The sequence below is a fragment of the Podarcis melisellensis genome (genome assembly GCF_964234715.1).
Source record: "Podarcis melisellensis genome assembly, chromosome: 1".
NCBI lineage: Eukaryota > Metazoa > Chordata > Lepidosauria > Squamata > Lacertidae > Podarcis > Podarcis melisellensis.
Window position 1 is genome coordinate 113,393,724 of NC_138528.1, and position 71,225 is coordinate 113,464,948.

Here is a 71,225-nt window from a genome sequence, read left to right on the forward strand (position 1 = left end):
GTTTATATGCTGTTGTTAAGCAGGCAGCCTGGGGGTTGCAGCGGAACTGCTTGAAACTATACTAAAGGAACTGCACAGATCCCACCCACTCCATTTCCCTCTAATGTTAGCAATCAATTTGTTACCTACAAAAGTGCTGGTATTAGCAAAAGAGAATTCTGAACTTGTTGTTGCTGTTTAGTCATTTAGTTGTGTCCGACTCTTCGTGACCCCATGGACCAGAGCACGCCAGGCACTCCTGTCTTCCACTGCCTCTCACAGCCTGGCCAGACTCATGTTCGTAGCCTCGAGAACACTGTCCAACCATCTCATCCTCTGTCGTCCCCTTCTCCTTGTGCCCTCCATCTTTCCCAACACCAGGGTCTTTTCCAGGGAGTCTTCTCTTCTCATGAGGTGGCCAAGGTATTGGAGCCTCAGCTTCAGGATCTGTCCTTCCAGTGAGCACTCAGGGCTGATTTCCTTCAGGATGGATCGGTTTGATCTTTTTGCAGTCCATGCAAAAAGTCCATAGACAAATAAAGCGTCTCAATTTTAGGCAGGTTTATGGAAGACAGGTGTATTGGTGGCTATTAGTCGCAATAGCTATGTGGTACCTTCATTTTCAGATGAGTTATGTCCTGTAATAGCAGTGGGGGGGGGGCAGGAGTAGAAACAGGGGAGTGGCATTATCTTCAAGCCCTGCATGTAGGCTTCTTGGAAGCACCCTGGCTGGCTACTTCTGGAAACAGAATGACTCCTGGATGTGTCCAGACACGGCATTTACTCCAGAAAAGCTATATAATGTATTCACTTGCTTCTTAGGGGGCATCCACATGACACTTGAGCCTTTTAATACTGCAAAAATGAAGTGGCATTGGAATGATTTTACACAACACCAGAGAGAGTGCTGTTTTCCTTATGCACTGCAACATAGGCTTAAACCTCCTTTTACAGGGAATTAGAGCAGGGGCACTTCCTGAGTTTTTAAAAATTAAATAATTAGTGCAATTTTGCTTAAACAACTGGGCAACAGATCAGGAAAGGAGACTTCCCAGAAAACAGGAAGTGCCATTATCTGTTGCCACACATCCAACTGCTCTAGCCCTCTGGGGTAGTGTGAACTGCCTTGCCTCCCCACCCATATCCCTTCAGCATCTCTGAAAAACTGCAAGATATCTGCGGAGGACAGCGGGAACTCACAGGGACTTACCGAAGTCTCTCTACCTCTGGCTGGGCAATAAACCTTTTCTCTCTCTCTTGCCCAGCCTGAGGTTCTGAAGAACCAGAAAATCCAGGCAACCTGTACTGAGAGGTGAAGCTAGGGCAAGACTGGGGTCAAAAAAGAGGAAGGCAATAACAGCCGCTTTTACAGTCCAAACTTGTACCTTTTCTCGGAAGCAAGTTCCACCACATTATAATAATAATAATATAATAATTTATTATTTATACCCCACCCATCTGGCTGAGTTTCTCCAGCCACTCTGGGCTGCTCCCAATCAAATGTTAAAAACAATACAGCATTAAATATTAAAAACTTCCCTGAGCAGGGCTGCCTTCAGATGTCTTTTGAAGATAGGATAGCTGCTTATTTCCTTCACATCTGAAGGGAGGGTGTTCCACAGGGTGGGAGCCACTACTGAGAAGGCCCTCTGTCTGGTTCCCTGTCTGGTTCCCTAAATGAGGTTTATTCTTATGCAACTTTGTGGGAGTAAAGAGACTCAGCTTGTTTATTAATACATGGTGGTGAGAGAAGCAACCCACTATTCCAATTATGCGTAAGCTACTGATAAGTTAGGGAGTGAAGTCAGGAGCTATTTTTACTGCATGATTAGCAACCATGCCTGTTTTTGTTTTCCTTTAATGCACACTCAGTAAGGCTCTTCCATGTCTTATCAGGATCACAGCACACAGGGAGGGGAGGTTTAACCCTGGGCTCCTCAGCTGTGATCCCAATGAAAATCCCATCTGTGGCAATTAGCATTAGGGGAGAAGCAACTCTGTCATATTAGCATGGGTGATAGAGGGCTAAGTGCTTGCCAGCATCATAGTAGGACCACATCATAGAGCTATCCATGCTGGTCAAGTCATAGAATCATAGAGTTGGGAGAGACCACAAGGGCCATCGAGTCCAACCCCCTGCCAAGCAGGAAACACCATCAGAGCACTCCTGACATATGGTTGTCAAGCCTCTGCTTAAAGACCTCCAAAGAAGGAGACTCCACCACACTCCTTGGCAGCAAATTCCACTGTCGAACAGCTCTTACTGTCAGGAAGTTCTTCCTAATGTTTAGGTGGAATCTTCTTTCTTGTAGAAGATTGACGACATGCGGCAATATCAAAGAACAATTACCCAGTTTAAACACTCTGTGGGATATGCTTTACTTGCGTTGAGTCTGGTGACATGCCTCACTGAGGATGTTCCAGGCAGGATGAGGACACCAGGAACGGAAGGTGTTAAAAGTGATATAATAGTGCTATAAGCCTGTGTTTTACACCACCATGTATAGAAAAAGAGCACACTGGTTCATGCATTTAATGGCAAATTAAAATCCCGGGTGTGCATCCAGGGGATAAAACAGGCTGGCTTAAAGAGTACTAATTCATACTAAGAGTAATTTCAGGGACCTTGTAAGCCTCCCAGAAGTAACTCAGATTAACCAAAGATTAACTCCTTTTAACCAACCAGTCATAGATGTCAATAATCAAATTGTTGTTGTTGTTTTTAAACAAGCCCTTTCCCCAATCATCCAGCACACATCACATATGGTTGTTTCCTAAGTTTGTGTTGCAGCTGAGGTGGCACTCGGTTGCAGGTTCAATCCCCATACGGGACAGCTATATTTTCCTGCATTGCAGGGGGTTAGACTTCCAGTCTACAATTCCTATGATCATGAGTTATACCAAAACTATACTAGCTGCCATAGAAATATTTCATATATTAAGTGGTGTGCAAATTGTGTTACTAAATACCGAAATTAAGAGACTTTGCCCTTCACAGAGATATAGAAAGTGCTCTTCACATTGACTTTTAAACTGCAAGTCCAGTTCTCCTGGGTTAATGGGTCAAGCAGAATGAGGGTTGCTCAGCAGTCTACAGATAAGTTTACAATGGTGAGAACTCCCTCGTAAACTGGGTGGAGAGCCTTTATCCAGACCGAGGACTGAATTTCCATCTGGGGAATATTGGGTGGGATTGGGGGGCAAATGCCACAGGTGGACAGGGCCAAAGTGGGCAGAACAATGAATGTAAATGTTACCTTCTTTGGGTTGGCTGGTTTCCTGCACACCCCTCTCTTTCTTCTATCCTAGCAACCAACTGGCATTATCAAGAGTACAAGGGCACATTCCAGCTGGGCAAAGTTACTCAAGGGGGGGGGGAGGGACAGGGCTGCTTAAGTTGGGGCCTGGGGAAAGGGGTGTGGCTTGGAAGGTGGTGTATTGAGGGAAGTGGCTAGTCACAGCCACTGCCCCAACTCACTTGTTTCCGCTTGGGAAGTGCAGCAGGCTCAGTCCCAACAAGCCCCACACTGGCAAGTGAGAGAGAACAAGCTTGCAGAGGCAGGGCCAGTTGCTTCTTGCCACCTCTCCAGCTGTCCTGCATGGAATACCTACTCATATTTAAGGAGATGGATATACCTTATGATTGAAAACAGGCTCTATAACATAGCTGTCAACAGTCCCTTATTTGGCGGGAAAGTCCCTTATCCCAGTGCTGTGTACCACTGCTGTCCCTTAAATTTCCCAGGTTTCAAAGGAAGCAGCTCCTCTCCCTCCCTCCCTGCCGGTCAGGGAGGAGGGAAGCTCCAACTATGTTGCTTGGCTGCGTTGCTCACCCAATAAGGAGTCTAAGAATGACTGGGGGGGTGGAGCTTGAATGCCTTGTGCCAATAAAATCGGCCACATTGCCTGGGGACTCCAGCGGAGAGGGGACGGTGGTTTTCCTTGTTGCATCCCCTTTGCCGGGTTGCTGCGCTGTGGGAAACACCGCTTGAGGCATCGTTTGGCTGCTGGCTGGGCTTTCTGCCTTTGGCTTGGAGAGGCTCAGAAGTTGAACAAAACCTGTGCTCTGAAAATCCCTTATTTTGGCTGCTGATCCCTTATTTTTAAATCTGTAAATTGACAGCTATGCTTTATAAGCAGTTCACAAAAACAAAGCTCTCTCTCTCTCTATATATATATATACCAGCAGTCAAACTAAAAACTTATGTCGATGCCTACATTTCTGAATAGGCACGATGGAAGAAAAATGTTTGCAAGCCGGTGCTGAAAAAAGCACAGCAAAGGCTGATATCAATAGGCAGTGAGTTGCAAAGTGGGGTGCTGCCACACTAAAAGCTTGATTTCTTACAATTGCAGAATGAGTATTGTGCTGCACTTGTAACAGGGCCAGTTCAACCAATCAAAGCAGTTGAATAGGCACATACTGTACAGGGTAATCCAATTCTCCAAGAAAACACGTTCCAAATAAGTTAAGGGCTTTATACTGCTAAAGACAGGTTTTAAAATGTTTTTTTTTAAACAACAGTAGAAGTTTGAATAAAGCAGGGATGGACACACAAAGAGGCTCTATGGGTATATGGAGGGGTGGCGACAAGGGGAAAGGTGGGGCTGGCAAGCAGGGATTGCAGACCCTAATATAAGTTACTGGATTTGTATCCCACCTTTTTCTGCAAGAAGCCCAAGGTGGCATGCACACCCTCCTCCATTTAATCCTCACAACCTTGTGAAAATTGGGTTAGGCAGAGAGGCAGAGACTGGCCCAATGTCACCTGGGCTTTGAACCCTGGTCTCGCAAGTCGTAGTGGGATGTGAAAGTAGTAAACTTGTAGAAGAAGAAGAAGAAGAGTTTGGATTTGATATCCCGCTTTATCACTACCCGAAGGAGTCTCAAAGCAGCTAACATTCTCCTTTCCCTTCCTCCCCCACAACAAACACTCTGTGAGGTGAGTGGGGCTGAGAGACTCCAGAGAAGTGTGACTGGCCCAAGGTCACCCAGCAGCTGCATGTGGAGGAGGGGGATGCAAACCCTTGTAGGATGTCAAAATCATGGGATTCATATTAAGAACGCTATTTGTGCCATGATGAAATAAAAAGACATCCTAGATATTTTGCACGTCATCCTCTGGTTTAGCATTCCACCAATATACCAATTCACCATTATTTATCCATCTAATTTGTAGCATTTCCTGCCCACCCCAGAACTTGCCAAGGCAAAAACACCCCCCCCTCCGCGACTCTGAAGGACAAAAAAGTGGGGAGGGACCGGGCAGCAGCCCAGCGGTCATTGACAGGGCTGGGTTTAGGTTTGATGAGGCCCTAAGCTACTGAAGGTAATGGGGCCATTTACATGTCCAGCTGTCCTTTGTCAACAACAAATTGCCGCTGTTTTTTGTGCTGAATATATGCTATATGGTAATATATGGAACTAATAGGTATCTAAAGCCATTTGCACATGCAGAATGTAGGCACCCTATATAGAGAAATGAGCAAACCAGTGATATTTTAGGGAGCAGGCTAGCAGGCGGGGCCCATGACTTACATCACAGGAGCCTACACAACACAAAACTGTTGCTGTATGCAGGTTTTATTATCTTATATTTTGGAAATTACATCCAGTTTTTTTTCTTCCTTTAATTTTTTTGGGGGCCCCCAAGAGAGCGAGGCCCTAAGCTATAGCATGTTTAGCTTATACGTCAATCCGGCACTGGAGAGCAAAGAAGGACCTTTCCTCTCCTTGACACCGGCCGGACTGGGGTTTGTTTTCCTCCCGCCGCGCCTGCTGAGCTTATCTCGCCACCGGCGCTCCCGCCTGCCTTCCCCCAAGCCTGGCTGCGCTCCACGGAGCAGAAGGGGCCGTCCTCTCCGCCTCCTTCCTCCTGCTCCTCCCGGGGCCCGTGAGTGGCTCGGGAGAAGGCGGGGCGGAGCAGGACAGGCGGCGGAGACTTTCCCGGCAGCGCGGGGCGGGCAGAGAAGGGGACAGCGGGGAAGCGCGACGGAGCGGACGGCCGAGCCAGCAGAAGCTTCCCAGCAAGCCCGTCGGGGAAGAAGCCGAGCGCTGCCCAACCCGCCCGCTGCGCCAACCTCCTTCTCAGCACTATGGAGGTGGAGGCGCCGCAGGTGAGACCCGCAACGCCCCCCCTCCCCGCGCGCGCCTTCCTTGCGACGGCACCGGGCTGAGCAAGGAGAGGGTCCCTAAGGGGCAGCCCCTTCCCCACCGCAGGTCCCTAAGGGGCGTGGGAGGGGCGAGCCAGGCCTCGTTGCGCCTTCTCCTCCCGTCGGCTCGGGGCGGGGCGGGGCGAGGGCAGCCGGCGCCACCCACTTCTCCGCTTGCGAGGGCGGCTGCCAGCTGCCGGCTTCGCTTCGGCGCCGGCCCGCCCCGTCCTCCGTGACGCAGCGCACACGAGCGCGCTGACTCACCGGCGGGGTGCAGCCATCCCCGACGGCGAGGCCGGGGCAGCTGCTGGCGGGCAGTCGGGTGCTTTAAGTTGGAAAGACCCACGGGACTCACCCGGGGGCTTGGTTTCTTCTCCCCCTGAGCCTGGGACCCGTCCAAAATAAAAAACGAAAGCTGGACCACCACCTGGTGCAAATTTGTAAAAAGAAACGAGTGCTTCTGGGCATGTGCAGAGTGCTGCTCTCGTCGGCCGTGTGCGTGTTTGTGTGCACCACGGGCCCTGCGAATTAGGAATTAGCGCACCCCGGATGGGTTCCATAGCCGTCAATGTTTCCCTTTTTTAAAGAGAAATTCCCTTATTCCAAATAGGTTTCCTCATAAGAAAAGGGAAAAGTTGACAGCTATGGTGGGTTCTGAAAGGGCTTGAGTCCTGAAATCTTGAAAACAAGAACACTTTTGGAGGCTTGGGCTGCAAGCTTTGATTCCTAGATTATTTGAAGGAGATCTATGGAGAAGAAGGGAGGGGAGGAGGAATCTCTTGAGTTGACTGTAACCCCCCCCCCACTCTGGTGTCCACGATCATCTTGGTCCCCTTTAAAAGTAAAGGGACCCCTGACCATTAGGTCTAGTTGTGGACGACTCTGGGGTTGTGGCGCTCATCTTGCTTTACTGGTCTATTATTATATTTTTTATTATTAAGATTTCTATACGTCCCTTCATCTGAGGATCACAAGGGAATTTACAGTATAAAACTCTCCAAAATATATACCTTAGTAAAAAACGTTCCTGCCCCCCCTTCCAATTTAAAGCACCATAGATTATTTAATGAGGCAAAGGCCTGGGAGAAGAGGAATGTTTTTGCCTGGCACCTAAAGATATATAATGAAGGACCCAGGCGGGTTTCCCAGGGGCGAGAATTCCGCAAGCGGGGAGCCAATGCAGAAAAGGCCCGTTCTTGTGTTGCTGCCTTTTTGATCTCTCATGGAGGGGGTACATGAAGAAGGGCCTCAGATGCTGAATACAAGGTCCGGGTTGATTCGAACTGGACGATGGGGTCCTTGAGATACTGCAGTCATGAGCCATTTAAAAGTGGACTGTTGCTGAAGGTATAACTACTGTAATTATAAAGATTTTTTCAATGTGGAAGGGGAATGTGTAAATTGTCACTGATGAATACAACTCACTTGTTTATTTTGCTGTGGTGACATGGGTCTGGAAGGAGGCGTGCGCTGTGGTGTTTTCAGATGTTTCCTATTAAAACATGGCTTCCCAACTTGGGATCTGGTTCTTTGTGTGGTGTTTGGCCATATTGTACGTGTGCAAACATGAAGTGTGTGTTTTTGGTAGTTTCTAGGAACATGCTTAGACTTAACATCATGCCACTAAAAAGGGAAGCTGTAAGCTGCTTTTCAGTGGCGAATTAACTTAGCAGCACAATCCTATGCTTGTTTACTCAAAAGTAAGCCTCACTATGGGACTTGCCCACTGGTTACGGGATTGTAGCCCATACCAGAGCTACCAGTGCTAGTACTCAAAATAACCGTTAGCAAATGCTTTGGGCATTAATTTAACGTACTTCAGTGCTACTTAACTATTAAAATACCAAAATCCACTTGCAACAAATAAAACAAAAAAATTGCGCGCGTGCACAAAAAATCACAAAAAAACAAGTTAAGTTTGGAATCGTAGAGTTGGAAGGGACCACAAGGGTCATCTAGAAACATTTTTCAAAAAACCCCAACCACCTTATTGTAGAAGAAATATTTAAACAGCAGAGTTCCATGCAAACAGCAATACAGTCTAACAGCACAAAGCCTTGGGGAATGAAAACGTCTTAATCTGCCATCAAAATGAGGAAAGTGTTGGTGACTCTTTCCTCTGGGATGCACAAGTACCATCTCTGAAAAGCTCATCTCCCTAGTTAAAACCCACCATTTCACTTCTGCTGATAATAGATTCCTGGATGAGGCCTCAGACTGGCTGCATATACATCACAAATTCAAAGCACCCCCACTTCAACCATCGTGGGAACTGTAGTTTACAGAACCACAATCCGCAGAGCCCCCAAGAAAGTTCCATTCCTGAGAATTGTTGGGAGGAAGCAACATACTTTTAAGTGTAAGGATGCGTATGCAACAAAACTTGCAATTTTGCCAAGCACTGCACCACACCAAAAATAGTTGTTTCTTGGGGTTTTTTACACACGTTCAAAGCTGTCCCAAGTCTTGGAAAGTTATTTCTATTTTCGATGTTGACAGTAACAAAAGGAAAAGTGCACGCATACTTCTCCCTGGTTTCCATACACACAATGCATGATGTTACATAATTCTTCATTCACGGAGTGAAAGTTGTGGCAGGTTTGGACTTGTATAATATCACTAGGCCTTGGGAGTAAGCCTCATTGAACTCCGTAGGACTGGCTTCTGAGTAGATATGTATAGGTTTGCACTGTGTGTGTTTTTTTTCTAAGGCCACATGCACACCATACATTAAAAAGCACTCTTGCACCACTTTTTAACAGTTACGGATTCCTCCCAAAGAATCCTGGGGGTTGACCTCACGGAGCTACAATTCCCATCACCCTCCACAAAATACAGTTCCAGCATTCTCCAGGACTGCATAGAGTGGTGCAAGAAAGCTTGAAATGTATGGTTGCTGAAACTTAACTGTTTCCAGGACCAGACAACTTCAGACTAACATTTGATGTTTGGGAAGCACCAGTTCTGTGTTTGCTTTTTAAAAAACGGGAGCAGCGAAGTAGCAACTGTCCTTTTGTTTCCCCAGGGTGGAAACAAATGGTGCCGTGGCATGAAAGTGTTTTGCTGTGTGTGGACTCCTGAAGCTCAGGGCATGGTATATTCGTGGCTCTGGGTGATGTACCTTCGATTGGCACCGCAAGCAGGAGAGGGCGAAAGACGAGAGCATTAAAAAAAAAAAATCCCTTGGCATCTCTCGACATCTCTTTCATAATCGCCCTCTTCCCCCACCTTCTTCTGGTCTGTCAGGGCTCGGCCTTATATTTTACAGGACTGTTAATTATCTGCATATCTACAAGTGCAAAGGTTGCAACGCTTGTGTAGGGTTCTGTGGCTTTGGGGCACTGTACAGACAGAAATGGATCTATATCACCATCTAAGTATTTTTTAAGGCATTCTGGAAGTCAGCGCTCTAGGCAGAATGGAGGATCTGGCATGCAGATATCACAACTACAAGAAAACAAGCGTCCTTTTGAGGTTTTGGAAGGCTCCAGAAAGGGGTCTGTGGCAAAGGTGTGTGAGGCTTTCTGTGGGCACCTCCAGCCTTTAATCTCCATTAAGTTCAAACTTAAATGTCAGTACTGTGCTGTACTTGCTCTCAAGTGCCTCTTGGAAAAAGAAAAAAAAGATTAAGGGCCAGTGTACATGATTCCCTGCTGAAGGGGGCCACTTCGGAAAAGGTGTTTCTGCAGTGGCTGCACCAAGCAAACAACTTGTCAGGCTACTTTGCTTTGAAGGCCCCCCTCCCCCGTTGCAATTTTGCATGCCGCTGCAACAAAAATATTGATGAATGTTCAGGAGTCCTGTTCTCCTTTGCTTCTGGTCGTTCTAGCTTTATCAAAATTAAGTGAAATCTGTTTTTCGTTCGTGTGTTTTATGTTTATTTTTATGGCGTGTTTGCTACATCATCATCGTCGCCAACACAACCTCTGTAAGCTTTCGGATAACTACTGCCGCACTAGTTTAACCTCGCAAAATCTGGTATTGGGCTGCTGGGGGCACAGTGCTGTTAGAAGTGGTTTCAAAAGGAGATACATAACAGAGGTTTGGGAAGCATGAATGCATGCCAACTGCTGTGGAGGAGAGAAAAAGACAAGAACGTTCAGTAGCACCAGCAGCAGCACTATCTCTGAGATTCAGCTTTAAGCCTTACTATCGCAGGGTGATGTTGGGAAAGTTAGTTAGTACCTTGGCTCAGCACTCAAATCTGAAATGGTGTTGTAAGTCAGTGATGAGAACTGCAACCTGATTAAAGTCGATTTAATTGATTAATCCTCCTGGTTTTTCCTCTCTCAGTCAGTGGATGGGTAAAGCAAGAAGTATTTTTTTCGGTAATGCACTCGCTCAATGTAGCAGGAAAACATTTGCCATATGAGAGCAGGGAGAATGGCTCTTTGCTTAAAATCTTAAGCAGCCATCTTAAGATTTTGTAAAAATTTGTATTTTTTTAAAAAAATCTACTTTTAGTAAAAAAGAAGATCATTAAAAGTTCTGAAATCAACCAATTCACTGATTAAGGGAGCAATCATATACCTATTTACCTGGGAGTAAGTCCCATTGAACTCACTGTGGCTCCTCCTGAGTAGAAACATAGGACTGCCGTGTTAATGTTGCAACCCTGTTTTGTTGGCGCAATAAGGAAAATGATTTCATCCTGAGGAACAGGTCACATTTACTTTATCTTACCCCTTCGTTTCCTGTCCCCAACACTCATAAGGCAATCTGATATAATGCCAAAAGCAAACTTGGTAAGGCATGTCTAATTTCAAAACCAGTCTTAATTTTTATCCCTAAGCAGAAGTGCAGGTATCAGTGTTGGCCTAGAAAGTTATTCCTTTTGGGGGGGGGGGGAGACAGAATCCAAAAGCAACTGTGGCATCATACCATTACTATTTTTGATCTATCTAAAAAATGCTGAAAGAAATGAGCATTCTTTCAGCAAAGCTCTTAATCAGGCTAGTAAAATATGGGGTGTAGGAAATAAGAGACGTTGCAGGGTATGATTGAAAGCTCAAACCTTTTGTTTGTAATAGTTTAAGGTGCTATATGGAGGAGGTGTAACACATTAAATTAGATCATTTGGTGCTCTGTACAAAAAAAGAGAGAGTATATATATTATTTTCCCCCGCACATGTAGAAATGGCATGCCTACTGCAGCTTTGGAGATCTTGACCGAGGAAATGAAATACTTGAATAGATTTAGAAAAATTGTGTTCGTATTCATTACGGTTTTGACAACACCTGATCAAATTGCAAATGTGAGTAATTTGTAACATGGAACTACATATCTTTGAAGGATACTGTCTGCATTCTCCTTTTGGACTTAAGGAAAAGTGGCAGTTGCCTGTCATAGTTTCCCTAAAAGGGCCCTTTCTGTTCTTTATAGCGTGCAAACTTCGGTGCTCTGAAAGCCAGAAAGAAGTTGGGAGTTGTGCAATCATTTATTTCCCCTCAAGGCAGCTGCTTCGGTTTTGGAATGAGACTTTTCTTGAAGTCAGGATCCACTGGGTACCAAGGGTAAAGAGACTGAAGGGTGTAACTGTTTAAAATTGACTTATTTCAAAGAATTGATTTTGCTGTTAATTTTTGCCTCTTCTAACAGTCTAACTGTAAATATTACCAGCAATTCTCCTTGCAGGAAGTTTCTCCCCCAAGACACAGAAATATACAGCTCTTTCAGCAGCTTGTGCAATGAGGAAATAAACTAATTTCTTTTCCTTTTTTTAAAAACAACAACATATTTTAAAATAATAGCATAAAGTATTGCTGTTCACTCGTTAGGCATTTCCTATTTTGGATATTTCCCATATTGACCTTGTGGGGAAACTCTTTTTGCTTTTTTATATAGCATAAGGATTTCAATAGGGCACCTCAGTTACCAGGAAGAATAGTATGAGGGTTATTTTGTGTTACAGCTTTGTATTTTTATGCTGTGAACCGCTTTGAGATCTTTGGATGAGTGGTGGTTTTCAATATATATATATATATATATATATATATATGCTTTCGTAGATTTTCACGGGTACAGGAATGCAGGTTTTGGTGTCCTCGGGTGTCTTCCCGTGTAAAAGTTGGGGTGTCTAGGCGACGTTTCGACGAGGTCTCACTCGTCATCTTCAGGCTGGTGCTTTCGGCTTCCAGTAACAAGAAGCCGAAAGCACCAGCCTGAAGATGACGAGTGAGACCTCGTCGAAACGTCGCCTAGACACCCCAACTTTTACACGGGAAGACACCCGAGGACACCAAAACCTGCATATATATATATATATATATATATATATATATATATATATATATGAGATTACAGCCTTCAGAACAAAGTTTGAAGTACTGTAGCAGACAAGATGAACTTCCCCAAAGCAATATGGGGCAGAGAATGATTTGGGATAAAGATTACAGTGATACCTCGGGTTACATACGCTTCAGGTTACATACGCTTCAGGTTACAGACTCCGCTAACCCAGAAATATTACCTCAGGTTAAGAACTTTGCTTCAGGATGAGAACAGAAATCGGGCTCCGGCGGCGCAGCGGCAGCAGGAGGCCCCATTAGCTAAAGTGGTGCTTCAGGTTAAGAACAGTTTCAGGTTAAGTACGGACCTCCGGAACGAATTAAGTCCTTAACCCGAGGTACCACTGTACCTGTTTTTCTGCCCATCTCCCATCCGTTCTCAATTGCCCCTCTTATCCCCTGGGTTCCAGACATGGGTTTGCAATGTCTGTGGTCCTGCAGGAGAAGCAGGGGAGAGATAAAGGTTAAAGAAACCATTGCTGCTTCTCTTTTTGAAAACTCTTCCTCTCGATACTACTTTGCCATAAAGAAAATGGCCATGCAGTGTATATGCAGGACCTTCGTGATATGCAGGCCTGACCAACAGTCTGTTGGCACTGATTAGACATTAATCTTCTGTAGGTGTGTTTTGCACTTCAGCCAAAATGAAAAAGTAGACCACAGATTAACAGCCTAGTTAAACTTTGTTTTGGCCCCAGTTATCGCATTCCATCCCAAAGCAGCCTATTTCTTGAGTTTAGAAGGCCCTTTGAAAACTTGGAATGACTGCATAATAATTTTTCATTTTTGCACGAGAAAGTATACTGAAATGTTTGAATTGTAGTTAGGAGCACTAAAAGTGCAGCGAGATTAACAGTCTCTTGGAAACATTTTCTGCACTGTTTATGCAACTGACTGGTTTTATAGCAGAGAATAATCAGGCAAGCGTTGCCTGCACGTAGAAAAAAATTGCTAACAGGACCTAGAAAGCCAGACTTTGGAATCCAGATAGCCGAGAAAACAGAACTGCACAGCTTAATAGTTTTATTACATGATTGTTTTAATAAGATAAGCAATTGAATTGGCTTACAAGGAAGAAAATAGAATCTTGTGTAGTATAAGAATAGAGAAAAATCCATAATGTTATGAAATTTCATTCCGACACAGTTCATAGTTTTAAGGCAATTGGAGTGTACTTTGATCAGAGCCGTCTTTCCTATAGGGCTTACTGGCGCATCATGCCAGGGCGCTGGCCTCTCAGGGGTGCCCCAGCGAGTGGGGGAGCTGCGCGGCCTTGCCGGCGGCCTCCCCTTTCCCTGCACGCCTACCAGCTGTGCCCCATCAACTATATGGCTGGCGGGCATGCAGCTTCCTTCCCAAGCCTCCGTGGGAGGAGCGATCTCCGCAGAGGCTTGGGAAAAGGTCAACAACTCTGGGCGCCGGAGGGATCTTTGCACCACGGCGCCGGATATGCTTAAGACAGCCCTGACTTCGACCCTTGGGTATACACAGCCCGATTACAGCATCTCAATTTTCTAAAATGGAAGAAAGTTTGAAAACGTGCTAAAAATCAAGCCGGAAACCCAAAGGATGCTCAGGCAACACCTGACGCAAATCACCACATTTGGACTATCATATCGCAGTCACCTCTGATATGGGTCTCTGTTTAGTTTAAACACCGACAGCTAATTCAAACACACTTTCTTTTGTTACTGCAGATCTGCTTTGTTGACTGAAACCAGGGTTTCTCAGTGTTGAACAGGCTTGTTCCGTATGCTTGACATTGACAAGCTACATGGGGTTTGTGTGTGCAAATATTAATAATAATAATAATAATAATAATAATAATAATAATAATAATAATAAATTATTATTTGTACCCAGCCACTCTGGGCGGCTCAGCTTCCAAAAAGATTAAAATACATTAAAATGTCACACATTAAAAACTTCCCTGAACAGGGCTGCCTTCAGATGTCTTCTAAATGTTAGGTAGTTGTTTATCTCTTTGACATCTGATGGGAGGGCATTCCACAGGGCGGGCACCACCACCGAGAAGGCCCTCTGCCTGGTTCCCTGTAGCTTTGCTTCTTGCAGTGAGGGAACTGCTAGAAGGCCCTTGGCGCTGGACCTCAGCGCCTGGCAGAACGATAGGTATTTGTTGCTGGTCCAAATGAACTTGGGGTCTTGCCGGATCGCTGTCCCTAAAAGTGGCTGTTGTGGAAGAACCTTGTGCAGCTCGATACTGCTTCCTTACTAACACATCTCGCAGTAAATTGGTATATGGCAGAGCTTTCCAAACAGTGTGTTGCGACATGTTAGTGTGTTGTGCTGCAGTGTGTAGGTGTGTTCCTCCTGGGGCTGGAAAGGGGTTAGTGTAACTTCTGGTTTGCTAGTAAAACTGAATTACTGTGTCGTGAAACGATGCATGTCTAAAAAATGTGTCACGGACATGAAAAGTTTGGAACGCTCTGGTATATGGGAAGCTGCTGTCTGGACCCAGTCAGTAAATGGCGGTTTTAAATACAGTTAAAGGCGAGATGATCGACCCCTTATTGCCTGTAAAGAAAGCACTTCCTTTGATTTATTGCCTCTGGCCAGGCTAGCTCTGCAGGTTTCAGAAGCTCATTTTAAGGCGTGCAGGAAGGAAATGGGTCATATATAAGGGCGTGTGGAAGACCATGGCTGAACAGCAAATACTGGGGTTGTCTGTGCCAAGGACAGACATTGCAAACATCTGAAATGAGAAAGAACATGGGGTTGTATCCAGTGGGATACGTATTTGCGTATGGTGGAGCACCCAACTTTCACCAAGTCCCCAATCTTTTGCAGTCCTCGGTACCAATGTTCTGCAAGCTTGGGTCCCTCTGATGGACTACAACTCCCATCATTCAAGTGTGCCCAAGCTTTGCCTTGGTCTCATTCATGTCACACTAAACTATAGTGTAGTGATACCCAAATGTGATGACAAACTTGTCACAGTTTAGCATTGCACCCAAGTACAGTCCGTCCAAATATCACACATATCATATGCTACTTTTAGAAAGGTAAACTGTATCACCATAAATGAATATTTCTAAATATTTTTCCACATCCTGGTGATGCTACTGTAACCCAGAATGTATGTATCGCTGGTTGAAGAGATGTATGCATGTAGACATTGGTTGAATTGTCCCACCTTTCCATTGGCATGCTCAAGTGTTTAAAGAAGTTATCGTTGCATCAGACCGTTACGACAGTTTAGTACAAAATTGTGGCAAATGGAAGAATTGCCGTGCAAAACAATTCTTCATTGCAGCTCGAGAGATTTGACCTCTCCCTTTTGCTCCTGTGAGTTAAAGGTCTTTCAGGGAAAGACCAACAGTGACGGAAAATTTAGGAGCAAGTTTTGGCTTTCCTGCTACAGCTGATGGTCGTCTTCAGTAGCAGCAGAAAATAAGGGTGCTTCAAAAACTCTGTTTTTATAAAACACACAGCAACTTGGAACAATGCCAGTAGTTGGGTACTGAACTGATTCTCTTCCGATAAAATGTTTAGGTTTTCAAGCTTCCTATTCTGAATTGAGTGATAGCTTTTTAATGGAACACTTACACCAGGTACAGTTAAAAAATGGCATTTCAAAAAAGCTGGTGTTTCAGTGAGAAAGGTTCTTTCATGAATGTTTTATGGAAGCATTCCCACCAGATGAAAATTATCTTAGCCACCTAGTTATAATTTTGTTATGTGCCTCTTGAATTCTCAGAAAATACTTGAGTTAAAACCATTGGAGCATGTGTCTTATGCTCCCCCCCTTTTTTTAAAAAAATTGAAGCGCTCAAAATTGTTGTGTAATCCAGAGCTGGTCGTGATACATAACTTCCAATTGAGAACATTGCATATATAATTTGTAATGAGGCCTATTGAGCATTATGGGCTAAAAACCACTCAAGGAATATGATAGCGAGGGCCAAGCCAGCCATATAAACTTGTTTTGATGAATAAAATAACACGATCAAAATGACTTTTATCGAGGAGCAAAGCTGCCCCTTCCTCATCCTTGTAGTTTTGAGCTTTTACTCACAACTGATGCAAGATTGGGTGGGAAGGTTTGCAGATCAGTCTCTTTAATTGTAGGGTGCGCTTAGAGAAAGGCAAGGACCGTGTACTATGTAAGGTAAACCGGAATACTTGCGTTTATAGGTTCCTTGCATGCATGTACGCTTCTGACTCCCACAATGTTTAGATGTGAATGCTGGGAAACTTCCATTTCCATTTTTGCATATAAAGAAAATGTTAGATATGCACGGACTCGCTGATTTTAAGCTTGAGGGCGTCTGTTTGCATCCAAAAATATGCCATTTCCTAGCAGATGTAGCAAAATAGTGTTCAAGTGCAGCAGAATGAAAACCGTAGGCAGTTTTTAAAAATTTGTTTATTATAAGGAAAGTAGGTCACGTGGAATTTAAAATATTCATCCCACGATGGTATAAAAGCATATATTCTTCAGTTACCCCTTTCCCCTGAAGCCTTTTGTTTGGATAGTTTCGAAATGGCTGCGTGGGCAGATGCCTCTGGGTTCTGGCTAGCAAAGTGGGAAAGAATTAGAAAGAGAACAAGGGGGAAAGAAGCTATTGGCTTTACTCTTAAATAAAACTGAGGCATAATGACAGTCCAAATCATGGGTCGTGACAGCAACACTTATTGCCAGAACCATACAGCTCATCCGGTGCCACTAAAACAAGACCTGTTTGTTTTTTTTTAAGTGAGGAACCCTTCTGACTTGGCTCAGTTACCTTCTTTCTGAGGTAAACGATGTGATCGGCTTTTGAGGCTGTTTTAAGACATACGATTCTGAGGGATTCTTCCACTCACCTCAAGATCTTACATGCCTTCCTTCATAGGCATGAGATAAATATGCTTGCTTCATGTTTGTTTTAAATTTGAAGGAGCTGTTTCTGCCCCACTTTGGTCAGTTGGGTTTCATTAGGGTCACAATGCAGTAGAGCGTGTATCTTCATCATCATCACTATTATTAAGATAAACTTGTTTGAGCCAGAGAGTTGGTGGCACTCAGTTTGAAAAACCCTGTTTTCCTTTTGCCCCCAAATTTCATTGCATGCTTTCCTGTAAAGATCTTTTATAATTAATTTATTTTTAAGGCCTCCTGGCAGGGATTTAAAACATATTTGGACCACAGAACGCTTTTGTTATATACACCTAATATAAAATTCTAAATATGGGGCCCTTGCCTTGCTCCTTTTGTTTATCCTGATGCAAATATGTTTGCTAAAGCGCAATAAGAGTTAATAGCCAAACTTTACAACGCACACGGAGAGTTTCACATAAAATCTATAACTGACTACCCAGATGGCAAATGCTGATATGTAAACCTAAAACATGAAATTTTCCGTTGGGGTCCAGATGGCTGCTTAATGTGAATTGTTTAACATTTATGTTTATCTTATTAAAACTGCCTTTTATAAGTCCAGACTAGGCTTAGCAATGTGGCTCGGAACAGGCTCTGGAAAAGCGTATCAGTAAATGAGTAAAAACACCAAATGCCAGTCAGCATTTGATTTCGAAAAAGAGAGGGCTTCATTCCTAAGCGTGCTGCGAAGCCATATCATTTGCCTAGGTAGCTGTGGTCTTGTAAGCGTGAGTGTGGGGGGAGAGGTAGTGATTACTCAGTGGTGAGGCAAAGGCACTCTGTGCATGCCATGGGGCAAGTTTATTTCTTGCTGTTTCAAAGATTCCTGGGCTCAGGCTGGTGCCGAGGACGGCTCCCAAGCCTGAGCGCTCAGACAAACTAACCCCTGATACTAGCATAAATGCCTGCGTTTCCTACCTGTACTTGAACGGACCTTATACAGTGGTACCTTGGTTTTAAAGCATCTCATAAGCCGAACATTTCGGAAGCCGAACGCCGAAAACCTGGAAGCAAATGCTTCTTTTTTCGAAGGCACCTCGGAAGTTGAGCGGCTTCTGCTGCTTGTTTTTCAATGTTCTCAATTGAATTGAGGCTTCCAAAGTGAGTTTTTGGTTCTCAAACATTTCAGAACTACAATGGTCTTCCAGAACGGATTATGTTCGAGAACCAAGGTTCTACTGTAGTTGTTTTAAGCACATTTGTCAGGGTTTCAGGGAGAGAAGAGCAGATGGGGGAGGAGACAGAGAGCGAGGGGGAAGAATCCCAGAGAGATGAGGAGGAGGATGACGATGACCAAAGGTCGTCCATGAGTCTGTCCAGTGAGTCAGAGGACTCCCAAAAGGGGGCCCCCCTGGTCAGACCAAGGGGAGGCCAAGGGGGAAAAAGTGAGGAGCAGGGGAGCGAAGGGAGAAGCCCCAGTGGGAGTTGGACACCGGAGCCGGCTTCTCAGCCGGAACGGAGTGAAGGGGGTGGAGTTACCAGTGTGTCAGAGGGAGCAGAGCAAGAAGGAGACAGGGGAAGGAGATCGGAGCAGGGCGCTCAGCCGGAAGGGGTGGAGAGCAGCACCGGGAGCAGTGTAGCGGTCGAGAGAAAGGTCAGAAGCAACGTACGCGCGCCAAGTTCAAATGTAGAGGCGCGCGGAAGTGAGGAGAGCCCTGGGGAGGAGCCCGGCCCCAAAGCGAGAAGGAGGGGGGCGGAGGCGTCAGAGGATTCAGCCTCCGGCGAATCCCGGCGAGGGGGAACCCAGGGGGGCAGAAAGACCCTGCGGAAAAGGAAGGAGAGGAAGAGGTGGTCCAGCACAAGCCTCTTAAATTGGTGTAGAGGCGGGACGGATTCAGAGGGTACTTCAGCGGTCTAACGTTACAGACGTAGAGTCACAAAGATGGAATGTAAATGGAGCAATGATCTTCAATAAAGACTTCTTGTAAATAAACTGGATCGGATTTGGGTCTCTTGTGAGCTGGGACCAGACGGGTGGCTCTGACAGTAAGTACCCTCCCAAGAACGCAAAAAATTTTTTTTTGCAAAGCTCACCAACTGGAGCAGCCATGAGCACGGAGGAACACCTGCTTACGCTGAGGAAGCAGGTTACCGACCTCACAGCTGCAGTCATTGCATCTCAGAAGAAGAATGACGAACTGGAGAAGGCTTGCCAGGACCTGCGAACAAGGTGGGAGCATGCAAGAGGGGCAGGGGTCCCGGGTTCCAGATCGGAGGGAGTTGCACTTGGACGGCGGGGGGGCGCCCTAGTTACGCACTTTGATGGCAACCTGCAAAACTACCCTAACTTCAGAGCAGACGTCGTGTATGCACTGCATTTGCTTCGTCATGATTTTAAGGATGAGGAGGAAAAAGTGGGGTTCATAATTTCGTTTTTGCATGGGGAGGCCAGAGCTTGGTTGCGCAATTTGTGGCGCGAAGATGGCCCTGCCCGCCGCAATTCTGATGAATTTATTAAAGCGATGGATGCTTGTTTCCAGTCATCTGTGGATGTGGATATTGCTCGTAGGCAGATGCACGGACTGCGGCAAGGCAAAGCCACTGTACGTCAATATCACTCCAGATTCTTTGCGTTACTAACTGCGTTGGGCTGGGAGAAGGATAGTAAACCAGTAAGAGATCTGTTCTGGGAAGGTCTTAGCCCCCCCGTCAAGGATGAGATCGCCAGAGGAGATAGACCCCAGACCCTAGAAGACGTAGTGCAGAGGGCTTTGGCAATCGGAATACGACATGAGGGACGCCCGTGGCACGAGGGGGAGGGACCCCAGGCGCGTGCACCAGCGAGAACCCCCCCTTTTGTCCCCAGGGACTTCAGCCAGACGCACCCCTCGCCCTTGGAGAGGCAGGGAGAAGAGCCGATGGAAATTGGTGGTGCTAGGGCTCAGACACCATCCAGAGCCCCTGTTTCCGGTGCAGTGAAGGCGAAGCCTCCTAGAGGGACCAGGAAATGTTACATCTGTGACAGTGCACACCATATGGCGAAAGAGTGCCCCCAGAGGCTCCAAAAACACACTGCAGCTCTAGCAACGGTGGCAGCGGAAGTGGTGCAAAGAGAGCAGCCTCAGGGAAACGACAGTGCCTGGCTGGAAGCGGAGCTACTGGGGCTCAGCCAGGCGGATCTGTAGAACAGTCCCCAGCACCTTTGCAACGCACAGACCCTTTACCACCCAAGCCAGCAGTGCAACTCACTGCAACCCTTCAGCTGCCGAATGGACACTCCCTGGAAGTTCCCATCACGATTGATTCAGGGAGCAATGCGGATTTTGTGGGAATACAATTTGTCAAGCAGCATAGCATAGCGCTCCTGCCTGCAACGACGCCTCTGAACGTGGTCACGGTGGACGGCAGGAAATTGCTGGGAGGGCAAGTTGTGCAGCAGACGCCTCCCATGGTGATGCAGATTGGAAACCATCGAGAAGTCATTAGCTTCAATGTCACCCACCTGTCAGACACGCCCATTGTGTTGGGCATGAGTTGGCTGGAGAGGCATAGTCCCGCTGTAGCGTGGTACCAGCGGCAAATCACCTTCTGCTCATCGTATTGTGCTCAGCATTGCATCCAAACCAATCAGGAGGAAGGGGCTGAGCAGCAGCTGCAACTGGGCATGGTGCAGGCAGTGCCTCACAAGTACGAAGGATTCTTGGAGGTTTTCTGCGAGAAAGAAGCTGACAAGTTGCCGCCTCACAGGCCTTACGACTGTGCGATCGACCTGGTGCCGGGGGCGCAACTGCCAACTGCAAAGCTGTATTCCATGTCTGAGGACGAGATGCAAGAGCTCAGAGAGTTCATAGAGCATAATCTGAAGCGCGGGTTCATCCGGGAATCCAAAGCAGTGGGAGGCAGTCCTGTTTTCTTTGTGAAGAAGAAAGACACGCCCCAAAAAAGACTCATTGTGGACTACCGGTTCATAAACAGACTGACTAAGCCCAAGGCCTTCCCCATGCCCAAGATTGACGACCTCCTAGCGACCGTTAGGAAGGGTAAGATCTTCACCAAGTTGGATTTGCGTGGAGCGTACAACCTCATCCGCATTCGGAAGGGCGATGAGTGGAAGACTGCCATGTTCACGCCTCTGGGCACGTATGAATACAGAGTTATGCCGTTTGGTCTCCAAAATGGCAGCCACGTTTTCCAAGCATTTATGCATCACGTGCTGGCGGGACTCCTCTACAAGAAGTGTGTATGTTTTCTCGACGACATCCTGATTTTCTCGGAATCGCCGGAAGCTCACGAGAAGGATGTAAAGGAGGTCCTACAGAGGTTGCGGGAGCACAGGCTGTACGCCAAGTTGGAGAAATGCCAGTTTGATGTGACGGAGGTGGATTTCCTTGGCTACAAGCTGTCCGACGAGGGGCTGGCCATGGACAGAGTCAAGGTCCAAGCGGTGTTGGACTGGAAGAGCCCACGCAATCGGAAGGAAGTCCAGAGATTCATCGGATTTGCCAATTTTTATCGCAAGTTCATCAAAGGTTTTGCAAAGGAGACGGCAGCAATCACGGACACCCTCAGTTCCAAGAAGAAGAAGTTCGCTTGGACGGAACAGGCAGAGCGCTCTTTTCGGAAGCTTAAAGGCCTCTTCGCCTCCGAGGAACAGCTACTGCACGTGAATCCCGGCAGGCCCATGCGGGTAGAAACCGACGCGTCAGACAGAGCGGTTGGAGCCGTCCTTCTGCAGGAGGATCCGCAAGGCAATTGGAGGCCGGGCGCCTTCTACTCCCGGAAGCTCAGCAAGACGGAGCAGAACTACACCATATGGGACAGGGAGCTATTGGCCATTCATGCAGCTTTCAAAGCGTGGCGACACTTCCTCATAGGAGCCAAGCACACAGTGCAGGTGCGCACGGATCACAAGAACTTAGAGTATTGGCGAACGGCGAAGCTGCAGACCCAAAGACACATGCGCTGGGCAGAATTCTTTGCGGATTTCGACTTCAAAATAGAATACATCCCGGGGGACTCCAATGTTATAGCCGATGCGCTCTCCAGGAAACCGCAATACCTTGAGGAGACAGCACCAATAGCAGCGAAGCACATTTTCGCACCGCAGGCGTGGGCGTGCGCAGCCATCGCAGTCGATCTGGACGCGGTGCGACGCGCGTTGCAAGCCGATCAATTTGCACAATCCAAGATGGAGGAGCTGCGCAGCGGGTCGCAGAGAGACGATGAGTTCCAGTTGCGAGATGGGCTCTTGACTCGCAAGGGTGCCCTCTACGTGCCAAACGACGAGCTTCGCGCAAAGGTTCTGCAGCAATTGCACGACGCCCCCAGTGCGGGCCACTTCGGCAAGGAGAAGACAATAGAATTAGTGGCCAGGGACTTTTGGTGGCCCCAGATGCGGGGAGAGGTGGCAGATTACGTCGCCAGATGTGACACCTGTCAGAGGTCCAAACCAGTACACCAGAAGCCAGCGGGATTGCTGGAACCGCTGGAGACGCCGCAGCAGCCGTGGGAGAGGGTAGCCCTGGATTTTGTTACTGACCTGCCCAGCTCCAGGGGCAAGACGGCGGTACTGGTGGTTGTGGACTTGTTCACCAAGATGGCGCACTTCATTCCTTGTGCCAAGGTGGCGACGGCAGAACAGACCGCCAAACTCTTCATCGACCACGTGTTCAGAGTGCATGGACTACCGCAGTCCGTCCTGTCCGACAGGGGGCGCCAATTTGTTTCCAACTTCTGGCAGAAGCTTCTGGGTATCCTGCACGTCAAGATCGACCTAGCGTCGGCGAGACATCCACAGACCAACGGCCAAGCAGAGAGGGTCAACGCGATCATGCAGCAGTACCTGAGGTGTTACGCCAATCAGCGACCCGCAGCGTGGGTGGACTACCTGCCGATGGCTGAGTTTGCCTACAACAACACGAAGCACGCATCGACGGGGGTGACGCCGTTCTTTGCGAACAATGGCCGTCATCCCAGAACCTTTCCAAGGCTTGTAGCACCAGGAGAGGGAGTGCCGCAAGAGGCCGACCAGTTTGCAGCAGAGTTGCAAGAGGTGCACGAGGAGCTGAGGAGACATTTGGAGCTGGCCAAACAAGCCTATAAGGTGCAGGCGGACAAACACAGAAGGGCGGGAGAAGACATCCAGGTGGGGGACTGGGTATGGTTAGCGGCCCAAGCGATGCCAGCCAAATCGTTAGCCAAGAAGAAGCTAGGACAAAGGCAGCTAGGACCATACCAAGTTGAGGCTAGGATCAATCCTGTAGCATTTCGCCTGGCCCTTCCAGAAGGCTCCAGAGTACACCCGGTCTTTCATAGGTCGGTGCTCACTCCCTACAAGGCCCCGCATAGGTTTCAAGAGTCAGAAACAGTACCAGACCCACGCAAAGAGTCACCCAAGAGGGGGGGGTCGCCTAGGGCCGAACCCCTCAACGAGGTCACAGAGATACTGGACTCGAGATGGGGGGAAGAGGGGGTTGAATACTTTCTCGCCAGAGAGGGCACCCCAGCCACTGCCAATAGTTGGGTGCTGGGCTACGCGTTAGACGAACCCCTTTTGAAAGAAGAGTTCCATGCACTTTTCCCACATAGACCCATGCCAGCTGAGTACTTTGATGACTGGCTTTTCACACCCACATTGTCAGATAGCACGTTCAGGGGTTTCTCTTCCTCCGGGGAAGGAACTGCAGAATCGAGCACGCCCAGGGGATCGTGTTCGGGAGTGGACACACTACCTTCGGATTGGTGGGAGGAGCAACCAGAGGAGGAATGGCGTAAGAGGTGGATGATGGGGCCTTGGCGGGCAGCACCAGAGGAAGTAGCAATGGAAGAAGAGACTGAGATGGCTTTGGGTGAAGAACCCGAGTTCGAACACACATACACAGAACTGCCAGCAGAGAACATTGACGTAGACGACCTGTATCCTGAGCCTACCCCCGAGGAGCCGCAGTTTCCACAACCGGCACCCGCCGAGCGGGAGGGGGGAAGGGGGGGCTTCGAGGGGGGGATGGATGTCAGGGTTTCAGGGAGAGAAGAGCAGATGGGGGAGGAGACAGAGAGCGAGGGGGAAGAATCCCAGAGAGATGAGGAGGAGGATGACGATGACCAAAGGTCGTCCATGAGTCTGTCCAGTGAGTCAGAGGACTCCCAAAAGCGGGCCCCCCTGGTCAGACCAAGGGGAGGCCAAGGGGGAAAAAGTGAGGAGCAGGGGAGCGAAGGGAGAAGCCCCAGTGGGAGTTGGACACCGGAGCCGGCTTCTCAGCCGGAACGGAGTGAAGGGGGTGGAGTTACCAGTGTGTCAGAGGGAGCAGAGCAAGAAGGAGACAGGGGAAGGAGATCGGAGCAGGGCGCTCAGCCGGAAGGGGTGGAGAGCAGCACCGGGAGCAGTGTAGCGGTCGAGAGAAAGGTCAGAAGCAACGTACGCGCGCCAAGTTCAAATGTAGAGGCGCGCGGAAGTGAGGAGAGCCCTGGGGAGGAGCCCGGCCCCAAAGCGAGAAGGAGGGGGGCGGAGGCGTCAGAGGATTCAGCCTCGGGCGAGTCCCGGCGAGGGGGAACCCAGGGGGGCAGAAAGACCCTGCGGAAAAGGAAGGAGAGGAAGAGGTGGTCCAGCACAAGCCTCTTAAATTGGTGTAGAGGCGGGACGGATTCAGAGGGTACTTCAGCGGTCTAACGTTACAGACGTAGAGTCACAAAGATGGAATGTAAATGGAGCAATGATCTTCAATAAAGACTTCTTGTAAATAAACTGGATCGGATTTGGGTCTCTTGTGAGCTGGGACCAGACGGGTGGCTCTGACAACATTAATATCTGTGCTCTGAGAAATAAAGACCTGAGCCCACCATTTCCCAGTCCTGCAAAGGCCATTATGGAGACTCAGCGTGGTATAATAGTTAGACCAGGCATGCCCAAACTCGGCCCTCCAGATGTTTTGGGACTAGAATTCCCATCACCCCTGACCACTGGTCCTGCTAGCTAGGGATGGTGGGAGTTGTAGTCCCAAAACATCTGGAGGACCGAGTTTGGGCATGCCTGAGTTAGACCAACGTTTCCCAGACTTTGGTCTCCAGTTTTTTTTTTGGACTACAGTTCCCATCATCCCCAACCACTGGTCTTGCTAGCTAGGGATGATGGGAGTTGTAGTCCAAAAACTGCTGGGAACCCAAGTTTGGGAAACACTGAGTTAGACCATTGGATTGCAGTTGTAGACACTCAAATCCCCAGTCAGTTATCAAGTTCACTGGGAAACCTTAGGCCAGTTTTCATCTCTAAACCTACTTCAACATGGTTGTTGTAAGTGCAAAAGAAGAAAGGGACCATGGAGTGGTATTCAACTGAATAACTGGTTAGCAAACTGATTTCTTCATGCACAACGGGACTCCTCCCCCAATAATAATAATAATAATAAATTCTTATTATTATTTATACCCCGCCTATCTGGCTGGGCCTCACCAGCCACCCTGGACGGCTTCCAACAAAAAATTAAAAATACATTTCAACATCAGTCATTAAAAACTTCCCTAAACAGGGCTGCCTTCAGATGTCTTCTAAATGTCAAATAGTTGTGCTTCCCCTCAGCTTTTGGTGCAGATTTGGGGTGGCAGAGTAGGATGGGAGGAAAGACTCATTGTGCAAGCAGAAATTGTTTTGCTTGCACCATTGTTTAGGTGAATACCACCCGCAGTAACCACCCTGAGCAACTTGGAACAAGGGCAGGATAAAAATGTAAAATAGTAATCCTTATGAATCAAGCCCCGCTGAGACTATCGTTAAACTACTTAATAACCAAATTATTATTCACTGGAAGTGTTAGTTGGTTCCCATCACGATTAAAAACAACGTACATTTTGATTCCCAGTGTTGGTTGGACAGTAGTGAATGTCTCACATAAGGGGTGTTCCCGAGTTACAGGGGGGAAAGCAGGTTTTAGTTGAAAACCCTTCTTGTCCAAAACACTTGCTTTCACAGGTGTTGAAAGCCTAGTCCTTCTCCTTGGGCATTCCCCTTTCTTGGATCTGCCCAAACAGCTATTTCCTCTGACATAATGTGGGAACTTGCACAACGAAAAAAGAGAACAAAAGTCTTCTTATGGAGCAAGTCACATGATAGACCATTGCGTTGTTTTTTATCAGCAGTAAATTTTCCTGAAGGATGTGGTTAGCGAGACATGTGTTATGTGTTATGTACCATTTATTAATCTTGTGTAGAATTATCAACACCTTCAGCCACATTTTGACATTCATCTGAACTTGGCAGCTGATGCAAGCATTTACAGGAACCTTAAGAAATATTTATGAACATAAATTTGTAGAAATCAATCTAATTGGAACATAGCCTTAAATACTTTTTTGATGGGGTGTGTGTGGAAGCTTTATTTAAAATTAATGAAACAGAGCGCCTGCAAATTATCATATTAAGCATATTCCAGTTAATGAAAAAGTCATTGCATCGTAAAACCAGAATCGTGGAATTGTCCAGTTGGAAGGGACCCCGAGAGTCACCTAGTCCAACTCCCTGCCATGTAATGTAAGATATAAAGCATTTAAAAGGGAGTTGCTCTCATCTCATTTTGCATAGATTTGGCTTATTCCCCCGCCCTCCCAACTACTCTAAACAGGCTGCGCAATAACTTTCATGCCAACAAGTCCCCTCTATTTCAAAAGCAGCTGTCGTCGTGGCTACAGCTTTTAAGCCATGCTGCTTTGCGAATGCTGTTTTCTGTATGATTGTTTCCTATTCATTTCTACTGTCGTGGCCAGGGCTGTCTTTAGCAGATGTGGTGCCGGGGTGCAAATGTCCACCCAGTGCCCCCAAATTACCACGGATAGTGTTGGGGTGGCTGTAGCTGCACACTGCCAGCCATCTGGGGGGAGCGCAACTCTCCTCTATGCCACCGGCAAAGCCGTGCAGCCGCTTGCTGAGGCGCCCCTGAGAGGCCGGCGCCCTGGCGCGACGCACCACTAAGCCCTATGGCAAAGACGGCTCTGGTCGCAGCTCAATGCAAACTTGGGAAAGGCATGTAGTTAATCTGACATGCTGAGGACCGCAGATAGGCACTTGATCTGCGCATCTCGCTTTGGCAGAGGCAGCAGCCCAGACAATGGCACTCTGAAAACGACGAGCAACTTAGAAACGGAATCTCAAATCCAGATCCTGCCGTTTTTATCCAGAACATATTGCAAATGCTCAGAGATGAAGGAGCCGTTTTCAAATCTGCCATGAGAGAAGAGGGTGAGCAGCTGGTAAACTACTGGCCTTTAATGAAGCCCTGCCATATTGCAGCATCCTCCATTATTGCCAGACTTAATTAGTTCGTTCTACCATGGCAGTCTGGAGGGACCAAACCCTTACTGTGGACAGCCGTAATAACTCTTTCCGCTTCTCTTTGTTTTTACCCCTTTCCTAGTGAAATTTGGCATCTCCGTGGAAGAGGTTTAAAATACACTTTAATTAGAAAGATAGACGTTAGAGGGAAAGCCTGGAATTTGGTGAATATAGCCATGGGCATGCAGGAACATTACAATCACTTTGTTGGAGCAGATCAATGGCCCATCTGGTCCAGAATTCTGTTTCCTGTAGTGTCCGTCCAAATGCAGGACAGGAAAGCATTAACCCTTCCCTGTTTGTCCCCAGCGCCAGGTATCCAAAGGAATGCCGCCTCTGAATGGGAACGTCCCATCTAGCTATTGTGGCAGTAGCCATCGTAAGCCACCATTCATTGCCATATTGTGTAATGGTGAATTGCAGAAGTTCGTTCTGTGTTGTCCACAAGTCTTTCCTTTTGTGTCTCGAACCTCTTGGGGCTCCTGCTTTACCTTGGGCAACCCTGAACTCTATTCTTACTCGTGAGAAACTTTTCTCCACCCAATTTCTTCTTCATGTGAATCCCAGTCCAGATGTTATTTGGCGAATACATTATCTGAAAACTTAAGATTCAGTGGGTCAGGTCCAGACTTGTCCACTTGCAGATGGAAAGGTTTTTGTTTGTGAAATGGACCAAGATGCAGTAGAGGTGATTTTTGCCAATTCCCTGTGCAGCCGCCAGTGCTACCTCCTGTGTTCAGCAAGAGGGTCCCCTGACTTTCTGGAACAGCTGTTTTTTTAGGCAGGGGTTGCACAGCAATCTGCAGAAGGAATAAGTTAAAACTGCTTATCTCTCCCACCCCACTCCATTGTTACCTTGTGCCTACAACATGGACTTTGTGTTTGAAGCTTTAACTGCTAGTATGGGGAGCAATATATTGCTGCAGTTACTGCTTTGATCCTGCTGGTCTTATGCACGTTAAGAGCATTTTATGGCTTACTTTTATGACCAGGTAATTTGCCCTAAGCTCACCCTTACACCGTTTAAATGTTCTCCAAGTCATACAAGAAAATTAAGTTGTGTTGGACCATTCACAAATCGGGAAAAATTCACAGTTTAATAAAGACTTTTGTTAGGGTCAACCAGTGTTACAGAATAGGGAGCAAGCTTCACTGGACTGGGGATTAAGCAGTAAGAGTAGAACACTACACTGCAGGGCTGTCGTGCACTACTGTCTTTGCCCACCATGCAGTACAGAGGTAAAAGCAGTGAATAACAATGCAGTTTCGTTGTTAGTTAATCTCAACTTCAGCCCAGCTTTCAACCTGCAACAGGGGGTCTAATTCACCCAGACAACATCGCAGAGTTGTTGTATCCTACTCAGAACCTGATCTGCAGTATGAAAACTGCAAGACTACTGCTTCCCAGCCATAACCCCTTGCAACTTGCAGTATGGGGATAATGACTTGTCAGTGAAACTCTAGAGCAGGGGTAGGCAACCTAAGGCCCGGGGGCTGGATCCAGCCCAATAGCCTTCTAAATCCAGCCCACAGACGGTCCGGGAATCAGCATGTTTTTACATGAGTAGAATGTGTCCTTTTATTTAAAATGCATCTCTGGGTTATTTGAGGGGCATAGGAATTCGTTCATTCCCCGCCCCCCAATATAGTCCGGCCTCCCACAAGGTCTGAAGGACAGTGGACCAGCCCCCTGCTGAAAAAGTTTGCTGACCCCTGCTCTAGAGAACCACTTGCCCGTCAGCATGGCCAATGCTGAGCTAGATGGACCAAATGGTATGATATAAAGGATCTTCCTGTTTTCCTGCTTTTTAAAAAACCTGTTAAGGCCCAGGGGGTTTCCAGATTGTTGCTATTTCTGGGTGGGTTTCAGTCGCTTACTGACCAATTCAGCTTGTGCCACTATAGTCGATTAAGAGGTCTTGTGCAATGAACGTGTGTTCCCCAAAGTCCAGACTTTTGCAGGACCGGAATGTGCTTTGATGCACGGAGATGAGCGCTGCAACCTTTGACTGGACTTAACCGTCCAGGGGTCCTTTACCTTTTTACCTTTACCATCTAGGACTAGGTTCCCAACAAATAAGGATGAATGCTCATTTAAATAGCCGATGTTGTCTCTTGTTGTTTAGTCGTTTAGTCATGTCCGACTCTTTGTGACCCCATGGACCAGAGCACGCCAGGCACTCCTGTCTTCCACTGCCTCCCCAGTTTGGTCAAACTCATGTTGGTAGCTTTGAGATGTTTGTCTAACCCCCTGCAAACAAATCCCCTGATAAAAGCTCAATAAACGGAAGCGCTCAAAAAATACCAGGTTTCAAAGACAGCTTTCCCATTGCAATTGTGTATGAACAGCACCTCTAAAAGAATGAGGTTTTTTCGGGGGGGAGGGGGAGAAGAAACGTGACACATTAAGAGGTTTACGTTTTATTTAAAGCATTCTGTAATATTCTGTAATATTCTTCGTCTGTAACGGAATCCTGTAATTGCGTTTTGGAAACTGTATGTCAGTGCTAATTAATGCATGTCCCTGGTCCATTACTTCGAATTTGTAATGCATATTTACAATGCAGGCAACCTGGGTTTCACTTACAAGGAAGTCCCATTAGGTTTAATGGGACAATTGCTAGTGCTTACAGCCAAGAAGTTGCTACTGTGCATGTTTACACACAAATAAATCCTACGTGTGGGGACTGCCACATTAATCTGAAGCTAGTGCTCAGGACTGAAACTCTATTATGATGCCACTAAGTCACATCTTAACCTTTTTTGGGGGGTGGGGAGGAAGTAAAAATATATCACGAATTTTGTATCAGCATGCAATGGAGAATATCCAGAGTGCAATTTGAGGTCTCAGACCACCAGTTTACAGTCCTTTGATTCCATTTAAAGCAGAGTTTCCCAAATTTGGGTTTCTCCAGCTGTTTTTGGACTACAGTTCCTACCATCCCTGACCACTGGTCCTGCTAGCTAGGGATGATGGGATTTGTACTCCACAAACAGCTGGAGACCCAAGATTGGAAAACCATGATTTAAATCAACTTTAATGAGACGGCACGTTTTGAAAACTCTGTAAAAAAAACAAAGTTTGAAGATACAGTATTATCAACTGTTGTTGTTTTTTACACACACAGGATATGAACCTGATCGACATTCTCTGGAGGCAAGATATAGATCTTGGAGCAAGGCGTGAAGTTTTTGATTTTAGCCAAAGACGGAAGGAATACGAGTATGAAAAACAGAAGAAGCTTGAGAGGGAGAGACAAGAGCAGCTTCAGAAAGAGCAAGAAAAAGCCTTCCTAGACCAGCTGCAGCTGGATGAGGAAACAGGAGAATTTGTTCCTATTCAGCCTGCTCAAGCCATTGAATCAGGAAATACCATCACATCTAATAATTATTCACAGGTAAAAAAACCTCCCCGACTTCTTGTCATGTGATCTACATTTTGGGTCCCCCCCCCTTTCCTAAAGAACGTTACTGCAAGTCTCCAGAGGAGCAACTATCTGAACAGCAGGGGATTGATACAATTTGTGAGACTATGGTTATATACAAACTTATTCAGGAAGTAAGGAATCCCATTTTGTTTTTATCATAGTGCTACGGTTTCCATTTATTGCTCCATGGGTTCTCTTGAAACTTCTGATGAAATTCCAGAAAGTACAGATGCCTATATATTTTCTGATTACTATCTGTCCAGCATAGAACTTGTATAGCCAGTCTTTCAATACTTAATGAGAGTCTTCTTAGATTACATTGTCCTTTATTCTAATCCTCCCGCAAGCACACCCAGGAGATTTTAATGATTGCACCCAGCAAGTTTGTTTCTTTAATGATCTTGTTGCATTGTGGTGTGCTTTTTTGTGCCTTTTTTTATTTCAAAATAAAATTCTATAGAGATCTCTCTCTCTTTTTAAATCTATAAAGAAACAGGTTGTCTGAACTTAGTAGAAGTATTACATAATTGCTATTCTTTATCTGCAATCTACAGAGCGTTCACATCTCCAAACAAGATGCAGATGACCTGTTCTTTGATGACTGCATGCAGCTTTTGGCAGAAACTTTCTTGTTTGCCGATGACCAGGTAAATCTCCCAAGTCTGATGTTTTTAATCTGGCCTCTCCTTTACAACAATTAAAATCCATTTTCTGTCTCTTTATCGGGTGCTGGGATACCTCAGATGGTGGAGCACGAGACTCTTAATCTCAGGGTTGTGGCTTCAGCTCCCACCCTGGGGAAAAAGGTTCCTGCATTGCAGGGGATTTGGGACTAGGTGATCCTTGAGGGAGCTTCCACCTCTACAATTCTGTGATTGCAGTGTCCTGATTAATGGCATGCATTATGCAACAAACACATTTGAATGTAGATTGTCATATCAACATACTGCTTTGCAGGTGGGTCTCTGGTTCCATCCATGGCACATCCAGGTTGGCCTAGGCAAATTGTGGTCTGAAACCCTGGAAAGCTGCTGCAAGCCAGTGTATACAATACTGTGCTAAATGGACAGGTACAGGACTTGCTATAGCCACAGAGCCTAGGACTTGCCGATCAGAAGGTTGGTGGTTCGAATCCCCGCGACGGGTTGAGCTCCCGTTGTTCGGTCCCTGCTCCTGCCAACCTAGCAGTTCAAAAGCACGTCAAAGTGCAAGTAGATAAATAGGTACCGCTCCAACGGGAAGGTAAACGGCGTTTCCGTGCGCTACTCTGGTTCGCCAGAAGCAGCTTAGTCATGCTGGCTACATGACCCGGAAGCTGCACGCTGGCTCCCTCGGCCAATAAAGCAAGATGAGCGCAGCAACCCCAGAGTCGGTCACGACTGGACCTAATGGTCAGGGGTCCCTTTACCTTTTATGTCCCTACTACGAAATACCTCTTTCATTGCCAACAGCCAACCTAAGAACCAGCGAGTTTCAAGCGTAACAGACCAAAAAATAAATAAATCTGTTGCCTGGTATTCCAGGTTCCCTCTGCTGAATTTCTGCCAGCGGCACCTTCTGAGATGGACAGCAACCAGGTCTTTGTTGAATCTGATCGGATGATCCCACTTGACCCGGCTCTCCTACAGTCTACCATTCCAGAGTCGACAGCGGTAGATGCTGAGACAACACAAGATATAGAACAAGTTTGGGAAGAACTGCTGTCTATTCCAGAGCTGCAGGTAACAGCAGTTGTCAGCGCTTGAACGAAATACTAAATAATCAAATTTATTATTACTATTAAATAACACTTCAATAAGTAGCCAGATACTGGGGGCAAATATTTATACTAAAAAAGGCAAATCCGAACTTTTGACATTTTTGCCCTTCGATGGTGGATCCTCCGGTCGTCTTGCAACTACTGTATATTTACAAAATTAAATTTTGGGTTTATGGGGTTTAAGGTAGCAGCTTGAAAGGTTCAGTTACGTTTACTCATCAGTCAGTATTTTGTAGAACATGAAAAGCAAAATGTTCGCCCGTATTGGCAGTTTATCTTTCAGTCCAAACCTTTGCATGCTTTTTATTCAAAAGCAACGCATGCTCTGCTCAAGACGTTTGTGTTGAGTTTCTAGCCTTACGATACAAATCTAATCTTGAGTCTCAGGGCTGGCACCGGACTTGGGGTGGGGTCTTTTCTCGGTATGCTGATGCCCCCAACCCAACTAACCAGGACCAAGTAGTACTCCTGGCAGGCCTCCGAAACATGCTTCCGTGGGGCTACGCTACTTTTTCTGAATTGTGCCTAGGCTTGACTCTGATCCATTCTAGCAGGCCACCATCTTATGTTACCCAAAATGCAATGCCCTGGCCAATAGATCTAAATTTTATAGCTCAGTGGGCTGGGGTCCTACATATTTTGTAACCAAGATGGTGGGCAGCCACTGCCTGATGGAAAACTGGTGACTGATAAAAGCAGCACAGCTGCCCATTGCTGAAAAGCATCTGGGAGCCTGGCAGGGAGAACAGTGAATAGTGGCATGGCTGGGTCTTCAAAGCACCTGACTTAAGATAGCTGTCAATGTTTCCCTTTTTAAAAGGGAAATTCCTTTATTCTGAATAGGATTCCTCGCAAGAAAAGGGAAAAGTTGACAGCTATCTTGTTGACTGGAGGTGCTGGGCCTAGTGAGTTCATGTAAATTTAGCTCCACCGAGCTTGGGGCTTACTCTCCCCTAGTAAGGCTTGCTTTACTGGTTTTCCTAGGGTCTGTACGGCAAGGAGGGGAATAGCGTTTGTTTTTCACTTCCAAGAAGCTGAACAGAAACCCCACTTCAATATGTAGCACTTTTCTCTATGAACATGCAATTTGCACAATGAATGGAGTGATTAGCATTTCTGCCAAGGTATAGCTATGCTTCCATTTCCATTTACCTCTTTGGATAAACCGCTGAAAACTTCTCTGAAGCCCTTTTTCAGCTTTATCCAGCCCATGGAATGTTAAGGCAGCAGAGATGGAAGAGAAAGCATGCAGCTTTTAAAAAAACATTGTGTCGAGTGAGTACTCCAAAGCAACAGTGACTTCCACAACTACCAAGGAAATTAAAGCAACTTTTTAAAACGTGGGGGCAGGAATGTATATGGCACAGAGGCTGGGTCTTTTAACTGTCCAAGACACATGAACAATTATATTTCATAGGTATCCTATGCACGGTAGCGGGGGGGGGGGGGATTGCAGCATTTTACCAAAGGCAAAAAACTTAAATGTGAATGCCAGGAAGATGCAAATTCCTAATACAGAAGTGTTTACTTGAGGGAAGATTGCCTGCAACAATTAATTTGTCAGACTCATCAGATATAAGTGCATCCAAACTAGCCAAGGGACTAGGCACATTCTCCCCCCTTTAAATATATAGCAGGCATCTTTGTAGAATGCAACATTTGTATAGTCAAAGGCAACAGGTGACTGAAAAAGGAAAATGCTGCAACCTATAGTTTCCGAAGTCTCAGGTGCCCCTCCCTTTCCCCTTATCCCAATTATTCACATTGTAGAAGTTTACACATGCTAAAAGGGAGTCTTTGCAGTTGCCTGCATTTCTCCCCTAATTCCTGCTTTGTATGGCCAGCTCTTCTGGCCCTGTCGGGTATACAGAAGCAATAGCAAAAAGGGACGACAGCCAAATGTATCACCTCCAAAGCACAAGAAATGCATCGACTGACGAGAGTTTGCTAGGTGCACAATGTTAACTGTCACACGGTAAAACTTCATCACGTGTATTTATCATTGCTGAACTTCTCTCTCCTATTTCCTTATAGTGCCTTAACATTCAGAATGATAACCTGGTTGAAGTAGCCCCAAACGCATGCTTGGAAAACGCATCAGCAGAGGCAGAGATGAACTTTAGCTTTTATGATTCAGTACCTGCTATGGAGAAAGAAGTTGCTAACTGCAGTCCAGAGTACCTGAGCCCTCTGGAAGCTTCCTTTTCCAGCATGCTACTGCCGGAAGATCTTAGCCAAAACAACACATCATGCACAAGCACAGATTTTTCTGAGGATTTCTACTCTTCCTTTGTCGGTGTGAATATGAACACGTCTCCCCCACCGCCAAATTTTGTGGACCAGGCAATTGCTGGCTTTTTAAACGAACCTATCGATCTTTCAGAGTTTGCTCAGTGCAAAGCTTTTAACCGTGACCTTTCAGGAAATGCCCCAGAATGCAACGATTCCGATTCTGGCATTTCGCTGAATGCGAGTCCCAGCACAACATCTCCCACTCACTCTGTTGGGTCATCTTCCATCTCTAGAGATACAGGATTTGGATACAGCGATTCTGAAATGGAAGAGATGGATAGTGCTCCTGGAAGTGTGCCACAGAGCAATGCTAAAATGCATTCATTTCAGTTCTATGCTCCGCTGTCTCCATCCCCGGGACAGAGTGTCTCAAATCCTGAATTGCAGCTCACAAGCGTACCCAAAAAAGAATTGCCTGAAAACCCTGGTCATGCTGAAGCTCCGTTTGTGAAGGACAAGTCCTCCAGCCAACTTGATGCTCATTTCAGCAGAGATGAGCTTAGGGCCAAGGCTCTGTGTATCCCTTTCCCCGTTGAAAAAATAATCAATCTCCCTGTGGATGACTTCAACGAAATGATGTCCAAAGAGCAGTTCAATGAGGCACAGCTGACTCTGATTCGTGACATACGAAGGCGAGGCAAGAACAAAGTGGCTGCTCAGAACTGCCGCAAAAGGAAACTGGAAAACATAACCGAGCTGGAGCATGACTTAGGTTATCTCAAGGATGAGAAAGAGAAGCTCCTCAAAGAGAGAGCAGAAAACGACAAGAGCTTGCAACTGCTGAAAAAGCAGCTGAGCACCCTGTACGTCGAGGTCTTCCGCATGCTTCGGGATGAAGATGGCAAGCCTTATTCACTTAATGATTACTCACTGCAGCAAACAAGAGATGGTACCATCTTTCTTATTCCCAAGAGCAAGAAGCCAGAGACTAAAATATGAAGATCAGGGAGACTAATGTTCTCTCAACAACTATTTTTTCAATTTCTTTTCTACTCCTAGGACTTCCTAGGATGCAAAATATTTCCTTTCCTCCCCAAGTGACTTTACACAAATGTCTCTTTACAGTAAACTATATGAATACACTTAAAATCGGTGTAAGGCAAATGTATGCACAATGGGTAGTACTTTTATAAGACACTAGTTCCTTTTTTTATATAGTAGCAACTCGACTAGTTCCTGTTCTAGTGTAAATATTTCAAAATTTCTTATTTATATACTGTTCCTATAATTTGTTTTACCTAACTGTATATCAAGGGTGATTTAAGACTTTTAATCCTAATTACTTACAAGACCAATCTTGTTTTCATGAACATTGTTTGATAAAATATGAATGAAATGTTTGCAGTTCCTTGAAAATTTTTACTTGCTTTGATTTAATATGAGATTGAATGTAGTGTTAGTAAACACACATACTAAAGGAGTATTGTTAGGGCTCAGCCCAGCCAAAATAACTGAACACTCATTACAAGAATTAAAACTGTTCTTTCATTGAAAGGAATGGAGTATCAATATGCTTAATTTGGGGCTGGATTGTGTCCTTAAAGCTGAAATTTTGCTTTGCATACAAATGTATGCTCCAAGTAATGCTAATTTTTAGATTTTGTACGTTAAAAAATAAACGGCATATACTCTTGGCCTCGATTGTTTCATTAGAATGTGGCCTTACCACAAGGGTTTCCACTTGGGCTAATATACCTGCAGAGCAGGGGTGGCCAACTCCCGAGAGACTATGATCTACTTTCAGAATTAAAATCTGGCAATGATCTACCCCCTGGACTGGGGGGACGTCAGTTATTGAGCTTTTTTAAGGGAGATCTACCAAAACCTCACAGGGGATCTATCTACCAGTAGATCGTGATCGACCTGTTGGACATCCCTGCTGTAAATCTAATGGGCAAGACATCCAGCATGTCTCACCGCGCAACAACTTTTTACTTAGTGGAATGTTTCCTTCTTGCCCTTATTGACTATCGCATGCTCCTAAAATCTGTTCCAGAGGGTCTGTCAACCCTTTGGAGCAGTTTTTAGGAAAGGGAAGCCTACTTACACGATCATAGAGTTGGAAGAGACCACTGCTACAATGAGTCTAACAGGTAAGAAGAAAATGTCAAACAGTTCTGTTGGTATGGCACAAGACTCTTAAATCTCAAAAGTCATGGGTTTGGCCATGTTGGGCAATATCCCTACACTGAAAGTTGGTCACCCATTATGAAATGGAGTACAGGATACAGATTTTATTAAGAAGAACAAACAGTGCAGCAGCTCAAACTATCATTGGAAATGACAGTAGTTGGTTAATCTCACTGGAAATAACATTCCTTACCTAATATCCAGGTATTACCTCTGGTTTGATACTGTATTAGAATAAAAAACACTAACTGAAGACCAAAGTGGTTTTGAAGAAGCCAAAGTAAGTATGCGTAGGATGACTTTATAAGCATTCAAACTTCAAATTACAGCTATAGCTACTCATGATTATTATTATTTAAATGCAAGGCAATGGTGTATTTCGGTTTCATGGATTTCAAGCACCCTTTTAAACCTTTAAAAGTAGTGCTGAAATTTCTTTAGCTTTAGGGCCATTTTGTATTCAGGAACCTGTTACTAATTAGTTATGATGGCTGTTCATAGTATTGCCTACCTACACAAAGTCTTTCCCGGTTGCTACACACATTTTTGCAGGGGAAAGCATGAGTGACACAAATGCATGTCATTCATATTATTATAAACATACAATATTGTATTCCAGAACATTTCCAACTACACAAAATACATGTAGATCTCTCTCTACAGCAACCCCCATCAGGACAATGCCTTGCTGAACACTGAATTACCTTTTTATTATGTGAAAAAAGATTTCATAAAATTTTGTCAGGGATTTCACCCCCTCCTTCTCTTTCAAAGGCTGAGATTTATTTAGAGTTAAATCAAGCTAGCCAAATCTGCTGTGTAGTCCATACAACTAAAGGAAGGTTACCAACATTCACTTGAGTAATTCAAAACTCTTCGATTTTAACATTGTGGAAGCTGGAAGGAAATCTTTAGTAAATGGACGGGCAGTGATGTAGAAATGAAGGCCTAATAGCCACATACAATTGAAAAGATTGGCCAACTCTCATAATTTATGACACTTTATTGTAAGTGTTTGAACAAGGTGAGTGGGAGATGACACACTTCAATCACTTTCACCTATCATAGGCTATCAGCGTATTTCACATCATCTTTCAACTTGTGGAGATGGTTGTCTTTGTTCTACCCTGCAGAGTAGAAGAGAAAATGCAAGTTTAGCACATTAAGAATGTTAAGGCTAAGGAGTATCCCAGCTTCGCCAACTAGTTATTGAAGTACACTGCTCTGCTAGCACTTCCTCTCTCCCCAAATCTTCTAAACACCTCACCAAACATGCAGCTGAGACTGCTTTGGGACAGTACGTCAGCAAGTTCACCTAGGATTCAGGACTTCCTTTCCTACGCACAGAGCTGGCACCCTCCTAATAGAGGAAGAAAACAGAAGCACATACACTCACCCCAAATCTACGTTCTGTTGTGTGTTGGGCGGAAAGGTGCAAAATGAGCACACAAGCAGCTTGGCTGAGTCCCTATTTTAGAAAAGAGAAAATGAGCAGAGCTGCTGTTTGCCACTCCGGTGCTGGGCAACGGCAGCAGCAAACTGCAATGTCTAGTGCAGCTGGAGAGGCAAATTAAGAGATGTGGGCCATGTAGCACTGTGTGTTCTCCCATTAAACATTTGCACTACATTTGACACGCGTGTCTGAAGACAGGAGAAGTCAACAATTATAAATGTTCCCTGCCAAAGTTCATGGTTGAATAGGAGTGAGAATGTGATGCTGACAAAAGCCTGGGTGCCCAACAGGGCAAGAAGATATGGAACCATGATCCTACATTCATTAGCATGCAGACCTAGCACAGATTGAGAATAAGGCAAGACAGAATTCTATATATTTATCAAGATATGTCAAATTCAAGACTAATGGGACATTATGCAGGAAAAACCCAACAAAGATACAGTACTAAGAAGCCATTTAGGTTACCTGAAAACCAATTATTTGGTAGGGACATCAGGTACTCAACTTCCAGAGGAAATTATTTTCTTGTCTGAAATTCAGTAATTAATAATATTACCAAAAGAAAATCTGCAGTTCCAACAGGTGTGCAAAGGTGGTCAGAATTCAGGTTGACTTTATGCACTGGATTTGCCCAAATCCAATTACAGGCAGTGATCATTTTAGGCACATCCAACTGACGCACAAGTCCTTTTGGACCTGGAAAAAGGAGGGCTGGGGGCAGGCTTATATACACTCCACCCACGTGTGCTTTGACCCAGAACGCAACCCCTGCAGAAATGGGGAGTTACCTATAGACTAATGAACATGAAATACAGTTTTTATTTTAAAAATCTACTTATCATTTAAGTTGTGGAAAATTATTACCAAAAGATGTAATCTAGTAGAAACCATTTCACTATGTGCAAGGCTAAATCCGAGATAAAATCTTGCTTCAGCAAGCAGTTCATCAGACAAGCTACTACACTTCAGCCACCTTTAAGCAATCTGGATAACACTGACCTACCTTTTAGGATTCTTTCGTTACTAAAATAACATGAAACATTTTCTAAAAGTGTATCAGTGCTAAAAGTCACCAGTTATAGCTTCCCTATACATCAGTCAGATGAGAATTTAAATTTTAATTATGCGCTGCTCACATTTCATATTATGGAAGTACAATGATTAAGTACTGGCACTCACCTTGTTTTTGCATAATTCCTTCTTATCACAGAAGCTGGATTTTCAAAGCCAAGAATAGAGTCATGGGCACATCAATGTTTTATATTGTACTAGAGTCTTACCAAGCCACAGGTTTTCCAGCAGGCAAGAAATCCACACCTGGTCAAGCAGAAGTTTCTTCAACAATCTGCAAGTCAAAGAGATTTTTCTTACCTTGTTCAGGAAAGAGTAGCTCTTTTAATTCGTTAAAAGTGTTAGAGACAAACCTTACCTATTCTCATTCCCCTTCCTTTCAGGTCTAAATGCTAGACCTATGACTGGGTGAACTCAAGTAGCTATGACTCAAGGAGGTTCCAACTGGTGAAGAACTCTTGCTAGACTTTCTTCGATATTTCAGCAGTGATAGGCAGTTTTAACTAGCTTTTGGAAAGCTGCTCACTATCAGCATAGTATTTTATGCTTTCACTTTTCTGGAAGTTGAAGCTGGTGCTGTCGCTGCCTTGTCATTCTTTAAATATGCTGACTGGTCCACATACACAATAGGCTGCTGGAAGTCCTGTCTGAGTCTCCTTTGATCCACACTTTGGCTAAGAGGTACATCCTAAAGTCTTTAGAGCTGGTTAATTGCTGTCCTCTGCTTACACTTCTCCACATCAGAGAACTAGGTCTAAGTCACTGGCACCAACAACTGGCAACTTACAGATTGCATGATTAAGAATAGCAGAACAGATTAACACACTATAAAAATGGTTCCCCCTCCCCCCACTGTGTGCCATCAAGGTCCCACCCTCTCCCGCAAGAACAGAAAAACTCATCCTCTAGGTTCTGCCCCTACAATCAACAGTAGGCCTGAAAGGGATGATTTACATCTACTCTACTCTTCCAAGAAGAAATCTGCATATGCAGCTTAGTAATGGGAGGATTCCATTTCACAATACCAAAATGATGCCCTTCTACACGTTTTGCCTATTGGATTATAGAACACTTGTTTCCTGTTGGCCAACTACCCAATTCCCACCTTAATATATGCTATTATGATATTACAGTGGTACCTCTAGTTACAAACTTAATTCGTTCCGAGGTCCATTCTTAACCTTAAAGTGTTCTTAACTAGAGGCGTGCTTTCGCTAATGGGGCCTCTTGCTGCCACTGCACCGCCAGCACACAATTTACGTTCTCATCCTGGGGCAAAGTTCTCAACTTGAGGTAACTCTTCCAGGTTAGCAGAGTTTGTAACCTGAAGTGCTTGTAACTCGAGGTACCACTGTATAGCACTTCGGGGCTGTATCAGTGCTTGACCCTTGTTTAAGCACACTTGTACTTTTTGAGATTAAACCATAGAATTCTATACAACCACCCCACCACTGTATGCCTTGTACAAACCCAACATAAACATTTGGTTGAACCTACAACAATTTTAGAGCAAAATTTTATAGTGTCTGATATCCATTCCTATACTGGAATTGTTTACCTGATACTGTTCATTGGCCTAGAGAAGTAGTAACAGAAGAAAATATCCAGCATCATACTGGCAAGTGTCTGAGTTTCTTCTACTCACTGTGCCCTACTCTTCTGGATGTGTACTGACAGAAAGCACTGCTCTGGCAATAGTTAAAAGAGAAGTCTGATGAGGTTGAGAAGGATAGCCTGGGAACATGGCTGTACACAAATTTGGGTAAGTGAAGGAGTAGACCACACACCCCTGCTTATGAATTTTATCAAGTTTTGACCACACGATTCTGATGCATAAAAGTATGGATTTATAGCCCGCAATACTCCTGGTAGTGACAAATATGTATCATGTTCAGCCCAGATATTTCCTGCTGCTAGATTGTGAACCATTTGGTTTTCACACCACCTTCAAGGCCTACAATCAAGGCATTAGAAAGCGTGTGAAATGTGTTGGGTTTGTTCATAGGTCAGAATATTTATACCCAATTGCAAGGAACTTGAAGGGATTGTGCCTCTGCTGTAAGTTTGTTTCAGATAGGAGAGCATGCAGAAATACACAAAGTAGGAAGTATTGACCATTACAAAAGAATCCATGTTTTGAGGGAAGAAATATATACAAATGAAGTTATACAATTAAGCTAAGTAACAGACCCAGGTCATTGGTTTCAAAGTTTTAATTCAAAAGAGTGTGCGCACACACACTTAAATCTGTTTGAGGTTGGGGGTGGGGTGTTAAGCCTCAACAGTAATAAACCTGTTCTGCCAATGCTTAATGTAGTTCCTGTATATACCAATGAAATGGGAGGCAAACTGAATAAAGCTTTAAAATATCTCTTTCAATGCTTATTTACTTATAAGTCTTAGGCTAAGAAACAAAGGCTACAAATTAAGATATGCACAAGCCAGAAGTATCTGGAATTTTCATTTGAAAGTAAAGCTTTTTATCATTCACAAGCACTAGTTTAAATGACTCACTCCTAGTTATACAGCTAAACAAGCTTTAATGCAAACATCTCTTCTCTCCCTTTGCATGTGCAACTCATTTCGTTCGGTTACATATGCAGAAACTAAGGTTCTTAAACGATTCAGCATTTCTATAGTTTAAATTAATACAGATTATAATGCACTGATTTTTTTCCTAGCAAGAATATACCCTAAAACTACATTTCTTTATTTAAAGAAGTTTCAGTAAGAAAAAACTGAACTACACAAATATTGGAAAAAATTAAAAGTTCCTTAATTATTTTTAATTCCTGGTACCACTACCACCACTACCACAAATTTACAGGGCAATATACCTGATTTATGAAGAAAAGACAAAGCTACAAACAACAAATTAAAAAAAAAGTCAGGAATGTACATCTAAACACTACATTGCATTAAATCAATAGCTGCACTCTTTGCAAACTGTGGCTATGACAGTCCTTAAGAAGGGTTTCCTGTTTAAGCTGCAGTAACTTTTTCTGACTATGGTTCATCGCTCCTTCTGTGGCAGATTTTACAGTTCCTCTAATGCATTTGGGACGACTGTCTCAAAGTAACCTGCAGCTTTCCTGACAACTCCTCGCTCTCTCCTAAGAACTGTGTAGCCTGTTGAATACAGGATAAGAAAAGGATTACTCTCAGTGAAACGTTGTGTAGTCTTCATATACAACAAGTATTTGTAGCATACCTACCATTATTCTGCTACAATTTTTAGAATCTTCTTCCACCATAGCCACCACCACCTCCTCCTCCTGATCCATAGCCACCTAAAAATGGGAACACGGACTGTTGAAATAAATATTCTTTAGGAGCGTAACAGACACATATGTACTTTAGTAAGTTGTACTTACCACCATAGGGACTGCCTGAGCTTCTGCCACTGAAACTGCTACCTCCTTTCATGGGTCCATAGCTTGAGGCCTGTTGTCCACTATAATTGCCAAAGTCATTATAGTTTCCACTTCCACCGTAGTTGCCTGAGAATAATAAAATGTAAGGTTTGTGTTTATCAGATCAAGAATTATTTGAGAAGTACATTTCAAGTGCACCACAATTCATTCACATTAACTCGCCTACCAAGCACAAAATACACTTTAGTATACAACACGTGTTTCATAACTCCAGATTTACTGTATGCACATAATGGGATTTCAGCTAACTGGACATAATCATGGCTAGGCTGAGTAACTGCAATTGTTCCCAAGAACATTCAAAATACACATGCAGAAATTTATTTCCTGTTCAGTTCTAGCCAACCTTTGTTATACTGGAGAAATAAAAAATGCTCACTCCTTTGCTAAGGGTTCCTGTTCTTTTAATTAACCGCATTAATAACTCTAGATACTTAAAATTCTGCTGTGTTAACTTAACCAAGTTCAAAGTTTCTTGAGAGAAGTATGAACAAGATTATTATTCTTTTTCAAAAAATGATTATTGGACAGTAGTCCAGTCCCAGAAAATGAGACTAGTATTCCAATCCACATTGAAAGGCATTCACTAGCACAGATCCAAAGTTCCCCAGATCTGAGCACTGAACAGATGGATTGGACTCTTTCCTCTACACTCCAATGCCAGCACAAAATGCAGAGGCAGAAAGAAAACAACAACAGTAAATGATTCGCAAGGAGTTTCAGGTAAAGAGGGAAAGTTTGTAGATTACATTAACATAAAGATTCTTAAATAAATTCTGGGCAATGGAACTAGCTGGCTAGAAAGTTGTAGTTGTTCCCTTATTAGGTTTTAAGGCTTAATGAATGTTTGTATGAAGCAATGGTGGGGAACCTCATACCTGGGCACAAAATACAGTCCTTCAGGCCTCTCTATCCAGTCCTTGGGACTCAGCCCAGGTCACACTGCTCACTAGCCCTCCTTTCTACCTTTCTTGAGGGTTCTGCCTGGCTGGAATGTGTCAATGAGCTCCTTGCCCCTGGCTGGGGGATAGAGAAGGGCATGTGCAGAAAACTACAGGGGTACTTTCCTTTGCACACTTTTGCCTTGGGCTCTGTCCACCACTGACATGTAGCCACTGGAAGGTTGCTCAGGTGGGAAAGCAAGCCCTCTTTCTATAGATCCCCTGCTCTGGAGTCTCGTTACCAGTGCAACTCTATAGTTTAAAGAAGACATCCTATAAACCTGGCCTGGGGGGGCGGGGAACCATGAAGCTTTCCCATATATCTTTCATACCACTGTGATTTCAAAGGTTTAGAACTTGGAAGTAGTTTTCATTTTCGGCTGAAGTTTACACTGCACAACATTTTAAAAACAGTGACAAGCTAAAGGCCTCAAGCTTGTTATCAAACATGAGCAGAACAGATGGATCAACAAAATGTACTTCAGGATTCTTACCACCGAAGCTCCCCCCTTCATTGTAACCATCATAGCCTCCACCTCCTCCGCCATATCCACCACCTGGGGTTCCATAGGTCGGGCTGCCACCGTAACCTCCTCTGCCGCCGTACCCAGGACTACCTCCATAGTTCCCACCTTGAGAAAGATCAATAAAAGTGACAGGAATGTGAATGTTTTGTTATGAAACGACATGATCTAAGCACAAAAGTAACTGGAAACTGTAAAGCGGTATCCCAAAAAATCACCAATACTGCATGGAGGCCAACTACTACGAAAGGCGTATTACGACTTGGTCATAACTACCAATCAAGTCAACCCAATTGAGATTCATCACTTGATTACTGGAAACTGCCAAGTATCCCAAATGCGAAGACCAGAGGCTCTATCTGTCATGGGTCATTCAAGCAGCTTGAGGATTACCCATATTTTGGTTATTTATCCTGCTCTGAGAAGGCTTTGTGCATACCCAACTATATTTTGGCTGCAGTCAATATTCCAAAGTCTCTTAATAGGTTACATACATTTCACAAATCTAAAAATAATGTTTAGATCCTGAGTTGCCTGTGCATTTACAGAAGAGAATCTGATCCAGTGGAAACTCTTACTAATAGAAAGAGCGAGCGGAAGGGGGAAGTGTTTGCCAATTTCACCAGTAGCCCTCTGTGCCACCTCTATGCAACTTTTATTGGAGATTCCCCAGCTACCTGGAGCACTTTAGGGGATTTCCTTCCCTGCCCCAAGGGGTGGGGGCACTCCCATGAACAGAATTTTGTTCACAGGAACTTAGGATTCATGACACTGGATTAGATCCAGACTGGGGCACAATCAACTGTCCTTCCAGATGACAGGGCTTTGTGGAATGACAGGGAAAATGCACCTGCAGCCCTGCCACTCTTTGTGGCCAAGGTGGAAGGTGGGGTGGGGAGACATTCCAGGCTGGAAAGGCAATTGGGCCTGACAGCAGTGAGACCAGTTTGGGATCAGTGGTTCCTGGCTTGTCTCAGTCCTATTGCCTTTCCTGGAATGCTGCATTCCAAGACCTACCACTGGCTAATTAAATGATGTATCTGAAGAAGTGTGTATGCACACGAAAGCTTATATTCAGAACAAACTTAGTTGGTCTCTAAGGTGCTACTGGACAATTTTTTTATTTATTTCGACTGTGTCAGACCAACACGGCTACCTACCTGAATCTAAATGATGGACAGCCTGCCATCAGCTGCCCTGGACAAGTTTGGTGATCACCCAGTCTGATGTAAGGGTGTTTTTTATAGTCCCATGGGCTAAGTTAAACATGACTTAATAGAACCCAATTTCTTGTAATACCTAGATTGTCCACAAGTTGTCAGCTTCCCTTTCACATTTCTCACATTAAGATACATCAGGCAGACTGACACCCCTCCCCCACAAGTATAATTGAACTGGTATTAGCAATGTTATTCTTACCATCACCAAAGCCATTGTATCCATCACCACTCCCGTAACTTCCTCTGCTGCCACCACCACCACCACTTCCGCCACCGTAACCACCTAAAATCAGAACAAAAAGTGTAAGATACAGTGATGCACTGTAATTCAGGGTAGTATTTTTGGAAGGGGTGGAGAAGCAAGAGCAGATGTTTACCTCTGCCACCAAAACTTCCTCCTCTGCCATAACTGCCACCACTGCCTCCAAAGTTCCCACGGCCCATGAAGTTGCCTGAACTGCTTCCACGACCTAAAGAATAAAGAGAGGGAATTATTAAAATGCTTGTAGGCAATTATCGTCACAGGCTGTGCTATTATGTAACAAACTCACTTCTCTGTGCAGTTGCCGTCTGCATTTCTTGCTTGGAGAGGGCTTTCTTCACTTCACAGTTATGTCCATTTATAGTGTGGTATTTCTGAACTAAAAGAAGTTTTGAAATGATCCTTATTATAAAAATGCACACAACTGAATAAGCACTTATGCCATATTATTCAGAAGATATTTTCACAGGAGCAGCAGTATTATTTAGTTTTATTTCCTCCTTATAATCAGGAAAGGAAACTCTAAAAATACCATAAAACAAAAGACACATAGCACAAAGAGCCAAAGAAAGGAAGTCAGGAAAACAATGGGCAATGAAGTTTGTTTCCTAGATCTTTGTGAGCAGAATATATCATAAAATGGATGCTCAGCATCCCTCTCATCTCACCTCTTCATAAGGAAGGAACATCTCTGGAGTCTAGAAATTATTTGGGGGGAGTGGGAGAAGGAAAAATTCATGGGAAAAAGAGCTCCTCAGAGAACAAATGACTCATGGAATCCAAGGAGTGCTTGAATGATGGGGAAACAGTAGGAAAGACCATAATGAAATAAAAAAGCTTCCCCTTTCCGATTTTAGCCGAGCATGTCCCCCATAGACCTCCATTGTGTGGTACCTGATGGTCATTTGCGTTGGACTCTTCCCACTCAACCCAGGTGCGCTCATTTTCCTGCTGGATTTCCAAGAATGTGCTTGCTTTGGACCCAAGGTTCTTTAGGATCCTAGCTTTGTCCAGGCTATATTTTAAAGCAGTTAGCAAGTCTGTTGTACCTGGCTCTTAAGTATACTCAATTAGTGTGAAGGATGCTTGAAACCTGGGGGTGTAGCATGAAATTCTTACTTGCAGGAGAGAGAGCATGTGACCAAACCAAGTGGGAGGGGGGAGGAATAGGGACAGGTAGACAGCCAGCTAGATCCTTACAAGGGTCCCAGCAAGGGAACTAGATTGATTAAAACAACAACAAACAGTACAGGCTGGAAACTGGACTGTCTTTCTCAGCTAGGCACGTAACTACAAAGACATGTTAGAAAGATTCAGGCAGGGGAGGGGGATTGAAGAGAGGTTGGGGGCAAATCATGCTCCTCATGGTCTAAAATTGTAGGAAAGCCACCACACAAAAAAGTTCAGGAGAGAAAAGCATCCGCCCCCCCAGCACTATATTGAACTTTAAAAGGGTAATCTTTTAAAATATATTCAATTTAGTAAGAAAGCAAATAGGAAGTCTAGTTCTTACAGTAATTTTTTTGTTCACTAGGAGAAAGTTCCGTGCATCAGTAGCTTGAAAGAAATATAAAAATGCTGCACAAATGGAAAGCATTACATACCAACAATTTTGTCGACTGTATCATGATCATCAAACGTTACAAAGGCAAACCCTCTTTTCTTTCCACTTTGTCTGTCTTCCATTACTTCTATGGTTTCAATTTTGCCGTATTTTTCAAAGTAATCTCTTAAATTATAGTCTTCTGTGTCTTCTTTAATTCCTCCCACAAATATTTTTTTCACTGTTAAATGAGCACCAGGTTTCACAGAATCCTACAAAGTAACAAGTTACATTTAGTATCTCAGCCTTCCAAGATGGTGCCATGCCTAAATACTTACAATTGTCTTACAAAAAGATTTGCAAATGATTAAAAATTCCTACAATTAAGGTGTGACAAATTCAGTATATATACTTAAATATTCACTTACTTCTCTAGAAACGGCTCTCTTTGGTTCCACCACACGCCCATCAACCTTATGTGGTCGGGCTGCCATAGCAGCATCTACTTCTTCCACACAAGAATAGGTCACAAAGCCAAAGCCTCGGGAACGTTTTGTCTGTGGGTCTCTCATCACCTTCAAGAAAGTTGAGGCATATAACAATAATTTAGGCACTGACTTTTGTGAATGCTGCAAACCTGTGCATACTTACCGAGGAGTAAGCCCCACTGGAAACAGTGAGACTTTCTTCCAAGTAAGCACACATAACATTGTTAACAGTAAACTGAATGTTATGATCACTTACCACACAATCTGTAAGTGTGCCCCATTTTTCAAAATGTTCTCTTAAACTATCATCTGTAGTTTCAAAGCTCAGGCCACCAATAAACAGTTTTCTCAACTGTTCGGGTTCTTTAGGATCGTAGCCCTGAAAGAAGATAAGTTTCAATATGCTGTACGAGATTTGTGTTATTGCAGCGAAGTCCACCCACACAATTCACAGTAACTTACTGTCTTTATCACACTTCACTGCAATTAGGTACTATTATACTGCTTTGCTGTATTTTTTAATGAAAAGTGAGGTCTGTAAATATTTAAATAAATAATAAACTCAATTGGCTCATGGTTCCTCTCTCAGTACACTTACTTCTACATAAACAAGTTTAAAGGGTGCAAATCCAGGATTTTGTTACATAGTGTATAAACAGTTCTTACAGCCTCATTCAGTGCATGTTTACTCAGTAAAGTAGCCATCCAATGCGTCCCAGGCAAGTTTATGGAAAAGGAATCCCATTATGTTCAACAGTGCTTACTCTCAAGTCTATCTTAAGTACAACCCTCTACACATTTACATGAAATTAAGTCCCGCTAGATTCAATGGGATTTTGGAGCAGGCATGCAAAGGTCTGTGCTGTTAGTGTGCTAGAGGCAGCTAGGATAAGGACCTAAACTTCAACTAAGAATCTAACACTTTCATCAACTGATGTCTTTGGTCTGTGCATATAAAGAAATGTTGACTATTTCAAGTTAAGTTAAAAGCAGTAACAAACAAAAAACCTTTAATGCCATGTTGTGAACTTCAGAGGATAGACAACTCTAGCAAAAGTTGGCTAATCACTAAACACATCAACTAATGGTACTTATAATTTTCTACTTACCAAGCCTAACATCTCAACCCCCAGATTTATTTGTTTTTTGCAGGAAGAACTAAACTTTAGGCTACACAACGAGAGAGCAGCATCCAGTCCTACTTAACTTTGTAAAGTTCAGAATAATCTGCACACAACGGATTAAGAATGTTGCTGCATTTTTTAAATAGCCAACTGCATTGCTTATGGCTCAGAAACACACCATTGCACTACAAAACAAAGGTGTCTTCTGTGCATGGCATAACTGAAAAAGTTTCAGGAGACACAGGATTTGTCCCCATATAGATGAATCCTAATGGAATACCCATCATTCCAAAGAGTAGATGAAGTATTTCAATTTTAAGAAACATAAGGAACAAGATGTTCTTACCCATTTTATGATATCACTCTTGTTTACACTTCATGTACCAAGGCAGGGACCACCAATGTGGTACTCATGGAGCCTAGGGTGCTTTCCAGTATTTCCAACGGCACCAGCAAAAGGTCTCAAGAAACATCCTCTAAAAAATCCACAATGCCTGAGACTCTTTGTTCTTTCTGCTCAGTTCCTCTTTACACTGGCTCAGTCTCTCCTACACTGAACACCCCCCCCCCCACTGCCATCACACATTTCATTAGATGCCAAGGCTGGACACTCACCCCTCCTCTCCCTTTCAAACAAGTTTCTCTCCGTGACTGAGCACAGCAGAGACGGATGAGGGGCATGCCTGCCCCATTCTGTGGTCATCTTTTTCCTGCTCTTTCAGATGTGGCAACCATTTTGTGTTATGCTGCAAACTCCATTGCATCAGTTTTGCTGTGTCGCGCCCCCGTGGGAACCGTTTCGTGACGAGCACCCAAGGAACTTCGCATTAAGGTTGCATAAATAATGTGTTGAGAGCTATTATTTATAAAATTATGTCCCTGCTGGGGGAAGGCTATAGATCCAACAGTTCCATACCCTTCCCAGTTCCTCTACACACACACCCAAACCAGGGAGGTGACTGACAGCTCTGGAACTGGTGTAATGAATTTTATGGGGCATGAAAATAAAACCTCAGGGAAGGATGAAGAAGCACAAGAATGCTGCTCTGCCCTCACGTCTCCCCTGCTTATACAATTCCAGCAGGGCACTGGTAATGGTGGTTCATTTGCCTATGGTCCCTCTTTTAAGCTGCAACCTCAGGTGCCTTAGTTTGCAGGTAGAAATTACATGTTTTATTACAGGTGATGTATATGAGAGACTAAATGAAAGCCTAATGTTAAAGTCTTCAAACGGAGGAGCTATAATTCCAAGGAACAGAAAAGTATAAATGTTTCCTTTTCTTTTTTATATACAACACTCTCACTTCACAATTTGTTTACTTTCTCCCTCAGAAGCAGGTTAGATGCTGCAGGAACTCCCCAATATCAACCATTGTATTTTTAACCATTGCTCCTTGAAAGTAGTACATTTCTCTGAATTAAGCTACTGATTCTTCTGGGGAGACTCCAAACTAAGTAACAGATTTCCCTAAATTATATTTTATTTTGTCCCTACACAAGAGGCTTAACAGCCACATGTTTTCAGAGAAACAAATGCAATGTTCTGCAACAGCCTTCTTAACAGACGCCCACAGCATTCCTTATTATTAGTGGAGAAATGTATGCCTAGCTAACACAGTTGAGCAGAAAAGCATTGCTCACATCGCCAATTCTACAAGACTTTAATCTTTCCCATCATGGTTTTTATGGCAACTATTCTGGAATACTAGGGAGCTTCTAGGTAAAACCTGAATTATGGAAGCTGGTTGCCAAATGGACATGGTATAAATTGGTCCAAACCGGAAGACAGAAGGTCACAAATTTTGGTTGTCTTTGGTGGCCAAGCTGAAGCTTTGTGGTCACCCAGTCTCTCCTTTCCCGTGAAACATGCATGTTTACCAAGAAGCAAGTCCCAATGTTTTCAGTGGGGCTTAAATTGTGCAGGACTACAGCCTTTGTCTCTGATCTCCTGCTGGACCTCCAGATGCAAGATTTGACAAAATGGCCACCCTCAACCTCCTTATTTGGGTGGGGTCTTGAGGCTCTTTGCAGCTCTTGATTTCTACTACTTTGACAGCAAGCATCCAAGGTGTTCCTTACATCTAAGTCACCCACATCCAAACATTTATGCTTGGAGTTGGGAGAGCAAGGTTGGGATCTTCCTTCTTCTTATGTTCAGAACTCTTATGGGGATGATACCCACCCCAGATCCGAGCTAGAGAGCAAGGAACGAGCTCCACATCTCCCTTGCCAAAAGGTGAGGGCAGCTAAAAAACCCCTAAACTTCTGGTAAGTTCCCATAAAGCAGGACCTTTGTCATGATGGACTCATTGCAAAATGGCAGCTAGCTCTCCCTTGTTCCTCCTGCCTTCCACAAACAGGATGTCTTTAGATCTTATGCATTCCATTCATCTGTGGGCAGTTGGTGCATGGTGCTGCCTCACAGTAAGATCTTGTGGTTTTTTGGAACTCTACAATTATACAACACAAAACTAAAACCATAACCCATTACAAGCCACCATTCAGAGTTTGTAAGACGTCATGGGGGGCATTGGAGCAGGAAAATATATGGATTCCCAAAAACAGCTTTATTGCTAAAGAGCTCTAAAATATTGCCCACTACAACTGGTTCAGAAATTGATCATCCCCTCTCCTCGCAGCATCTGGCCTTGTTATCAGTCATACAGTAAACCTATGTTAGGTCTGACACACCTTAAGATTGCAGACATGACCTTCTATGACGTAATGCTCCTCTGCTTTGAAGACTATTGAACACCTTACCCCCAACACACTAGTTTTCTATACTGAGTATCTTTTTATGAAGACGTATCCAACAATGGATGCAGTCTGAAATTTCTATATCCTAATCAACAGGCAATACTCAGTCCTTGCTCATTTCTGTATATTGTATTTCTGGAGAACCATTAAAAGCTTAGTAAAATGCCTGTTCATAGAATTTGATCACTTTTATACCATTACAGACACAGCACTGCTGGTTTTCCAGTTCAAGACTTCATAGTAACACTCTCAATATGCATAAGTATTAAGTTAGAAGCTATTATAGAAATCACCAACTAGTGTGGCGAACGAAAAGCATAATACATGCGTAAGAGCCAAGCAGAAGAGAAGAATGCAATGTAGCATCTGAGCAAACAGTGTTACCAAAGCAGCAGAAAGCAAGAATTCTGTTTACCCATGTAACAGAACTAGGAAAAAATAAAGTATTCCACCTGTGAAGATCTTCTTCCCCTCCTCTTGTAATCTTCAGCCTCTCTCTCATCTTTACACGCCATTTTTGGAGAGCGTTCTGACTCAGTTGCTCCTTTTAACCTAGATAACAAGTAGCACGAGTAATTTACCCGTTCCTAAAAGTTTTTACTTTCTTACTCTCATACAAATGGCTTATTTTAGTGAAGCAAGCATATGGGAGCCACTTTAAAGGGATGGTACTGTATGAGAGAATGAAACAATGTCTTTAATCTCAAGCCATTTATCCTGAAATATGGAACTCATCTGTTTGCACCCTGAATTGCAAAGCAGTAGCTAGCAAAAAAGGGGAACAAATGCCTGAATAGGTCAGCCAGGCATATAACCTGACAGTATCACTGGAAATATATTACTATTTTAAAATGCGACAGTATCTTTATTTATTGTGGAAGCCAATTCAATAGCAAGCCAATCAGACACTGTTCAGATGTGTGTAAACATGCTTTAGAGTACCCGAGATTAGTTTAAAGGCAGGTCTCTGTGCTTCAACCCCTATAGTCCACTGACTGAAGGAAGGCCTGGTGGAGGAGCAGGAAGTAATAAAGAGCCCAGTCTCCCTTTAACAGCCAGCCAGCGCCCTTTCTCTCACCCCTATGCCAGCGACTCCGCTCTTCCACCTCTCCCCCTCAATGTGTTGTTCGAGTCCACCAAACCTGCCTCTCCATGAAAGGCTTACGTCACAGCTACTCTGCCTTCAAATCTGGCGCCTCTCGTTCCTGCGAGACATCCGGGTCCTTGAAGCAGAGGCTGCCTTTCTTACTAGGCCAGCGGCTTAAAGAAAGAGGTGGGAGAGACTGACATCCTTGTTTCCCTGCTTACAGCTGGGGTATCACTGAACCAGCAGTTCTGATCCTCGATACAGATTCAGATATCTATCTCACAGCAGTGGCCAGGTCGTTGCCTAGATGCGCCATTTCCTGCTTCCCACGGAGAAGCAATAATTTAAAAATCCCTCAGCAGGATAAAGGTGCCCATAACAACTCAACAGAGAAGCCCCCAGTTTTGGGCACTAGCATGTGCATTGCCTTACAAAGTGCCATCAAACAGAGGCACTGCTTATCTTTCTAGCCTCATGTCCTATTTCCTGTGAAACACCACATTTAAATAAATAGCCCTGCCAATGCAATTCTCCCCATAATTCAGGTTGGAGAGGGCTGGCTGGGAGAGTGATTTAGGACAACCCTCCAGTGTTTCACTCCTCATAATTGCAGGCTGCATTGTTTTCAGCAACCCTGCAGTGTGGTCTGGTGGTGTTGCAAAACAGGGTGGGTACGGGTGGTGCATACAGCCCAGGTTGGACAGAAGTGGCGGCTTACAACAACCCTGCAATGTAGTTCATTGCAATTATGTTACTATTGCAAGTTGTAGGGCTGTGCTATTAGGTCAAATCTAGCAATTATATCCTGAAGATTCTTACTCCATTTATTTGTATGCAGAAGGGGTGTAGTTTTGGTCAAAAATATCAGCCGCCACCTGTTATGCTGAGCAGGGACATTTAACCTTCAAATAATTAAAATAATGGAAGAAAGAAATGGCCAATTAAAGCAAGGAATTCAAGAGGCCTTCTCTGAATCCTTTTATAACTCAAGACAGACAGTAGCTTCTACTGAAGGGGTTCAACACCTCACACCTGGGGTCCCTTCTAACTCTACAATTCTATGACCCCGGTCCCTAACACTCAGCTTAGATAAGCAAAGCTATAGAGAGAATGCAAACCTGAAACAGTGCAAAAAAGCAAGCCCCAATACACCCTGCATAGCTGGTTTCAGCAAGAAGGCCAAGGAGAACATTAGTATCATGAACAGCATATAGTTCTTGTTACAGGTACAATACAAAGCCCTTTTCCTGCTACAGGTAAACAGGGTTAGGCAAGACTGCTAAGTCACATTAACAATACTTAGATATTTCAGAAGGTTATTTCTAATTTTCCTGTACAAAACAGCAAGTGTTATACCTTCAAGTGCAGGCATCCCCAACCTGCGGCCCTCCAGATATTCTGGCCTACAACTCCCATGATCCCTATCTAACAGGACCAGTGGTCAGGGATGATGGGAACTGTAGTCTAAAACATCTGGAGGGCCGAAGGTTGGGGGTGCCTGATCAAGTGTTTCTGAAGCTTAATAGGATAACAGATAAAATCTGTATGTCAGCTAGAAATTAAAAAAAACAAAAACCAGAATGCAATGAAGAGCACAACATTGTTATAGTTTTTTTGAAGCAACATGTGTTTGACATTTCAAGTCTACATGTGCACAGGTTTTAATCATGGATAGTTGTCTCCAGACTTGCAAAATATTATTTGGCATGTCATCATACAAAAATGCTTGTTATACTTTAGTTCAGCATTGGTTTGAGGACTTTCATTGAAGCAACACAATCAGGTTCAGTTTTAATTAAATCTAATTTAAGATTTCAAGGTCTGGAAAGTCTTCTCACATCCAATCTTAAAAAGATATTTTATTCACATACTTATGTTGATTTTTTGGTTACAGAATGGATATAATAAAAATTAAATTGGAACCTTATGGAGCTTTCTTGCAAGTAATTCTATCAAAAAGCATAGGATAGAATGAATTTATAAAGGAGGGGGGCTCATCTACAAAACTGTAATCACTCAATGGGGCGTTGAATCCATTACTTTCGTTGAGAATTCAGCTGCCAGGTTTTTGATCATACTGCCAGAGAAAATTAGCTAGATAATGCTATTAAAGAGGCATTCGAAGGCCTGGTTGTTTGCATGAACCAGAAAACTCCAGTCACTGGCTTTAGTGACAGCCACCAAAATACCCAGCAAGACAGGCAGAATTAGGAACAGCTACAATTCAAAATCAACGTCAAACCACCAGTTATTCAGAACTATTGGGGGGTGGGGGAGAGAACGTGTTTTCATCTCAAGCACCATTGGGCCACGTGGACAAGTGCAAGATATCCCATAACATTATTAGAACTGAAAGCACCCGAGGAATTGATTTATGGGAGGCAGTTAATCTTAGTTGTTCTGCTGCTGTGTAGGAGGAACTGGGTGCTTTTATTTGTTAACCATTTTATTTTCATTAAAAAAAAAAACCCCACACAGGTTATGCAGCTAAAAGATATAGCAAATTCTAATACTTTTTTTGGGGGGGTGTCCTCAGCCAGGTTCTCAGGATGTGTTTCGTCGTCGCGCTCGTCAGTGGGATTTTACTCGAAAGGTTATACGGCTTTTAAACTTTAAAAAGGCGAAAGCTGCACAAGTGGCTCGGGAAGTCGAATGAGAACCGGCGAGACCATCGAGTGATAGGCACTTGGATCAAGTCACGGGTTGTAATTTGCATATATATATATATATATATATATATGTATATATTCAAGCTGAGAGATGGATTTTGGTTTGGGTTCAACTTAGTAAAGGGCCTCCTGCGGCTGCTCTCGCTCAAACTCGAGCCTCTTTCTCCACAGGGTTACAATGGCGCCCAACAGAAGCCTCTCCCGCCCAACTGCCGCCGCCGCCTGCTCGCGCCATTTCGGATAATTAGCTGTTTGCAGCTGGATAAAGCAAGAACCGAGGTGGTTGGGGGGGGGGGGTGGATGGGGAGAAGGCCAGGAGCCGAGCCAGCCAATCACTCTCCCTCCCGCGAGCCCCTCATGCACCGCGCCACGCGCCCGCTCCCTCTGCAACCCCCACCCACTCACTCTCACGCCCGCTCCGCAACCGCCGTTGCAGGACCCTCTCCCTGCCTGCCTGCCCTTCCCGCGCGGCGGCGGCGCCGCCGACAAACGTTACCTCCATTTTGTGACTGGATTTAGCCTCCTTCAGCCTCAATATGGAGCCGAGAGGAAGAGGGTGGGCGGGGCGGGTCAGAGGAAAAGCGGGGCACGTGAGAGGAAGGCGGGCTCGCGGGGGCGGGAGGGAGAACAGCAAATAAACGGGCGTTTAGCGGGAGGGGAGGGGAGGCGGGCGCGCGTGCACGAGCGTTTAATGAGGGCGCTCGAGACGCGGGGGGAGGGGGGGTGAAAGCCGTGTTTCGTGCTCGTGCCTGGCCACGAGTGAGGGCCGATTCCGGGTTGTGGGTGGGAGGTAAGGTCTATCACCACCACCACCCACCTTCCCTTTGCCTCAGCCCAGTGCTCCCCAACGGCGCCGCCGCGGCCAAGACAAAGAGCGCGCTGGCACGCGGGACGGGATCGCGCGCGCGCCCGCGGCGACGGCGAGTAGGAAAGGGAGGGCTGACGTGTGTGGCGGGGGGGGGATGACAGCTGACGTGGCTGCGAGGGAAAGCGCGCGTAGGCAGGCAGAGGTGCGCGCGCGCACCCGCATAGCCTCTCTTGCCTCTTTACCTCAGGGACGCAGGAGCCTCGCGGTGGGGGCGCCAGTTGTTGTTGAACTCGCCCGTTCCCGCCAGATTTGGCCCAGCGGCCGAGGGATGATGGGAGTTGTAGTTTGAAGCGGGGACGGGGACGCTGCATTAATGCCACCCACTTCGAATATATAACTGATCTGTAGAAAGGTCTGAAAATAGAGGCGATGGATGCGCTTTTGTAACACACAGAAAACCCACACACCTTTATTAATACAATTTAAAGAGAGGAGGAAGCTGCCGCTTCGTGCGTCCCCGATGGCTCCCCACAAATAACATAATATAATGGTTGTAGTTGTTTAGCCGTGTCCGACTCGTGACCCCATGGACCCAGAGCACGCCAGGCACTCCTGCCTTCCACTGCCTCCCGCAGTTTGGTCAAACTCATGTTAGTAGCTTTTAGAACACTATAATACAAAATAAGCGCAGCTGAGCAAGAGGCCGTCGCTGCTTCCATTTCCCCTCCGCGCTGCTCTGGGCTGCGTTGGAGAACCAGCCATGGCGCCTCCCAGAGTACTAATTCGAAGCAGCGGCAGCTGTTTACTTGCAAGTATTTTGCAGCCGCTAATTTGCCTGTTTTCGTGGGCACGCGAGCAGCAGCAGCTGCTTTGTTGCACCGCTTTTGCCCCGGAGTTGTCTTGAGGAGAAGGCAGGCGGGTGCAGCGCGGAGGAGGTGCTTCAGCTGGCCGGGGGGGGGGGGAGCGGCTCCTGAGTCGCTGGGCCTGGCCGGTTCCTCTGCAATGCTGTCTGGACTAGTAACCTGTAAACCTTATACCATAAAAACCCACAATTTCGAGGTGTACAAAATCAAGGGGCGTAGCTGTGGGTGTGCAGCTGCCTCCCCTAAATCAATACAAATGAGGTTCTGTCTCCCCTTAACAATAGCCTGCTCCCCACAAACAAAAATCCTGGCTATGCCCATGTACAAAATTACATGGCGTTCATCCAATTCATATTCTCTCAAAATAGATAAATTTTCCCCAATCTGCATGCTTAATACTTTGTAGCTTTGATCTAATTCTCCTAAGGGTTGTTAGAGTGGAGAGGTAGGAACACAAACACTTCAAATCCCATAGCTAAATAAGTATAGTTGTCCCAAAGGTCTTGTGACACGCAGGGCTGTCTTAAGCATATGCAGTGCCGGGGTGCAAAGATCCACCTGGTGCGCCCCCATCCTGGTTGCCCAGTCCCAGGAATGCAGGAGGGTGGAGCTGGCCGGCAGCCTCAGTATCTCACTGGCTTGGTCGCCCCCGAACTCGTGGCGCAGAGCCACCTGCAGCAGGAGAGACCAACTGACAGGAGGGCTCTTCCCCAGACTCAACTCTCGGGCCCCGGACTCTCGGCCTGGCGCCCCTGAGAGCCCGGCGCCCGGGTGCCCCGCACCCCTACTGCCTATGGGTAAGACGGCCCTGGTGACACCTTGTGAGTGAAACCTCCATCTAAATCTGCATTGGCTTTCATGCACAGTAACAATTCCATTTGAATTCTCAGTATGCAAATATGATAATTAATTTAAAAAAATGATTTGGGTGGAGCTTCCTTCTCTGTAAAGCTCTGTGCTTCAGGGGTTACCATGTCTGGGATTTGGTCAGACAACATGTTCTGGATGGTATTGCACTTACTGAAGAGCAAGGGTATGAATTGGGAGTTCAATCTAGAGCGATCATTGTCACTTGAAGCTAAGGCGACCTCAGCAGCTGCTTAGGTTGGTCCATCAGCTACAGCTTTCTCTGGGCAGGAGTAGTCTGACTACAGTTATCCACACCCTGATAACCTCCAGAATGGACTTTTATAATACACTTTCTATGGATCTTCCAATGCTTGAAGGCTCTCCAGAATTTGCAACTACTGCAGAATGCGGTTACAAGAATATTGATACGAGTAGCGGGGTTGTGTATAGAACGCCCATTCTCAGACAGAAGCAACTGGTTACCAGCTATCTTCTGGGTCTAACTGAAGGACTTAAGTTGATATCTAAAGCCCTGAATGGGCTGGATCCCAAATATCTGAGAAAACACTTTCTCCTATATCCACCTGCCCACATACTAAAATCAGTGGAAGAGACTTTCCTAGTGATTCTTGTATTAAAGGACCTGTCGAGTGCAGCGACCTGTGGAAGGTCTTTTTCAGTGCTGGTTTCGCATCTTTGGAATTACCTTCCCACAACTCTGTTCTTTCACATGCCTGTTGAAATCCCACCTTTTCCACCAGGCTTTTAGTGGCTAATAGGTTAAGCCATTTTAACGGTGTTTTTAAGTTATGCTTTAAGTTATGTAACTTGTGAGAATGATGTTAATGCTTTTGTTTATTATGTAGTTGTTTTTTCTTGTTTGTAAATATAGTGAAGGACAGTATGTAAATATCTTAAAAAGGAAACTAATAAATGATGGTTGCATGTGCAGTAATTACACTGCAGCAATTTCACACATGACATGTGTGCCTGCAAAAAACCTGATGTGGTTGCTTGTAATTCTTCAATAATATGCAAGATTAGCAAATATAAATGAGATTGCTTCTCTTTTCTCATAACTGTGTTTTAATTTTCAGATATATGTAAGTGAAGGCAAGGAGAGAAGACATTAAATTCCAAATATTTGAGCTGTCAAAACATAACCAGAACATCAGTATGCAGGATGGTGTGTTTATTTTGTTTTCTGTTTTGTTTGTTTTGCTGTTGTAATTTGGTTCAACCCATCCTGTGCACTCAGTTACAGACGGAAGAAATTTTAGGACCATAAAATATCCATCTCTGTTTGGCCAGAGGAAGCAGAGAATGGAAGGAGTTGAGGTGTTTCCATATTTTATTTAAGGATAACTAATTCAGTTTGTTGCTCTTTGTGATAATGACTTCTAATTCTACAGTCACTCTTTCCCTTTGAGGTCCCTTTGTTTGATGAATAAATCTGCAATGTGAATGTAAGGTTTCCTGTGATTATTAATTTGAGAATTTTAATGAGACATAGCTGCATTATTTGATGCATATTTAATTTTTAAATTATTTGCTCTGAAGATCAAAACTAGAGAGATGTGAATGTGTCCTTTCTTGCTTCTTAGAACCCCTGATGAGCAAGGTAGAAAAAAAATTAGATCGTTTTCCTTCCATGACTGCAATGCAGATCTGATTGTGGGAGTGGTTGCTAGCAAACATCATGGGGTCTGTGTTCAGCCAATAACAGCCAACTCTCGCAGGCTGAATTTAAATATATGTTGTTGGTCTGAGTTGCCATTTTCTGGCTTCTAAACAGAACAAATATAACTTTTTATATTAGCCCCAGCTAATTTCTTAAGCACACTGGCAGGCATTCATCGAACAACCAGCAATGATTACTTGTAAACAGAGCTAATTCTTTGGTCAAATTATACAATTGCAAGCTATATAGCCCCTTTAAACTGGAGTACTATGATTTATGCCAGTCCAGTAGGACTAGACAGGCAGCTTTCGAGTTCTGCCATGGTGATGGCTGGCTTTCACTGAGCAGGAAAGCGGAGAAGAAGAAAATGACAGAAACAAAACAAGAGAGCATAGCAGCCCTAACAGCTGCTTCCTGAGTATCCATGGCAATACCATCGGCACACACAAATCACTGAAAAGACGATGCTTGCCCATGTTAACAATGTATAGATTGAGTTAATCTGCACATAGGGACAAGAAAACATCACATCACATCAGCCCACTGCACATCCTACCAGATACTGACATCACAGCTCCCTGCACTATATAAGCTGCTGAAGTGTGCAAGCAGCGAGAGCCCTGTGAGAGCCTTCAGAAATTTTGGTCCATGACTACAATGATGATAATCCCTACAGCGCAGGTTTGAGGGAGTCTCAGGCAAGCTGCTCTCTCCAACACAGTACCCGTCTCATAGGCAGCTCCCCACATCCATGAGCTTGCTCTGTGATGGGGTGGCTGGCAGCAGAGGAAATGTGTCCCATAGCCTCCTAGCTTGGGGGGGGGGTGTCTCAGCTCTGCACCCTTTTTTTGGGGGGGGGAATAAAAGGCAGCTCAGCTACCATAACCAAGCCAGCACCGCACCCTGATCTAGCAAGGCATTTCAGAGGAGGCAATGGTAGTTGCAGTGCTGGCCCTTAAAAACACAGACCCTTAAAATTAGAACACTGCAGTCCTGGCATCAACTTTGATTGATGCTTCCAAGGCATTTGCCCTACCATTCTGAGTGCTGGTGACACAAACTCTTCATTGCCCACAGAATGGGTTTATGTTCAGCACGCTATGTCTCCCTTGAACACAAACTGGTATTCAAGACAAAGTTGTGCATATTCAGTTCAAAAAGTAGCCCAATTAACCCACCTATTTTTTGAGGACACAACGAGACTCATTGCAACCACTTCAAAAATATACTTGCAGAAAAAGATTGGAAGAAAAGATGTTCAGCCTGCCCTGCTGGAAAAGCAAACTGAAAATATAGAACTACATTATCCAGTATCTGGTCAATATATATTATACACTTAGATGTTGGGGGAAACCTGTTCATATCTATGTCCAGCATGACTTGGATGATAGATATACAGTTCTAAATCAAATAAGAGAGTCAGCAAGCCTGTTAGATGTAGGGAGCATAACTGAAAAGTCATGTTCAGATATATTTCATGCACCATATCTTCCTCCATGATCACACATACAGCCATTCCTCCAAAGAACTTCAGGTGATATCAGTGATTCTCTCTCCCATCCTCACAGCAACCTATGAAGTTAGCTAGGCTGAGATAGATGGTGACTGGTCTATGGACACCCAGTGGACTTCATGACTGGGTGGGGATTTGAACCCAGGTCTCTTCTGTCCAACACTCAGATCTAGCCTTCCTTTGTCTGGTGACCTCCAGGTGTTTTGGACTGAACTATCATCCCTGACTATTCACCATGCTGGTTGGGGCAGATGGAAGATGTAGTCTTAAATATCTGGCGGGGACTAAGCTGGAGAAGACTGTTCTAACTACCACCCCATGCTGCCATAGGGTCTCAACAATCACTGCTTGTTGCTGGTGGGGCTGGAAGAGAATTAAGAGGACTTACCGCTGTGCTGACAAACAATTTGTTCTCACCACTGTTTAACTGAAAGCACTGTGATTATTATTTGCATGGATTAGTTTCCTCTTAACCTAGTCCTCTAAGGGATGCCCAACACAAATCAAATAATCAAATATTAAATCAGGTAAAATGAGGCAAGATGGAACAAAATTATAAATACTTAAAAAAAGGCCTCAGTAATCCTCCAGGGGTACAAATATAATACTCAAATTAATGACCCATTTGCCACTAACGTGTGACATGCCTCACACAGACCCCACCGCAAATAGTTGAGCTCTACTCGAGAGTGTGTCAAATGAGAAGAGAGAATTTAAGCATAAAACATAATACCATTGTAGGAGTAAATGAGAAGCACTTCTGTCAAGAGCTGAATTCATTAAATACAGACACTGACGGTAGTCTAATCAGTGATGTGCATGTTAAAAGGGATTTTCACTGGTGTGTCATTGATACATTCATGTTTCTGCTCAGCAACGCACACCCGAGTGCTTAATATTGTAGGTCACATTGCAACAGGCGCAGTTGGAAACTGCTGAGTACTACAAATATTTATGGCAATCTATAACCTGATGACATTTCCTGCCTTCAGGACACACATGATTTGAGTTCTCCTGCTTTCATAGACCATATGATTAATCATATTCTTACACTAATAAGGAGGATAGTAATATAAGCAGTTTACACAAACAAACATCTAAGTTAAGGTCAACTGTATAACACACAAAATGGAATAATACCTGAATGATTAATTTTTAGATGTGCTTTCATGGAGCTGAAATCGCCTTCAGATTGGAGCTGCCTTATAGAGGTAACATTCACCTTTCGAGGTAAACAAGTGCAGATCAACTTTAGCCAGAAGAAATAGATAAAATAGATTCTTTTGTTTGGGAAAGAAAAAGGTTGAGCAACTGAAGCTGTGGAATAGTTTCTATGTGTTTTGATTGTTTTGCTTAACAAAAGTTAAGCAAAACAATCAAAATACGCTTGTAATTCAGATGCCATGAAATAATGAGAGTTTTTTTTTAAAAAAGATTTTTATTAAATTTTTCAAAAGTTATATAAAAACAAAACAATAATAGAAAACAGACAAAAATAAAAGACAAGTATAATTTCAATCCCTTTTTTTCTTATAACTTACTTTCCTGACTTCCTCATACCTCCCCTCTCTGTATTCCAATTTCTATTTTATTAGTTCAGCAAATCCTTTCCCTTAACTTTCATTTAATTTTTGGCCCTTCTTTTCTTTTTACTTATCCATTACGGCTGGAAACCACATAATTTCTAAACCAAACGTCATTCTAACATTCATTAATTTTGCAATGTTTCTTGAGATAGTCCTTAAATTTCTTCCAATCTTCTTCCGCTGTCTCTCTCCCCTGGTCTCGGATTCTGCCAGTCATTTCTGCCAGTCCCATGTAGTCTATCACCTTCATCTGCCATTATTCCAAGGTGGGTAGATCTTGTGTCTTCCAATACTTTGCGATGAGTATTCTTGCTGCTGTTGTGGCATACATAAAGAATGTTCTATCCTTCTTTGGCACCAATTGGCCAACAATACCCAAGAGAAAGGCCTCTGGTTTCTTCAAAAAGGTATATTTAAATACCTTTTTCAGTTCATTATATATCATTTCCCAGAACGCCTTAATCTTTGGGCACGTCCACCAAAGGTGGAAGAAAGTACCTTCAGAAATAATGAGAGTTTTTAAGTGTAGAAAACATACTGAATATAAAATATGTATTTCAATATGGGTCATGATGACCCAGCCAACCCTGGACTCTCCCACTGAAATTAATGGGACTAAAAGCATTGGCTGTTTTAGATGGAACTGAAACCATGGCTGAATTGTGTCCTTTGACTGGCATGACAATCCTTGTTGAAGTACTGTCAAACGTAGTGGTCCCATACCAAAGGAAACCTCTCAAAAGTGTCTGCAGAACATGGGGAAACCCAGGAGAAAGAGTTGCAATCACATAGTGTTTGAGTTGGAAGGGAACTTGGAGAAAGTGAAAATACCCCTGAAAAGTTCAGGTTCAAGGTAAGCTTTGCTTGATTCAAACTACAGATCTGTAATGAAGGTTGATCCTTTGTTGAAGGCTAGCCTTTTGGGGCCCGAGAGTCACTTTGGTCTTTGGTGGTCAGCCAGAGGCTGATGCATACCAGCACAAGTCCACTTAGTACATGGGGACGTGGATGGCACTGTGATCTAAACCACAGAGTCTCTTGGGCTTGCTGATCAGAAGGTCAGCAGTTTGAATCTGCTCGATGGTGGTGAGCTTCCGTCGTTCTGTCTCAGCTCTTAGCAGTTCGAAAGCACACCAGTATAAGTAGATAAATAGGTATCGCTGCAACAGGAAGGTAAATGGCGTTTCCATGCACTCTGGTTTCCGTCACGGCGTCCTGTTGCAACAGAATCAGTTTAGTCCTGCTGGCCACATGACCCGGAAAGCTGTCTGTGGACAAACGCCAGCTCCTTCGGCCTGAAAGTGAGATAAGTGCCGCAACCCAACAGTCGCCTTTGACTGGACTTAACTGTCCAGGGGTCCATTACCTTTTACGTAGGCATATGCACTTGTGCCAACATAAATTCCCCACCAAAAATTGACCTATCATACAGCACTCGCTCTCTCACACAGAGCGCATTCTCAATCAATTTCTCTCATGCACAGCACTCTAAATTGTTGAAGGGACAGGATTTCAGAGAGTCCCATGCCATACCACAGTGCTGTGATGTGCAGATAGTGGAAATAAATAAATAGGTACCACTGCTGAGGGAAGGTAAACATTGTTTCTGTGCACTCTGGCACTTGTCACGGTGTCCAGCTGTGCCGGAAGCAGTTTAGTCATGCTGGTCACATGACCCGGAAAAACTGTCTGTGGACAAATTCCGGCTCCCTCGGCCTGAAAAGCAAGATGAGCGCCACAACCCCATAGTCACCTTTGACTGCCCATAATTGTGAGATGCAACCTACTGCTCCTTGGGAAATGATCCCTGAATAACAAGAGGCAACTTTCCCCATGCTGCCCCCACCAGAGCTCTGCAATGTGGTGGGGGAGGAGGTTTTGTAAAAACCACCAACTCAGCAGCCAATTATTATTATTATTATTTTAGGGGCTTAATACTCACCAGCAATTGCTTCAGGAGTTAGGTGTGTACTCACAGGGCCCAGCTGTGTTGCAATATAGCACTGTTGAGAAGTGAACACAGGGGGCAGAAAATAGTCAAAAGGGCTGAGAGATCTGTGAGCAGAATGGGGGACTCTTGGATTCCACATATGGAAAGGATATATTTATTTATTTTGCTAAATCTCCCCTCCTACTGCAGACTCCTGCATCCCCTGAAAATCTACTCCAAAAGGTTGGAGATCTCACTAGAACAGCAGGTGAGGAGCAGATGTCTGTAGGGAGCATTGGGAATTGGTGGAAATGGTCTCTCCTCCTTTCTCACCTTCATAGGTGCTTCTGCTGAGTAAAAACCACTTCCACCTGTGGATCCAACCCATTTTCCCCTCACCGTGTGTCTTGAAAGCAGTTTGAAAGAAGGATTGTCATGCACAGTGTGTATAGTCACCCTATGTTCCCTTCTACTAAAGTTTATTGGAAATTTGGTATTTCAGGAAAGGGCTAGAAGTAACAGTGGGGCAAAAGAAACCTGTGGGCCCCCCATGCAAAGTGAAGTCCCTCTCAAATTTCCTCCAGCTCTCTTTAAAAGTATCATCTCTCTCCAGCTACATCAGTAAATGGGGCCTGATGCATTGGGACAAATGGGGCACTGCCCCCCAAACCCCAGTCTGCCCTCGCTCAGCCCCGCCCCACCTGCCTGCTCCATTTCTTACAAACAGTTCATAGGACAGCACAGCCTGTCAGTTTCCTCCTCCTTAGTCTCAGTGTTGTCACACTGTTGGGAGTAGCTTGGAGACAAAGCTAGAGTTAGCTGGCGCTGTCTATCATTGGCTCTGGCGCCACCTACTGTTGGGCTCCCTGCCTCCCATCCTATCAGTTCCAATGAGCATCAGCCTGCTTGAGGGCTCATCCACACTTCTGCTTTCCTCTGGGGACCCCCCCCCCCCCGCTATTGACTGCTGAATTGGAGCAAATGTATGCTGGGTTTTCTCTGGATTGACGTTTTCCAGGAGAAAGCAGTAGAGCAGAGGCAAAACCACTTGGACACTTGCAGAGAAAGCATAGTTGAAGCAGAAAACCACTCAGCCCTGTGCTTTCTAGGCACAGAACAAGTGGAAGTGTGGACAAACCCTGAGAGCAGAAGTCCAGGTCACTGATGCAATAATTCTGGTTTGGCAGAGTGGGAAAGCAGAAGCTCATTGTATCCTGCCCAGCAGGGCAATGCCTCTGATGGTTGCTGCCAGGCACAGGAAAATGGACTTGCCTTGCTTGTTTTACAAGCAAACAGAGCCGTAACCCTTCATTAACAATGAGTTCAACCAATTGATCTTCAACCGTGTTTGCCAATTGCACCAGTGAATAAAGTTGAACGCTGACTGCTGGCATTGCTCCATCAACAACAGAGGTGGATTTAGGGGAGCGTGATTGGTTTGCCTGCACTAGGCGTTAAGCCAGGAGGGTGCTGCAGAAGGTGCTGTAACAATGAAGGTGAGAGGCAGGGTGGGGGTCTGAGTTTGGGTGTCACACAGGGCGCCACTGAAATTTTAAAGCCCAAAGTCCGACACCGCCAATGGGAGCCACAAAGCAGAAAGCAAAACAAAGGTGTTTTTTTCCATTTTAAAAATTGTTTTCCATTTTGGGAAGTTCATTTTAATTTGGCTTTCTGTAGGGGAGCTGAACTGCAAGGCTAATGCAATTGATACACTGTGGTTTTAACTCTGAATATTGCGTGAGCCTTAATGCTTAAGAGGAGACATTGACGCGGATGGCACTGTGGTCTAAACCACTGAGCCTCTTGGGCTTGCCGATCCAAAGGTCGGCGGTTTGAATCTGTGCATGCGAGCAGTGACGCCTGAAGCAGCTTAGTCCTGCTGGCCACATGACCCGGAATGCTGTCTGTGGACAAACGCCGGCTCCCTCGGCCTGAAAGCAAGATGAGCGCCACAACCCCACAGTCGCCTTTGACTGGACTTAACTGCCTAGGCGTCCTTTACCTTTACCTTTTACCTGACATGTAATGGCCACTCGATGAAGAAAGGCAGGATCAAACAAGTAGCTAGTTAATGAATGAGTTCTTATTTGTTGCCCTGAAAAGTTCAGCCCGGGTTTTTTGGCAGAAGAAACAACCCACAACTGTTCCATGCGCAGCCTTGCACAACATTTGTTTGGAGCAAGCTAAAAATGCCAGAACAGAAGAAGAAGAAGAAGAAGAGGAGGAGGAGGAGTAGTTTGGATTTGATATCCCCCTTTATCACCCCCCTTAAGGAGTCTCAAAGTGGCTAACAATCTCCTTTCCCTCCCTCCCCCACAACAAACACTCTGTGAGGTGAGTGGGGCTGAGAGACTTCAGAGAAGTGTGACTGGCCCAAGGTCACCCAGCAGCTGCATGTGGACGAGCAGGGAAGCTAACCCGGTTCCCCAGATTACGAGTCCACCGCTCTTAACCACTACACCACACTGGATCTCTCTAGTGGCCCAGCTAGTCCAGCATCCTGTTCTCACACAGTGGCCAATCAGATGCTCCCTTGGAGCTATTTGTGATGCTGATGTGAGATGTGGCATTAGACCAGAACTTGTCACCATCCTCTCCTGTGTGCTCAGGAGTCTCCTGTCTTCTCCCCTCTTTGTTGTGGTTTATCAGCATTACTGGAGCTTTAGCACTGAATGAAGTCCAGATGGAACACGCTCCTCCTACCCGGGCTCTCCCTCAGTCCTTTAATTCATATTAGGGAGACCTCTAGCACCACCAGTATTTCCTGATATTGAATCTACTACACTTCTCAAAGCCTCCTAGGCCTAAGAACACAGGCAGCTGCCTTAAATGGAGTCAGAGCCATGGTGGTTCATTTAACTCGGGCTGGCATGCGTCTGGAATTCCCCAGACATAGCCGGGATTCGTCTGCCAGAAATAGAATCCAGGCAGAATCTCTGGAAATTAGCAAAAATGTCCGTGAAAACCCGGGTGTGTGGCAACCCATGTCAGAAGTGTAGATTTTTTTCTGGCAAATTAAGAAAAAGCTCAACAACCCCCTCCCCCCGAGAAGCTCAACAACTTTTGTGCCTGGATTTTCACTTTTTGAAATTATGGCAACCCTAATTTAGTCCAGTCCTGTTGATAACGACTAGCGGCAGTTCTCCAGAGGTGTTTTTTTAAAAAGAATAATAATTTTTTAATTTAGTTTTACAAATTAAAATTTGCATTCAAAATCATCAATAATAAAAAGAATCAACCAAATCTCTGGACTTCCCCCCACCCCTCCATGGGTTCCGTCACTAATCCTTTCCCACTGCATATTTTAAGTCACTCCAATTTTTTTTAAATATCCCATTTATTCCTAGTTCTTGTTACATTACAAGTGTTATTTAAATCCTGCTAAGGAGCTCAACTGTTTACAGTGGTCTCCAAGGTAACTTATAGATTCCCCCCATTCTTTATTAAGAAATCCTGTGTTTCAATGCACGTCCCGCCCTCCCCCAGCTTCAATCCAAATTGAGTAGAAGAACGACCCACCAGCCTTTTAAGTTGGCACTGTGTACACATTTGTAGTACGAAAGGAGGGAAGGGGAACTCAAGGAGCCTATAGGGGGGAAAACCCTGAGTTGACGTTAGAATTGTAGGACTGTCAAGTTGGAAGGGACCTTGAGGATCATCTAGTCCAACCCCCTGCAATGCAGGAATATGCCGTTGTCCCATACGGGGATCAAACCTTCAACCTTGGCGTTATCAGCGCCATGCTCTAACCAACCGAGCTACAGTGGTACTTCGGGTTACAGATGCTTCAGGTTACAGATGCTTGAGGTTACAGACTCCGCTAACTCAGAAGTAGTACCTCGGGTTAAGAACTTTACCTCAGGATGAGAACAGAAATTGTGCGCTGGTGGCAGTGGGAGGCCCCATTAGCTAAAGTGGTACCTCAGGTTAAGAACAGTTTCAGGTTAAAAACGGACCTCCGGAATGAATCCAGTTCTTAACCTGAGGTACCGATTGGAACAAAAACACGACAACACCTCTGCCCCTCTGGCCTATCAGCATTTCTGAAATGATATAGCTGTGAAAAAACTTATCGCTCTTCAAGGAAGATTTTTCTGGCTTTGCTTTGTGTGAGCACACCCCGCATATCTATATAAACACGGAGGCACTTCCTAGAAAGAATGCTGCCTGGGGCACATATTGTAAAACTCACAGTGCAATTAAATGGGCAGTTTGTATTGGAAACAAAATGGGTACGGTGCCTGGAATCTGAACTGAAGCAAAGGAAAAACAGAGAGCCCCACACTTGTATCTCAAGCAACCTTTTTAGGGCCAGCAGTTCTCTATGCAGCTGACAGGTCAAAGCCAAACTGCGAAGGAAGCTAACTTGAAAAAGAAGAAAGAAAGCAGCTTTTCCCAAATTTGAGAGGAGGTCTGGATCCAACTCAATATCTTTATGCACTAATTAGTGGCTGTAGACATAGGCAATATGAGAAAAAGCAAGTATTATTTAAATGTATGTTGTTTATATTGCATGGTGACCAATATAAGTTTTAAATTCTGCTTTGGAACATTCTACCAAAAGTTTTTAGATTAATAAATAACTCCTAGGTACCAAAAGAGCATCTCAAGGTGTATTGCTGTCCTTACAACACAATGCAGAAATCTTGACGTTGCCACACAGGACGGAGTGATTTTGCCCTTAAATGCACGACAGTTTTGTTTCAGTGGAATTTCGGGCCAGTTGGTGTCACTTCTTCTGCTTTCATTGTCCCAACATCATCAACGTGCAATTTGTCACGATTTGGATCTATTTTGTCGATGACTCTTTTAAGGGAATGGCCGGACGATGTCCTCGCTCTGGCTGATTTCTCTGAACCCTACATGGCTTGTGCTTTAGAGAAGGTTCTGGAACAGGCATTGGAAAGCACAGCTGTGCAATCCTACCAGAGTCGGTTGATGGCAACAAAATGTAGCCTGGGGGAAAGAAGAGCAACAGAATAGCCTCTTGGGGCAGCTGTCACCTGGGCTCCAGGGAACAAAGGTAGCCAGGTAGCAATTAGCAGAGCAAAATCTCTCTCTCTCTCTCTCTCTCTCTCTCTCTCTCTCTCTCTCTCTCTCTCTCTCTCTCTCTCTCTCTCTCACACACACACACACACACACACACACACACACAGAGAGAGAGAGACAGAATGTTTGTTAAATCAGCTGGCACACTGGAGCATCCCCCCCTTTCAGTAAATATAAACATTCACTGTCTGTGTATAATTTGTGATAGTAATATTTGATTCCATATCAGTATTGTCTACGTTCCCTGGTTGCTATATGCATGGCTTCCTGATTCACCAAGGATTTAGTCCTAATATTTTCCAGAACACTTGGATTCTGATTAATGAACACGGCCCATTAGACACTAGGCCCCTTTGCTTAGCAGTCAACCCCACGAATATAAACTTTCAGCTTGTTTCACCCCAGATGTTTTCTTGACTGTCTGTTGCCTCCACAAAACACTGTCTCTTGCTTCCCAATTAGTAAAATCCAAATGCAGATTCAAGGAAGTGTATGGCATTTCTAAAGCTAGGGTGCCAGCTAGTGGCAGAGAAATGATATACAGAGCTACAATCACAACCTTGACATTTATATAAGAATACAGTACAATTTTATTTGCATCATGATAATGTGGCATTAAGTTTTATTTGTCAGTTATCACTACATTGTACCAGAGGGTGGAGTGGGGGAGAGCGGAGTGAAATCTGGTGCCTGCCATCCTTTTCCTTTTTCTCTTGTGATAGGATTTAATTGGGGATTATTTATTTGAAATCTTCATGCCGTTATTTGATGGAGAGATTGCCTCATACATCAGAGCATTTACTGGTGAGGTCTTTTCATTTCTGGTTTTATGTCTGTGGACATTGCTTGCTGTATATTCCAAACATGTAACTACTGTAGCACTTCACGAGATATATTGCACTTGCGGTGAAATGCAGTAAGTTTTAACATGGTGCTTTTTAAAAAGTCATTGAGAATATTTCCTCTTTGAGAGTGTATCTATCCCATCTCTCGAACTGATTCACTTGTGAACATAAGGAGAGCTATAAAGTAGCTAATAAAATGAAATGTCTGCAGTGGCTATTTTTTTTTTTTTAAACAGATAGTACATTGAGTGGAAATAAAGATCTAATGCCTCAAAAGGGGAAAATACACACTTTTCTCATCTACCTGACGTTTGTTTACACTTCAGTACTGTATTTGGGTCGTGCTTGAAAAATAA

The 71,225-nt window shown here is 44.6% G+C and overlaps 2 protein-coding genes and 1 long non-coding RNA gene across 18 annotated transcripts; 2 read left to right on the forward strand and 1 right to left on the reverse strand.

Annotated features, from left to right (window-relative positions):
• Positions 1–5,910: 5,910 nt before the first annotated feature.
• Positions 5,911–36,673, forward strand: NFE2L2 (NFE2 like bZIP transcription factor 2). Its single transcript, XM_081890524.1, has 5 exons — positions 5,911–6,096; positions 30,689–30,958; positions 31,543–31,635; positions 32,512–32,709; positions 34,782–36,673. The coding sequence occupies exons 1-5, from the start codon at positions 6,076–6,078 to the stop codon at positions 35,976–35,978; spliced, it is 1,779 nt and encodes a 592-aa protein (XP_081746650.1). The 5' UTR covers positions 5,911–6,075; the 3' UTR covers positions 35,979–36,673.
• A 1,481-nt stretch (positions 36,674–38,154) lies between these two features.
• Positions 38,155–56,655, reverse strand: HNRNPA3 (heterogeneous nuclear ribonucleoprotein A3). Of its 15 annotated transcripts, XM_081896589.1 has the most exons (16): positions 56,242–56,396; positions 52,442–52,541; positions 48,365–48,487; positions 48,049–48,195; positions 47,682–47,892; positions 46,367–46,456; positions 46,193–46,285; positions 46,015–46,098; positions 44,566–44,715; positions 43,071–43,196; positions 42,912–42,986; positions 40,055–42,825; positions 39,906–39,970; positions 39,091–39,154; positions 38,566–38,637; positions 38,155–38,296 (listed from the first exon to the last, which is right to left on the reverse strand). In XM_081896589.1, exons 2-11 carry the CDS (start codon positions 52,502–52,504, stop codon positions 42,931–42,933), a joined length of 1,143 nt encoding a protein of 380 aa, XP_081752715.1. In that variant the 5' UTR covers positions 52,505–52,541; positions 56,242–56,396; the 3' UTR covers positions 38,155–38,296; positions 38,566–38,637; positions 39,091–39,154; positions 39,906–39,970; positions 40,055–42,825; positions 42,912–42,930. The 15 variants fall into 15 exon arrangements, with proteins under 15 accessions (XP_081752715.1, XP_081752708.1, XP_081752713.1 ...); XM_081896582.1 differs by lacking the exon at positions 40,055–42,825; XM_081896587.1 differs by having other exon boundaries at positions 39,091–39,970.
• A 241-nt stretch (positions 56,656–56,896) lies between these two features.
• LOC309363680 lies at positions 56,897–59,730 on the forward strand. Of its 2 annotated transcripts, none has more exons than XR_014165533.1 (2): positions 56,897–56,965; positions 59,363–59,730. It is a non-coding gene; the product is annotated as an uncharacterized lncRNA (long non-coding RNA). The 2 variants fall into 2 exon arrangements; XR_014165534.1 differs by lacking the exon at positions 56,897–56,965 and adding an exon at positions 57,600–58,213.
• The last annotated feature ends 11,495 nt before the right edge of the window (positions 59,731–71,225 follow it).

What these genes read in the sequence shown, in the direction of transcription:
- NFE2L2 (XM_081890524.1), top strand. Translation starts at nt 6,076, where the DNA reads ATGGAGGTGGAGGCGCCGCAG. An exon ending in TGGAGGTGGAGGCGCCGCAG is followed by an intron (nt 6,097 to 30,688) that starts GTGAGACCCGCA and finishes TTACACACACAG; the next exon opens with GATATGAACCTGATCGACAT. An exon ending in TGTCTATTCCAGAGCTGCAG is followed by an intron (nt 32,710 to 34,781) that starts GTAACAGCAGTT and finishes ATTTCCTTATAG; the next exon opens with TGCCTTAACATTCAGAATGA.
- HNRNPA3 (XM_081896591.1), bottom strand. Translation starts at nt 52,504, where the DNA reads ATGGCGTGTAAAGATGAGAGAGAGGCTGAAGATTACAAGAGGAGGGGA. An exon ending in GGGGAAGAAGATCTTCACAG is followed by an intron (nt 48,488 to 52,441) that starts GTGGAATACTTT and finishes ATCTTCTTTCAG; the next exon opens with GGCTACGATCCTAAAGAACC. An exon ending in AGAGAGCCGTTTCTAGAGAA is followed by an intron (nt 47,893 to 48,048) that starts GTAAGTGAATAT and finishes GTTACTTTGTAG; the next exon opens with GATTCTGTGAAACCTGGTGC.